The sequence below is a fragment of the Cherax quadricarinatus genome, chromosome 48, assembly GCF_038502225.1.
Source record: "Cherax quadricarinatus isolate ZL_2023a chromosome 48, ASM3850222v1, whole genome shotgun sequence".
NCBI lineage: Eukaryota > Metazoa > Arthropoda > Malacostraca > Decapoda > Parastacidae > Cherax > Cherax quadricarinatus.
In genome coordinates, this window is record NC_091339.1 from 15,509,820 (window position 1) to 15,567,319 (window position 57,500).

Genomic DNA, 57,500 nt, shown 5'->3' on the forward strand with positions numbered 1-57,500 from the left:
ATGGAAGATACTTGCTCATTAAGTGATAGGTAAACAGCACTGGTATGTAAGGAAGATACATGCTCATCCAGAGGCAAACAATACTAGTGTATGAGGATACATCCTTATCCATATAGAGGTAAACAACACTAGTTTCTGTGAGGAACGTAGAGGAAGATCTTTCCTCTTCTCCAGTAAGAGTGAGTAAAGAAGACTAGTACAAGCAATAAATCAGCAAGCAATGCTACAAAGCGAAGTAAGAAACAGAAAACTTTCTCCTAACACTGATCTTAGTCACATACTGACCACTCTCCTTGATGTTTGTGCTCATTGACAGAATTTTGCTGGCGTGCCGATTAGTCCCATAAAAACGTAACTATCACAATACAAGATGCGATATTGAACCTCTTCAACCAAGTATATATGTGTGTGTTTGTGTGCAAAACAACCACGGGGGGAGTTGAATGATAGCTCTAGGCCTTTCGTGTTGCAGTCAACACATCAGGAGCTTGCAGAGTTGCAGAAAAGAGGAGGAGGCTCCAGCAAATACGATCCCAGGGAGCACCTTTGCCTCACTCCTGGGGAATGAAAAAACAATGATCAAGACGAGTGAAAAAAAAAACATTACACCATGCGATGATATAATAAAGCGGGCAAAAGCCACTCTGCGGACATATGCAATAAAATGACAGAAAATGCCCAGGTGGTGAGACTGACAAGGTAAATTGACGTACTCTAGGAAAAAACCCTGCGTAAATAAATTTATTCGCGCACAGTTGCACAGTATTTGGACGATTGTAATTGTCTTACAGGTTTATACAGTTTGAGTGGTCACAGTTGTCCTATATAGTGACAGGTGGAGATTACCGAAGATAACCCCAGAACGGCAGGCAGTGTGACTTGTTGTGTATACACACTGGAGAGATGCTCCTTGCTAGAACATGGTACTTCACATTGAATGTAGCAATAATAAACCACAGAAGAGGAAGTACGTGTTGCATGGCAGGTGTTTACATTGTGGTAGATACTTGGATTATGACAAACCTTGTTGTAGGCAACGTTGTACTCTGTATAGAGCTTTATCATAACTCTGGATATGACTTAATATAAAAGTAAAAGATTGATTAAAATACTGACAGCTGGACCCAACCAGGCGGAGAACGCAGACAATACATAACCTTGGATGCTGAAAGAAGGAACCGTCGCACTCAGTAAACCACTTGCACAATTATACAGTAAATCAACACCTGTTTTAAATGTCTTAATGATGATTCAGGTAGCATTACATTATAGGGGGATATTGATTACAGTTGCTGTTCATCGTCGCTACTAAGGTGGTTGCTTCGACGACCACTGGGAACACACGACGCGTGTCGCCAGCGGATGATCAGTGTTCTCTCCTTAGGAACAACTGTAATGTGTCGTGTGGAAACGGTAACACCTAGAGATGTGTCATATTCGGTGGTATCTTGACAGCCATGTGTCACATGGGATTTGCATGACTGTAACCACTGACATTGTGTCAGATGGAGATGCAGCAGTGGTATAACGAGTGGTACCCTGGCAGTGAGGTGTTGCGTGCGATTGGATGTAGTAATGGTGACTAGTGAGAAATGAAGTATTGGATGTTGCTGCTGCACCACAATACTGGCTGGTGAGGTGTTTCATGCTAGTGTTACACCAGTGTTGTGCTACATAACACTCACGATGCCATCCATAGAAGTAAATCCAGTGTTGTCTTACAATTATTAGTGATTCATTTGAAAAATAATATACTGTGATGTACTCTGGGTCACCCAGTAATGTACTCTGGGTCACCTAGCAATGTTCTCTGGGTCACCTAGTAATGTACTCTCGGTCACCCAAGAAAGCTGTCACTCCATTTTTCACTGATTGTGCCATCATGTGTGTGTATGTGTGTGTGTGCGTGCGTGTGTGCGTGTGTGCGTGCGTGTGTGTGTGCGTGTGTGTGTGTGTGTGTGCGTGTGTGTGCGTGTGTGTGTGTGTGTGTGTGTGTGTGTGTGTGTGTGTGTGTGTGTGTGTGTGTGTGTGTGTGTGTGTGTGTGTGTGTGCTCGCGCGCGCCCATACATACAGGCGCGCACACATACACACACAAGGGTGTCATGCAACTATGTCTTATTCTGTGATATTATCTCACTCTCACACAGTCTCTCTCACAGTCTCTCTCGCATTCTTCCAGACAACGTTTTAGTTTCCTCTTCCTTCTCTTCATCCTTCTCGACCCTTTCACACTGCTAAGTCTCCCCCACGAGCCCCTTTCCACAGCACTCTTTACCTCCATTAAAGAGTTGAGACCACTCTCCCTCCCCTCTCTTTATTCTTCATTCCTTTCCCTAAGCCCCCTTCTCCCCGTCTCAATACTATCCTCTCCCATCCTAATTGCTTCTCGCCTCCCTCTCTCTCTCTCTCTCTCTCTCTCTCTCTCTCTCTCTCTCTCTCTCTCTCTCTCTCTCTCTCTCTCTCTCTCTCTCTCTAACACAGGAATTTCTTCAAGGTTAGGTTAAGAGTTTGTTTACAAGCTCCAAGCTGTTGACTCAGCTCATTGAAAAGCCTTCCTTAGCATTAACTTTATTGAATCTTTATTGTCATGATACATACAAATAGAGACCAGGATGAAGGAGCCAGCTGTGGGCCAGAAATTTCATTTGGTTAATTGACTTTATTTGATCGATGTCAGTGTGTTGTACGAAAATGTTCCAGACTCGAGTCATTCTAGGAATGAATGATGTCAGATAAAGTGATGTTCTTGAGAAGGGTACAGCTAGAGTGTGGTTGCTGTTTGCTCTCCGTCTTGTGGTACAGAAGCTGTCTTGTCGCTGTCCGTGAAGTGACTCCAAGTGTGGCTCCTCGACAACATTGTACATAACTGTAAGGTCACCCTCATCTCTCCGGTGCTGAAGGCTCTGCTAGAATAATAGATCTATACAGGCCGGGTCCATGCGAGAGATGAGCCATCTTGCTCTGTTCTCCATTCTGTCCAGAAGCCACAGATGACACTGGCGATAGGCAATCCAAGAATGTGGAGCATACTCAAAACATGAGAACACTTGTGCTCACACCTTGAGTTTTGCAGCCTCCGCTGTCGAGCAGGTACGAGGGTACGTCATTGTTCTGTTAGCTTCTTGGATGCCTTGCTTACAGGATTTACCACATAGTTCTTCATGGGCATTTTGGAGTCAGATTTCACCCTTAGGATATCCACCTCATGCCTGGATTCCAACACTCCCATTCATTCTCACCACTCCTCGAGCATTACCATCATGGTGCCTAAAGATCATCATCATTTGTGTTTTCTCAGAACCAAATGTAACCTGTCATTGTTTCTCCCAGGCTGATACACTTAATTGGTGATTGATGTGCCTGAGACAAGCTGGCATTTCTTCTCTTAGATAAGTAAATGTTAAGTATAGTCATTCTCTCTCTCTCTCTCTCTCTCTCTCTCTCTATCTCTCTCTCTCTCTCTCTCTCTCTCTCTCTCTCTCTCTCTCTCTCTCTCTCTCTCTCTCTCTCTCTCTCTCTCTCTCTCTTTCTCTCTGCCCTGTCCTTACTTTCTTTTTCATCACTTTAAAATACCAACTCACTGAATTACAGTTGCTGGTGCATCACTGACACAACACACTGCATGAAACTTCAAGGCAAGACGTACAAAGTAAATGTAGGCACGGTATTACACTGTCAGCTGATGTCACTGCCACTAGAATAAAGACCTTTTAAGAAGCAGTTTCTCATATGCTTTGCAAAGATTTTGGATTCAGCTGGAGTGTATGGGGTTATTTAAGGTCCGAGTATGGTAGTGGGCGAAGTGGTGGGAGGTGGGTGGAGTAGTGAGTGGATTAGTAGTCTGTATCAGAGTAATAGGGGCTAGAGGAGTGATCGGTGGGGTGATGTCTGTTGGTAAATGTAGCGGTTAGTGTTAGGTGTTGTGACAGATAGTGTGGTGGGTAGATGAGTGGAGTTTTGGTAGGTGTTGGTGTGGTTAGAGTGGAGTGGTAGGCTCTGAGATGAGGCTGAAGTGGACTCGGGAGTTCTGCTGCTAGTTGTTACATTACCTAGAGCACATCAGCTGCACCACCATTAATAGAAGTAGCTGCAGCAGCAGTAGTCTGTGTAGAGGCTTAATATTTAGTTATGGGTTTCGTTGCTTGTAGAACTTTATCAGGTCATGATAAAGCTCCACAAGAAGCGAAACGTCGTCCAAAATAAAAGCTTGTTCTGCATATTGTGTCTTTACACCTGTATCTCCGTCTCCCTCCCCCTCCCTTCTCTTATCGCTCACTTCCTCATCCTGCCTCCTATTTTCGTTCACTCCCTCACTCTCTTCCTCATTTTCTCATTTCAGTGACTTTTCGTTTCTGGTCGTTTTGGGAGGACACTTCGTTTTGCTAGCGTATTTATTGCTATTTCGTTTTTCACTCCTTTCTCGTTTGCACATGTATCTTTGTTTATCTTGGCCATTAAGAGAAATAGGTTGAAATTAAGATACAGCATGAGGTCAGACGATCATTAGAGAATGAAGGTCAAAAATTAACTTTAGAGAATGGGAAAGGGGTCAGATAAGGACGGAGAGAAGTTCAGAAAAAAAAACGGAAATGAGGGTAGAGGGTCAGAGAAAGAGGACAATCAAAGAGGATAGAAGGTAGGAGTGGGATAGGAGTAAAGATATGGATAGGAGAGGATGAAGAGCAGCAGTAGTATAATCCTAGAAAGCACTAGACCCCTTCGGGTCTTTCAGCGCTGGAAGGAATGAACTATTATAGGAAAAGAAACTATCATATTATCATCACAGTTAGGCAGGTGAACCATATATTTTCACTATATGATGGAGACAGACTTGACACAAACACTATTTTATCCTCGAGTTACTTTTGACTAATGAGTGAATTTTATAATCAAGAGGTATTTGTTTCTGCCTCTCGCTTTAAAAATCAGGGAAAAAATGCACATTTGTATATTACATTGGAACTGGATCTGGTCAAAAGTATTGTGGCGCAGCATTTTGATGTGTGTGTACGAACACAAGCAGTGATCGCCTCATCTAGTACTGTAGGCTCCCTTTTATGTTTTCAATTTCATGAGCATGATACATGCCGATTGAATGAGTGCCTTGGCCATGGCCACACTAAGGCATGACGCTGAAGAGTCCAGAGAGACCTGGGGACAAAATATGATCCTCACATGTCCTACCTATTACTACTAGGATCATTCTCAACGTGGGAATTTTGGATTTTATCTTCGTCGTAGCTCAGGGAGAGCCTGTCTTCATACTTTGCTGTGTTGTGTCACGAACCTTCCTGGCTCCTTGATGCTGCCCTGGATCACCAGAATTATGCCAGATTGATCCTCGCGCACATCCCTGACAAGGAAAGTCTAAATCCATCTATCCGGAAGGAATTCGCGGAGCATGGCTACTGGGTTGTCCCAGTGGCTAAGTTTTCGACGATACCAATAGACCAGGTCCACAAGCAAAACACGAACACGGTTATGTCTTCGGGTGGTACAGATAGCATTGTTTATGACCCATGTTGACATCTGCAGATTGTACATTATGATGCAGCACGGATAAACAGACATGGGCACATTCTTCAAGCATGAAAATTACCCATATTATCCATATGATCCTCACATATCTGATATGGAAAAACTACAACTGGGAAATAAGGCTGATCTCTTGACCATGCCGCCAGATGCCCCAAGCGAATTTAACATGAAAATCTTAGTGGAACTGTGTCACACCTTTCGCCTAGCAGTGTCAACACCTTCAGTCACTATGCAGATGAAGTCTTCCTGGCACACATGACATGACTGGAGAACTCTACCATGGTAGATGTAGTGTAGGACACTTAATTACCAGCAATATTAAGGAGTCAACAAGAGAGAGGGGCAGTGGTATTTGCAGGAAGATAGCTTACCAGGACAAAATTCCCGGGAACTGACTCGATTTCCTGCGGGATCCAAGCAAGCATGAACTTTTCTAATTCCTTTCTAGCAAGATTGCAAACATGTACTTCCGCCTGGAAAGGAGGCTGGCATCACCTCAGACCAGGGAGTGGTCGGTCTCCAGAGGAAGGAGTCAGAACATAATCTCATGCAATCGCCAGGAAGCGGACAATAACGTTCTGATTCACCTGTAAGATGGATTAAATTGAGGCTTATCATCTTGTCTGATTCGAACAGTGGATTCAGATGTGATGCTGGTCGAAAAGTTATATATTCTGTTGACGGTGTGTCTAGCTACAAACACATGGGATTTTGGTACTGGAAACAATTTCATACATCTGCATGTCAATATATCGCTCGTGAATGAAGAGAAGAGCAAGCCCAGGCCTTGCCTGTCTTCCGCAGGTTAACAAGTTGTGATAATACATCTGCCTTCTTTGGAAAGAGCAAAAAATCTATATGGACAACATGAAGTCTTACCCTCAAGCCGCAGCTTTCTCTTATACTGCGTCAGTACTCACGGTGAGTTAGATGTGGAGAGCGATATTAAGCTTCTTGAATGCTACACAATTGCCCTTGAAAGAAAACCAACAACCAGGTTCCTGCCAACGAGGCACGCAGATTGCATTGTTTGAGCACTCAAGGCGAGCTGTTTACTAGGCTGGGATGTGCACCACGAGTGACTTGACACTGCCAAAAACAAAACTTCATCTTCTGAGGGACGAGGCTGGACTCTTGATAATGTTTGCAAACCTAGGCTTCCTGTGTCTGTCACGCTCCCCATGGCATCAGAGGCATACAACGAACTGATTTAAGTGTGGCTGTAAGTTCATGTAAGATTGTGGTGGGAGAAGTACTTGCTAAAAGGGCCCAATTGAAGTGCACATAACTTGGTAGCTGTAAATATATTAGACACCGAAGAACGACCAGCATTCACATGTAGAACTTTCAGCCAAATTACGTTGATGTAACAATGAGAAATAATGTTGGTTTTGGGATCACGGGTTGCCTTAACTCAGTAATTTCTTGAGAACTACATGGTTCTTGCCAACAACCGACATGTAACACACACATTATTCCCTTCAAGAGGATGTCTTGATGGTGGTTAAGGGCTCTTGAACCAAGGATTTGGAGCTGCCCTCCCTCTCCTCGAATCATTTCTCCAGTTCGCCCAAGTAAAGGAATAAATAAAAGAAACATGTGTTTGTAATAACTCTGATATGTTTACTGTTCATAGGTGACAGGAGAAAGATAGGCAGGTGTGGCACACGTACATGTGGGCTGAGCCCATACCTGGGTCGAACCCACACTTGCGACACACACACACACACACACACACACACACACACACACACACACACACACACACACACACACACACACACACACACACACACACATAGCCCGCGCCCACACCTGCGGTACACAGACACATGGGCCAATTCCACACCTATTTATACACGACTCTGACGCTCACGCCCACCACGCCCACACCCACCTCCATAATATGAGCCTTGAGTTCAGAGTTAAAATATCTGAATTTTTCAGGAGAGATAAAATTCAATTTGATTTTTTTTTGGTCTGAAAATGCCAAATTCTGCATATGCACAGAGCTTGCAACCCAGGCACGGGAGCTCAGAGCTTGGAGAGGACTCGTATCTTGGAGGTAGAGGTTGCAGAGTGAGAGGCATCCCTTACTAGCAGAGGTCGGCCTACGGCAGGGAGGGAGGGGCTATATTTGCCTCTAACTCTTCTTATTCTCCTTTATTCTTCTCCTCTTTCTCCACCTTAATATCCCTCTTTTCATTTGTCTTCACCCTATCTTCTTCACTTTATTGTCCCGCTACTCTTTTCTCATCTTAATCCCCCTCTTTCTTCCTTTATCTCCCTCTTCTCTTTCTCTCCCTCTCTCGCGCCTACCACCCAGTTTCGCAACGAAAACATATTTACAAAGAACGCACCGTACGAGGGAAGAAAGTATAATAAGCGTAAAAAGATAAACCATATGATCATATATCACAATATTATTGATAAAACACGCAGGTAAAGTTACGGTCGTGTGGGGCAGGTGTTCCCTCGCGGGTGTTCCCTGCCAGGTGTTCCCTGCCAGGTGTCCCCTCTCAGGGGTTCCCTCGTGGTTGTTCTCAGCTAGGTGTTCTCTTCCAGGTATTTTTGCTAGGTGTTCCTCGCGACTGTTGTTAGTAGCACCTAACTTGGCCACCCAGAAATATCTGACAGATGTTCCTAAGGTTTCAGCTGTTGGTGTGGCCCACTTCGATAACTCGAGCGAAGTCTGTGAGATTCAGCTTTCCTTCACACTATAGTCATGGTGATATAAAGTTTGGTCTAGACAAAAGTTCACTGCGGAAACCGATAGAAAGTCACCTTGTAAATCCTGCACCATCTTAGCCGCTTCACCATGGATGTGAGATACTTGGTGTCTGTGTGAGGTGTTTGCCTCATCTGCTTCTTCCATGGTTTGCTGAGTTCTAAAGGAGCTTTTATTATCACATGTGAAGTGCTAAATTGTATGGGTTATGCAGATAGATTCCTAAGATTAAGAGCCCCTCACCTGGTTCTAGGCACCTCTCTTAAAGGGAAGTTTACTTCTTCATTTGTACCTCAAACTTGATGAATTTAGGGAACGGTAATTCTTGCATTAAGATGTTGAACAGTTTGGCTAAGTATTTAGTGTCATGTGGAGATTCATGACGAATCGATTCCCGTTGACGTAATGTCACTGATGACGACCGTTAGCTACGACCCTTGAGGGAAGGGAGGGAAGGGTTGAAGTGATATGAGTGACCCAGGAGGTGAACGTGCTGGAAGGATCACTACCACAACTCGACCGTACTAACAAGTTTGACACATGATACCTTTTAGGGCTCCCTCAAAGGTTCATTTTGAACCAAACGTCGGAGACCCCCGGTAAAAACGCGATCTCCATGGCCCATCAGGGCGCGATTAACGTCATCAACAAGCTCGTTTTGTTTCATCGTAGAGCTTTTTTCTTTGCCAACTGAGGCGTCGAGGACTAATCATTCTCACTGTCTTCGTTATTAGAGCCTCCCAGTTCGTCGGTGACATTGATGTCCTCGTCGGAGTAGTCGCCGTCGGCCTCTTGGTATGGAAAGGCGTACGGTCCCGACGCCTTTCCGTAGCTGGAGAGTGACGACAGGTCCTTGATCTGTATCTTAGCCGGCATCGACGACGCCAGCGACGACGAGAAGGCGTCCGTTCTGGCCTGTTGTCCGACGAAGGCGTCATCCTCGCTTCGGCCCTGGTAGTCCTGGTCTTTATGATACAAGTCGTCGCTGGGCTGGAGAGAGAGATCGTCCTTGGAGGTAGCGACGGCGGTGGCGGTCCTGGCGTCGTCGCCGACGTCGGAGAGGTCTGGGTTGGGGTTGTTCTTAGTGGGCAGCGTCTGCTCGCGGGTGCCTCCCGCCGCCAGAAGCTCCCGCTCTTTGGAGTTCCGCCACTTCATCCGCCGGTTTTGGAACCATATTTTCACCTGCGAAGTAGCAAGAGATTGTGAGTTAACATGTGCTGTGTTGCTCCTACTGGTTAAGTTATCCAGCGTTATTAAGAATCTTAGGTGTGTTATCCTTGTCCAACTGCTTATTTGATCCCCGGACCTGGTTTTTGGTACACGCGACTCCCGCCACTAAGTTGTGATCTCAAATCTTAGCTGTAGATTAAAGCATAATGATGGGTCTTCACGACTCAGCCAAGTGGACCCCACCATTAACGTGAATCTTTTTTTTTTTTTTTTTATGTGGGAAGCGCGGAGACTCGATTCTCTGTAAGTGACCTAACCCTCTGACCTCTCATATGAGAGTGGAGACTATAGCGATCCGGCAGTGCGGACGAGTCACTCCATGCCTTAGATTACCTAAACGGGTTTAGCGCTTCAAGTAAATACATAAATCTTAGCTGTGGACTACCATAGATCATAACTTACACCACACTACGGGTTAAGCCTTACCCCATGAATATAAAGCTAATAATCACTGGTTAATTATTCTGATTTGGATATAAGTAACATACAAAGGACAAGAGTGAAGAGACAAGAATGTTCTGTGACGTGTATCTAGTCTTCAGTAATCTCATCTGTTAAACGAAAATTTTATCAGGAGGCCAAGAGTTGTTGTTCTTAGTGCTGAACTAACGTTCCTCTTAAATGAACAAAAAGCAGGACTCGGGAATAAAAATAAATTACTATGAGCTGTTGCTTGTGAAATCTAAGAATAGTCAACTTGGGAGTTTATTCCCAACTTGATGTCTTTTAAGCAGAGTTAGTGAATGGTAAGTTAGTGGTTAATATTAATGGTAAAGTGTGCAGAGAGGTTGTTAGACAAGTAAATAGGAAGATATTTATCAGTTAGGTAAATGTTTGAGGAGATAGTTACCTAGGAGATACTGATCATTAGTATCGGGAGTTAGGTACGAGTACCCAAGAGATGTTAGTCAATAAAAATCAACTGAACTGAGTCATTTAGGATGAGAGAAATTTAGATGTGGTCAGGTGTAAACAATGGTTAGTGTCAGAATTTTTAGACAGAGCTTGCGGGCTTAGCTCATAAAGCAACGATAGTTTTGTCAATTAGTGTGTAAAAACTCACTGTTGCAATAGCCCCGTAAAAATCAATCCAAATATCACGAAATTAAAACATTATATTGATGTTCAATAATGCTAGCTCAGTTGAGGCTGACCTTCTTTAAGGTTAGGTAGGACTGAGTTAAATAATAATATGTTAATTTTAACAAACTTGGGAGAGGCAGCTTAGTTTTGGTGCAAAAATTGTATATTTGTTTACCATATAACTTCACAGAAATCTACCAATCAATGCATATAAAATAGTAGATATATATGTTTAGGGAAGTTCGAGTTACCTTATCGACTCAGCCTAAAATCACGATATAGTCAACTCTCGTATACAACTCCTTCATATAGTGCCACTTTGATAAATGTGATTGAGAAAGCACATCCAGAATTTAATAGCACGTTAAAATTAATTAACAATGCTTATTGTTCAATTTTGGACTCCTTCACTTTGCATTTAAAATATCGCACAATAGAGAATATGGAAGCTTAATGTGTATACTTGGTAGATGTCAGCATCACCAGCATTGTGTGCCCACAGAAACATTTTCAAGAGGGGGGGAAACATACCTTTCTTGAATGAGAAAACTTGCTTAAATGTGCAAAAATCGCGAATAAGCAATACAAGACGCAATACAACCACGGGGGGAGTTGAATGATAGCTCTAGGCTTTTCGTATTGCACTTAACGCATGAGGATCTTGCAGTGTTGCAGAAAAGAGGAGGTCCAAACAAATACGACGAGAAGAAACGTCTTTATCTATTGCAAGCAAATTTAGGATATTTGCTTAATGTCTGGTATCTTATTTTTATTAATAAGATGCCTTGATGTGTCACATAGATTTTTATATTGTATCTATGATTCCTCAAGTGAACAATGAAGCCCATAGTGTGAGATAATGACCATAAGACTGACCACATAATGTGCATTTAATTTGTTCATCTGTGTCTGCTGAACTGTGAGAAGTACATGTTCTAACCAAGCCTAAGCCTGGCTGCTACAACATCAGCCAGTCTGTTTACACTGAACGTTGCTCCCTAAACTCACTACGATAACGTGCTCCTGTTATCATAGTGAGTGATAACACTCAAAATGTGTAAAATAAGATTTATTAAGCACAATATATAAAAGAGAGAAGAAAGTTAAATGAAGAAAACATTTGTTATGTTGTGTAGCCTGCCTGTGACATGAGTTACTCGTTTTAAATGTAATTATTATATGACGAGAATTACTAGGCTTGCTTGGCGTTGCCGTAAATCAGGTCTGGACAAGGCGACCACTGATTGGTTGAAGAAACAAGACTCGCCGTGATTTGTGGAAGTAGTTTTGTAACACAGCTCCTGAGTGGTCGATGAAGTTGTAAGGGCGGCGGTGATTGGTGGCAGCTGTGTTCTGATGGAGTGGAGCGTTAACTCGACAAATGTGTTATTATGACCCGCCAAGATTTATAGCGAGGCGCTGGCTGGCTGGCTGGCTGCCTGCCTCCCAGAGGCACTGGCGGGGAAAAAGAACATTTACCGCCATTGTTTTTAGCTGTGTTTAATGGTTATTGCCAGCGTTTATGTGTGTTCTTAGTGGCGCTACTTGGCAACTTGCTCGTGACGTATACAAAGGCTTTGAGTGTTAGCAACACTGCTAATAACCTGTACAAGGGCTTGACTTTGCAACACTGCTAATGTAATGACTTTTACAAGGACTTGAATTTGCAGCACTGCTAAAGACTTGCACAAGGGTATGACTTTACAAGATTTTAACTTTGCACCATTGATAATGACTTGTTCAAGTGTTTTTAGTTTGTTACAAACACTGCTGATGGCTTACACAAGGAAGGTTATTTGCACCAATATATATATATATATATATATATATATATATATATATATATATATATATATATATATATATATATATATATATATATATATATATATATATGCAAAACAACCACTCTGAAAGAATAGAGAAATTCCAAGCGCTTTCGTGACTACTAACATTATCACGAAAGCGCTTGGAATTTCTCTATTCTTTCAGAGTGGTTGTTTTGCATATTTTGAAATCACCTGTTTACTGTGATCTTATTGCATATATATATATATATATATATATATATATATATATATATATATATATATATATATATATATATATATATCAGTGAATATATGATGAAGGGTGTGTTTTATTCCTTATGCTAAGGGTTAAAGTGTAGAGAAATGATTCAGAGAACCGACAAGTTAATAAATTAGACACACGTGCCACCCTTGGGTATCTAGTGTGGTAATGTTTCACCACACAGTGGCTTCATCAAAAGGAGTTTGAGGTAATCAGTCCCTCAGCCTGTAGCCGACTCCAGTCTGAGGTACTGATTACCTCAAATTCCTTCTGATCTTCGTTTTTCTTTGTGTAGGACTGATGAAGCCACTGTGTGGCGGAACGTTTCCTCAGTAACATACCCAATGTTGCACATGTGTTTAATTTATCAAGGATTAAAGTATTCTTGACGGGTGGTGAAAAAGTCCACAAGCAGCCGTAATGGCCGTCGTGTGGTCGATAGGCTTTTAAACTCAATTAAGTAAGCGGCTTGGTTGGCAGTGCTGAGTGTTTGTGTCTCAGAGCCGGCTTTAAAACAACATCTGTGCTCTTGCTGCTGTCGTTAGTAGTGTCATTCCTAGCTATTACACAGCTACCTCACATATCTTTCCCGATATTGCAGTTGTTGCTGAATTGTAGATAGCTAGCTCAAGGGTGTTTTTAACGCTGCAAGATGCTCACCATGGGTTCCAACACCATCTGTTCTGTTCTTTTTACTGAACACTTGTGGTCAAAGGTCGAGGGGGGGTCACGGAATGTTACGATATATATATATATATATATATATATATATATATATATATATATATATATATATAATTATATTTTTTTTTTCAACAAGTCGGCCGTCTCCCACCGAGGCAGGGTGACCCAAAAAGAAAGAAAATCCCCAAAAAGAAAATACTTTCATCATCATTCAACACTTTCACCTCACTCACACATAATCACTGTTTTTGCAGAGGTGTCCAGAATACAACAGTTTAGAAGTATATACATATAAAAATACACAATATATCCCTCCAAACTGCCAATATCCCAAACCCCTCCTTTAGAGTGCAGGCATTGTGCTTCCCATTTCCAGGTCTCAAGTCCGGTTATATAAAATAACCGGTTTCCCTGAATCCTTTCACTATTTATTACCCTGCTCGCACTCCAACAGCTCGTCAGGTCCCAAATATCATTCGTCTCCATTCACTCCTAACATGCTCACGCACGCTTGCTGGAAGTCCAAACCCCTCGCCCACAACACCTCCTTTACCCCCTCCCTCCAACCTTTTCGAGGACGACCCCTACCCCGCCTTCCTTTCCCTACAGATTTAAATGCTCTCCATGTCATTCTACTTTGATCCATTCTCTCTAAATGACCAAACCACCTCAACAAACCCTCTTCAGCCCTCTGACTAATACTTTTATTAACATCTTCAGAAACGTAGATATTCACTGTGTTCTTAGACTTAGATGTACATTCATAGACGTATATGCATGATCACTGAGCATAGATATGCGTTCATAGAACTAAATGCGCTTTCACAGACGTAATGTGCGTTCACAGACGTAGATAACTCAAACAAAGCAGGTCACACTCGTCACCTCCCCTCCCACCCCGACTCCCTCCACAAGAAACACATTAATTTACCGAAGGGGAATCTGTAACCGTGTGGCGGCCCCTCTCGACACAGGCAGTAATAATACGACTGTGATAAATAAAGGCAGAGCCGTCGTGGCCAACTGTCGCCGGCATGAGCTCTCTGCTAATGATGAGACGGAGGTGTTGTCGCCAGGGCGCGACGCGGGGAGGAAAGCACGGGGAGAAAAAGCCGGGGGAAAAAAAGCGCGCGAAAAAAGAGGAAAAGGCTCGGGGAAAAAAGAGCGTGAAGTAAATGTTGCTGAAAAAAACGCGGGGGAAAAAAAAGATGGGGAGATTGCGCGGGGGGAAATGTGTGGGGATAATAACGCACTGCAGAAAGCACATGAAGGTGAAGCAAGGGGAGGGAAGGGAAGGCTGGGAACAAAATATGAAAAGTTGGGAATAAAATATTGGATAAACAGGAAGAATGGGAAAGTGCAAAATGAAAAAAAAAAAAGGAATAAGATCGCGAAAAATATTTGAAAGATATTCAGTAAATCAGGAAGTGTGACAAAATAAACCAGGGAACTGACACTGTGCCTCGTGAACCAAGTGTCTTCTGACACGGGGTGTTAGTTCAGTGATGACCTGTAATTAACACCGGGTCTTGATCCAGTGATGACCTGTTATTAACACTGGGTTATAGTCCAGTGATGACCTGTAATTAACACGGGGTGTTAGTCCAGTGATGACCTGTAATTAACACCGGGTCTTGGTCCAGTGATGACCTGTTATTAACACTTGTTTATAGTCCAGTGATGATCTGTTATTAACACGGGGTCTTAGTGCAGGGATGACTTGTTATTAACACGGGGTCATAGTCCAGTGATGACCTGTAATTAACACCGGGTCTTAGTCCAGTGATGACCTGTTATTAACACTGGGTTATAGTCCAGTGATAATCTGTTATTAACACGGGATCGTACTCCAGGGATGACCTGTAACTAATACGGGGTCTTAGTCTAGTGACATAATTAACACAGGGTCTTAGTACAGTGATGACCTGTAATTAGCACGGGGTCTTAGTTCAGTGACCTTTTATTAACACGGGATCATAGTCCAGGGATGAAACTGGAAATTAACACGGGGTCTTAGTCCAGGAGTGAAACTGTTAGTAACACGGGGTTTTAGTCCATGGATAAAACTGTAACACGGGGTCTTAGTCCAAGGATGAAACTGAAAATTAACACGGGTTCTTAGACAAATGATGACTCATAACTGGGTAAGAATCCGCTGGTTTACCCAATCTTACCTTAGAGAAAGAAAACAAGAAAAAAAAAGACATGTATCTTTTTTTTTTGACTCTGGGATGTATTGTTCACATTAACGGAGACAAGACAGGTACGAAACGTGTTCGTATCATGAAAAATGTTTCGCTCTTAAGGCTTGCCTGGAGGTTATTCCGGGGATCAACGCCCCCTCGGCCCGGTCCATGACCAGGCCTCCCGATGGATCAGGGCCTGATCAACTAGGCTGTTACTGCTGGCCGCACGCAGTCCAACGTACGAGCCACAGCCCGGCTGATCCGGCACTGACTTTAGGTATCTGTCCAGCTCTCTCTTGAAGGCAGTCAGGGGTTTATTGGCAATTCCCCTAATGCTTGATGGGAGGCTGTTGAACAGTTTTGGGCCCCGGACACTTATGGTGTTTTCTCTTAGTGTACCAATGGCGCCCCTACTTTTTATTGGGGGCATTTTGCATCGCCTGCCCAGTCTTTTACTTTCGTAGGGAGTGATTTCTGTGTGCAGATTTGGGACCATTCCTTCCAAGATTTTCCAAGTGTAGATTATGATATATCTCTCCCTCCTGCGTTCCAACGAGTACAAGTCAAGTGCTTGCAAGCGTTCCCAGTAGTTAAGGTGCTTGACAGAACTTATACGCGCAGTAAAGGATCTCTGTACACTCTCTAGATCTGCGATTTCACCTGCTTTGAATGGAGATGTTAATGTACAGCAGTACGTATTCTAGCCTAGAGAGAACAAGTGATTTGAAAAGGATCATCATGGGCTTGGCATCTCTCGTTTTGAAAGTTCTCATTATCCATCCTATCATTTTCTTTGCACGTGCGATCGTGGCACTGTTGTGATCCTTGAAAGTGAGATCCTCAGACATTACTACTCCCAGGTCCCTTACATTATTTTTCCGCTCTATTGTATGGCCGGAGTCAGTAGTATATTCTGTTCTAGTTATTATCTCCTCCAGTTTTCCATAACGGAGTAGTTGGAATTTGTCCTCATTGAACATCATATTGTTTACCGTTGCCCACTGGAAAACTGTTTATATCTTCTTGGAGGTTAACCGCGTCCTCAGCAGATGACAGCCTCATGCAGATCCTAGTATCATCCGCAAAGGATGATACGGTGCTGTGGTGTATATCTCTATTTATGTCTGATATGAGGATAAGGAATAAGATGGGGGCGAGTACTGTGCCTTGTGGAACAGAGCTCTTCACTATGGCAGCCTCCGATTTAACTCTGTTGACCACTACTCTTTGTGTTCGATTTGTTAGGAAGTTGAAGATCCATCTCCTCACTTTCCCAGTTATTCCTTTAGCACGTATTTTATGGGCTATTACGCCATGATCGCATTTGTCAAATGCTTTTGCAAAGTCTGTGTATATTACATCTGCATTCTGATTTTCTTCCAGTGCATCCAAGGCCATGTCATAGTGATCCAGTAGTTGTGAGAGGCAGGAGCGACCTGCCCTGAACCCATGTTGGTTTAAAGAAAATATTTCTCTTTATCGCGTAAACTATTCTCTTGTTTTAACAAAGTTCCAAAGGTAAAAAGAAGTGCGGGAACTTCAGAAAAATGCGGGAGCTCCAGAAAAAACGAATGAACTTCAGGAAAATGCGGAAACTTTAGAAAAACACGGGAACCTCAGAAAAAATGCGAGAAGTTAAGAAAAACTCGGGAACTCTAGAAAAGCGCGGGAGCTTCAGAAAAACGCGGAAGCTAAAAAAAACAAAAGCGGGAGCTTAAAAAAAAAGCGGGAGGTTAAAAAAAATGACGTGGAACTAAGGAAAAGACGCGGAAAATAAAGAAGTCGCGTGAAATAAGGACGCGGGAAATAAAGACGCGGGAAATGAAGAGGGAAATAAGGAAGACGCGGGGAATAAGGAAGACGCGGGGAATAAAGAAGACGCGGGAAATAACGAAGATGCGGGACATAAGGAAGACACGGGAAATAAGACGCGGAAAATAAAGAGGGAAATAAAGAAGGCGCGGGAAATAAGGATGACGCGGAAAATAAGGAAGACGCGGGAAATAAAGAAAACGCGGAAAATAAAGACGACGAGGGAAATAAAGGAGACGCGGGAAATAAAGAAGACGCGGGAAATAAAGAAGACGCGGGAAATAAAGAAGACGCGGGAAATAAAGAAGACGAGGGGAACTAAAGAAAATGACGCAGGAAGTAAAGACTTAGGTAAAATAATAAGTGTTGAAAAAAAACTCGGGTCATTTGAGAGAAAAAACAATTTGACGTATCAAGTGCACAGGGAAAATAAGAAATAAGGATGGGCGTGGGGAATATTAGAAGAAAAGATCGGAATTTTAGTTTCTTCTACGTATGGACTGATGAAGCCACTGTGTGGCGAAACGTTTCCTCAATAAAGATACCCAAGATTTGCACAAGTGTCTAATTTAACAAAAGATGGGAACAATGAGAGAAGACAGAGGGAACTTCACAAAACCCAGAGACGTGAGAAAATAGCTCGAAAATAAAGAAAAACTGCAGATTGGATAAAATGCTGGAAGAAGAGAGAGAAAAAAACGCGGGAAACGGGAACAAAACGATAATAAAATTCAAGAATTAAAGTCCAGGTAGAAAAACGAGGATAAAAACGCTATCATTTTCAGGGGCTTATGGGTTTAACGCTTGGTTATAATAATATAATTTTCAGGAATTTTCAAAATTTCCCTCAGAATTACGATTATTTGGTTTAAAAAAAAATATTAGCTTACTATTGAAGTTCTTAATATTGTGAATTTTATTGAGCTTCCGTATTTAATTTAAAAATAAGGTTAGTAAAATATTAACTCTGAAAAATATGTAAAATACAGCGAACACAATCACATTTGATACACAAATCCATTAAAATACTTGACGGTTTAAATCCAGTGAAAAAATGAGGGAATCACTCAAAGTTGACGAAGACTTGACAATACAACCAGCATAGTGAAGGTCAGTCCAGTGATGGTGGTGTGGCTGGCTCCAGACTCGTGGTGTGGCTGGCTCCAGACCTGTGGTGTGGCTGGCTCCAGACTCGTGGTGTGGCTGGCTCCAGACCTGTGGTGTGGCTGGTTCCAGACCCGTGGTGTGGCTGGCTCCAGACCTGTGGTGTGGCTGGCTCCAGACCTGTGGTGTGGCTGGTTCCAGACCCGTGGTGTGGCTGGTTCCAGACCTGTGGTGTGGCTGGCTCCAGACTCGTGGTGTGGCTGGCTCCAGACCTGTGGTGTGGCTGGTTCCAGACCCGTGGTGTGGCTGGCTCCAGACCTGTGGTGTGGCTGGCTCCAGACCTGTGGTGTGGCTGGTTCCAGACCCGTGGTGTGGCTGGCTCCAGACCTGTGGTGTGGCTGGCTCCAGACCTGTGGTGTGGCTGGCTCCAGACCTGTGGTGTGGCTGGCTCCAGACCCGTGGTGTGGCTGGCTCCAGACCTGTGGTGTGGCTGGCTCCAGACCCGTGGTGTGGCTGGCTCCAGACCCGTGGTGTGGCTGGCTCCAGACTCGTGGTGTGGCTGGCTCCAGACCCGTGGTGTGGCTGGTTCCAGACCTGTGGTGTGGCTGGTTCCAGACCCGTGGTGTGGCTGGCTCCAGACCCGTGGTGTGGCTGGTTCCAGACCCGTGGTGTGGCTGGTTCCAGACCCGTGGTGTGGCTGGCTCCAGACTCGTGGTGTGGCTGGCTCCAGACCCGTGGTGTGGCTGGTTCCAGACCTGTGGTGTGGCTGGTTCCAGACCCGTGGTGTGGCTGGCTCCAGACTCGTGGTGTGGCTGGCTCCAGACCCGTGGTGTGGCTGGCTCTAGACCCGTGGTGTGGCTGGCTCTAGACCCGTGGTGTGGCTGGCTCCAGACCTGTGGTGTGGCTGGTTCCAGACCCGTGGTGTGGCTGGCTCCAGACCCGTGGTGTGGCTGGCTCCAGACCCGTGGTGTGGCTGGTTCCAGATCCGTGGTGTGGCTGACTCCAGATCCGTGGTGTGGCTGACTCCAGACCCGTGGTGTGGCTGACTCCAGACCCGTGGTGTGGCTGGCTTCAGACCCGTGGCGTAGCTGGCTCCAGGCGCGTGGTGTGGCTGGCTCCAGACCCGTGGTGTAGCTGGCTCCAGACCCGTGGTGTGGGTGGCACTAGACCCGTGGTGTGGCTGGCTCCAGACCCGTGGTGTGGCTGGCTCCAGACCCGTGGTGTAGGTGGCTCCAGACCCGTGGTGTGGCTGGCTCCAGACACATGGTGTGGCTGGCTCCAGACCGTGGTGTGGCTGGCCTCAGACCCGTGGTGTGGCTGACTCCAGACCCGTGGTGTGGCTGGCTTCAGACCCGTGGTGTGGCTGGTTCCAGATCCGTGGTGTGGCTGGCTTCAGACCCAAGGTGTGGCTGGCTCCAGACCCGTGGTGTGGCTGGCTCCAGACCTGTGGTGTGGCTGGCTCCAGACCCGAGGTGTGGCTGGCCTCAGACCCGTGGTGTGGCTGGCCTCAGACCCGTGGTGTGGCTGACTCCAGACCCGTGGTGTGGTTGGCTCCAGACCCGTGGTGTGGCTGGCTCCAGACCCGTGGTGTGGCTGGCTCCAGACTCGTGGTGTGGCTGGCTCCAGACCCGTGGTGTGGCTGGCTCCAGACCCGTGGTGTGGCTGGCTCCAGACCCGTGGTGTGGCTGGCTCCACACCCGTGGTGTGGCTGGCTCCAGACCCGTGGTGTGGCTGGCTCCAGACCCGTGGTGTGGCTGGCTCCAGACCCGTGGTGTGGCTGGCTCCAGACCCGTGGTGTAGTTGGCTCCAGACCCGTGGTGTGGCTGACTCCAGACCGTGGTGTGGCTGGCTCCAGACCCGTGGTGTGGCTGGCCCCAGACCCGTGGTGTGGCTATCCCCAGACCCGAGGTGTGGCCCCAGACCCGTGGTATGGCTGGCCCCAGACCCGTGGTGTGGCTAGCCCCAGACCCGAGGTGTGACTGGCCCCAGACCCGTGGTGTGGCTAGCCCCAGACCCGAGGTGTGACTGGCCCCAGACCCGTGGTGTGGCTAGCCCCAGACCCAAGGTGTGACTGGCCCCAGTCCCGTGGTGTGGCTGGCCCCAGACCCGTGGTGTGGCTAGCCCCAGACCCGAGGTGTGACTGGCCCCAGACCCGAGGTGTGACTGGCCCCAGACCCGTGGTATGGCTGGCCCCAGACCCGAGGTGTGACTGGCCCCAGACCCGAGGTGTGACTGGCCCCAGACCCGTGGTATGGCTGGCCCCAGACCCGAGGTGTGACTGGCCCCAGACCCGTGGTATGGCTGGCCCCAGACCCGAGGTGTGACTGGCCCCAGACCCGTGGTATGGCTGGCCCCAGACCCGAGGTGTGACTGGCCCCAGACCCGTGGTATGGCTGGCCCCAGACCCGAGGTGTGACTGGCCCCAGACCCGTGGTATGGCTGGCCCCAGACCCGAGGTGTGACTGGCCCCAGACCCGTGGTATGGCTGGTTCCATGCCGGCGGTCTTTCCCAGGCTGGTGGTCTGTCTCCCAGGTCGGATAGTGCACAACACGCAGGAAGGAAAAAATGAAAGTAGGAAGGCGTGAAGAATTAGATAAACGATATCTCAGGTATTATAACGGAGAAACCGAGCAGGAAGAAACCTCGGTGGCTCCGGCGTCAAGTCTGACTAAATACCAATAATAAAGTTATTTAAATACGAAATTAGAAATTGGTAGTTAATACTGTACTAATGAAAGTAAAATTAATATTGAGTACTTACAATAATCAGTGATAGGTTACTGTTATTATTATTATTACTACTACTACTAATTATAATAATAATAATAATAATAATAATAATAATAATAATAATAATAATAGGTAATATAAATGCTAGTATAATCTTAATATAATTATAATATCAAAGTTTAGTCGTTAATTACTACTACTACTACTACTACTAATAATAATAATAATAATAATAATGAGGTAAATACTATAGTAATGATTAAAAATAATGGACGCATTGAAAACACCGTCATTTGGATGTTTAGAAATATGTGAGGGTCGTTAAATGGACGTGAGAAGGAAGAGGAGGAGGAGGATGTTAGGGAAGGGAATGGGACGGAGGGAGAGAGGAACGGGGGGGGGGGGGAAGCGATGAGTTTCAACATCTTTCGTTATCAACCAGTTCCTGAGATTGTAAGTTGATGGATTAGGAAATTTGTGGCAGTTTATCTACGAGGAACTGGATTGAGACATGTGGAAGACAGAGTCACGTCAAGCAAACGGAGTTGATACATGTTCGAGATAGAGAGTTGAAAATCTTCATTATGCACCCCTATACCTATGCTATGGTCAGTAGTTTAAATATTACGGAGGCACATAATGGGTCCAGGGACTGAACACCAGTTGATAGCCCAGCCAGTTACAGTGGTAATGAACTATTTACATAACTGTCGTGCGGTTACTATCGCAGTGATAGAAGCACGGCAAGCGATAGGTCTAAAAATCTCGTATTGCTGGCGATAGTGAAGGAGAGAGAGAGAGAGAGAGAGAGAGAGAGAGAGAGAGAGAGAGAGAATGATGAGAGGGGCGAGGGAGAGATGCCGATAAAGCTTTTATTTGGACATTTCACTTTGTGTAGAACACTGTTAAGTCATCTTCACTCGATGAAGCTCTACACAATGCGAAACTTGACTTCACAAACCTCTGGCGCAATCACACTCAGGAACAATCCCACCATGGAACACTCACCCTGAAAAAATCCCAACCTAGTACAATCCCACTCTGAAACAAACAATCTCGCCCTAGAAAAATCCCACCCTAAAAAAAAACCCACGCTCGTACACTCCCACCCTGGAACGATTTCGTCCTGGAACAATCACGTCCTGGAACAATCACGCCCTGGAATACTCCCGCCCTGAAACAATTCCACCCTGGAACAATCCCACCCTGGAACAATCTCACCCTGGAACAATCTCGCCCTGGAATATTTTTTTAACCAAATGTAACGAAAGGGGGGTAGTAAACTCATGTGGGTTGAGCATTTTTCGTTAATAATAATAATAATAATAATAATATAATAATAATAATAAGCATTAAAAATGTGATTGAAAATCTAGAGAGATGAATGATAGCATAATTTTTTTTCAGTGTCATGAAAGCATTGAATTGTGCTGAGAGAATAGTGGACACAAGACATTAACTATGATAACTGCAGAAAGGGGGCGTAAAAATAACTATTATAACTGTTAAAGATAAAGGGGGAGTAATACGTGGAAGATAACTCTTGTAAGAGTACTTGCCTGGGAGTCTTAAAGATTAATATACGTGATGTATTTAGAAAACTGAGAAGTTGAAGAATGAGACACTTGTACAACATTTGGGAATCTCTATTGAGGAAACTTTTCGCCAGCCAGTGACTTCATCAGTCCAGTACAACGAAGAACGGGGAAAGATGAGGAGGAGTTTGAGGTAATCAGTCCCTCAGCCTGGAGTCGATGTGTTCCATCGATGGATTGAACACATCGATTCCAGGCTGAGGGACTGATTACCTCAAACTACTACTACTCATCTTTCTCCATTCTTTGTATTGGACTGAAGAAGCCACTGGCTGGCGAAACGTTTCCTCAGTAAGGATTCCCAGATATTGCAGATGTGTCTCATTCTTCAAGTAATAATCGTGGAAGATTACTCTTTGTAAAAGTACTCGCCTGGGAGTCTTTAAGACCAAGCTTCTCAGCCAGCTTCTTACGGTCTGGCTTGCTGATGTACTTCTGCACCTGGAAGCGGTCTTCCAGACCCTTGCGCTGGAAATCGCTGAACACCGCCCGTCGTAGCATGCCTCGCCGGGGCTTCCCTCTTACGCCCACGCCCATGGCCGCCCACGGGAAGGTACTGGGAAGGGGAACGCCGCCCATGCCCCCCACTGTTCCATATACTGTCGCCACAGAAAAGAAAATTGATTAGTTAAAAAAAAGGTCATCCTGCTGCCTGAATATACATCTATATAAGGAGTGTTATTCACAGCCAAGCCACATATTTCGAAACGTGGGGGTGAATAATACGACGTTTCGGTATCCATCTCTGCAAGGTTTGTGGGCTGATAAGTTAGATTCATGTGCAACACTTAAAAAAATTCGTCTTGCTTATCAAATTGTCGATATTTCATATATGTAGTAATAACTAGACAGTGAGTTGTGTATTTTTTGTAGCCGTGGTATTGTGGCCTTGCGGCCATTGTGTTGTGGCCTTGCGGCCATGGTGTTGTGGCCTTGCGGCCATGGTGTTGTGGCCTTGCGGCCATGGTGTTGTGGCCTTGCGGCCATGGTGTTGTGGCCTTGCGGCCGTGGTATTCTGGCCTTCAGGTCATAGTATTGTGGTTTCTATGCTTCATGACATGTATGTATGCCCGCAAACTTTACTGAGAGCTATGTATATCTCCAGTACCTTGCTGAAAAGCACGTATGCTCCCAGACCTTACTGGGAAGTATGCCTACATATGTTGTGGAGAAGTATGTGTGCCGACAAACTTTGCTGAAAAGTATGCTCTCGGACGTTGCCGATAAGTACGTATGCCCCATTCCTTGCTTGAGATATATGCCCACAGACCTTGCTGAGAAGGATGCCCACAGACCTTGCTGAGAAATATGTATGCCCCCAGACCTTGCTGAGAAGTATTAATATTCGCAGACCTTGCTGAGATGCCCACAGACCTTGCTGAGAAATATGCCCACAGATCTTGCTGAGAGGTATGCATATCCCCAGACCTTGCTGAGATGCCCACAGACCTTGCTGAGAAATATGTATGCCCACAGACCTTACTGAGATACCTTGAAAACCAGAGCTCATTGACGCACTTACACACACTCACACGCTCAGTCAGCCAGGGACAGAGAGACGAGTCAATCCCCTGCTGCCTCGCTGCTAGGTTGCCGAGGCACTCTAAAAATAAAATAAATAAATTACACTAGTTAATTGTAATGATCTGAGAAAAGAAATGACTTTTATCATGTGAGAAGACCCGAAAAGAAATGTATATTGAAAAAAATGAAAGCTTTAATGGGGGTCTGTGACAGTCGTTTCTGGGGTTAATGGGTTGTTGATAAGGGGGATTTTTTTGGGGGGGGGGATTGATGGCCATTTTTGAACGTTTAAATTGTCATGGTTTATAAATTTTCTGATTAATCTCTCTCTCTCTCTCTCTCTCTCTCTCTCTCTCTCTCTCTCTCTCTCTCTCTCTCTCTCTCTCTCTCTCTCTCTCTCTCTCTCTCTCTCTCTCTCTCTCTCTCATGCTAGAATTATTCATAATCATAATAACATTTACTTCTGCCTGTCTCACTCTCACTCACCGTTGAGGTAGGGTGGTCTACAGGAGAGTAGTGGCTGCAGGGGCGAGTGTATGATGGGTCTTGGTCTGGCCAGCTGCGGTAGACCACTTCGGTCTGCTATACTGCCTCCGCTCTCTGTGTGGGAGACGCACCGTGTAACACACTTTTAATGTCAGCTTTCTTAAAGTTAGGTTTAGTTAAGTAAGATTAGGTTTAGTTTGGTAAAAATAAGGTTAGGTTAGGTGATGGTTAGGTTAGATTAGGTTAGATTAGATTAGTTTAGGTCAGATTAGATTAGGTTAGGTTAGATTAGATTAGGCTAGGTTAGGTTAGGTAAGACTACCTTAGATTAGTAGACACATACCTCCCATGCCCTAGGTGATGTATCATCCCTGCGGACTTAGCGCTTTCCCAAATAATAATAATTTTAATAGGGGAAAGTGTTATTAGCTACAAAATTAGCTGTTAATACATGACACCGGTTCGTATGTGACACTGGTTCATATGTGACACTGGTTCGTAAATGACACCGGTTCGTATATGACACTCGTTCATATGAGCCACCGGTTCGTATATGGCACTGGTTCATATGTGACACTGGTTCGTATGTGACACTGGTTTGTATATGACACTGGTTCATATGTGACACTGGTTCGTATGTGACACTGGTTCGTATGTGGCACTGATTCGTATATGACACTGCTTCTTATGTCGCACTGGTTTGTATATGACCCTTGTTCATATGTGACACTGGTTCGTATGTGATAGTGGTTCATGTGCGACACTGGTTCGTATATGACGGTGGTTCATATCTGACACCGGTTCGTATGTGACACTGGTTCATATGGGATTCTGGTTGGTACATGGCACTGGTTCGTATGTGACACTGGTTCGTATACGACGCTGGTTCATATATGACACCGGTTCGTATGTGACACTGGTTCATATGGGATTCTGGTTAGTACATGGCACTGGTTCGTATGTGACACCCGTTCGTATGCGGCACTGGTTCATATGCGGCACTGGTTCATATGTGACACCTGTTCGTGTGTGTCACTGGTCTGTATGCGACACCGGCTCGTATGTGACACTGGTTCGTATGCGACACTGGTTCGTATGTGACACTGGTTCGTATGTGACACCGGTTCGTATGTGACACCGGTTTGTATGACACTGGTTCGTATGTGCCACCGGTTCGTATGTGACATCGGTTCGTATGTGACACTGGTTATGTGGCACTGGTTCGTATATGACACTTTTCTTATGTGACACTGGTTCTTCTGTAACACTGGTTCGTATGTGACACTGGTTCATGTATGACACCGTCTCTTATATGACTGGTTTGTATGCGAAACTGGTACGTATATGACACTTTCTTATGTGACACTGCTTATGTGGTATTGGTTCACATATGACACTAGCTCTTATGACATGGTTCTTATGTGATACTGACTTGTATGACACTGGTTCGTATATGACTCTTTTTCATGTATGACATTGGTTCATGTAGGACACTAGTTCGTATGACAATGTTTCATATATGACACGAATTCGTGTATGACAGTGGTTCATGTATGATACCGGTTCGTGTTTGACACTTATTCACATAAGGCATTTGTTCATATCTTACACTTCTTCCTGTATTAACCAATTCGAATGTGACATGTATATTTCACTTGTTTGTATGACATTGATTCGCATACGACACTGGTTTGCATACGACACTGGTTTGCATACGACACTGGTTCATATAAAACACTAGATCATATATGAGCTTGGTTTGTATGTGAAACCGGTTTATACATGACTGGTTCGTGGGTGTCACTTTATGTATGACACCGGTTCGTATGTGGCACCTTGTATATGACACTTCATATACTGCACAACACTAACTTGTATGTGACATATATGACACTGGTTCATACACTTCATATGTGACACATCTTATGACACTGCTTCTTATATGACACTGGGTTGCGCGTGAAACTGATTCGTAATACACATTAACTTTTATATGACTAATTCACGACATCAGTGTGTCATATATGACACACTGATTCTTAGGGGGTTCAAGACAATGGCTAATATATACCCAGATCATATATAACACTGTCATATATATCTTTTTTGTATAGGACACACTAGATATGTAATGCATATGTACAGGAGTCCCCATTAATATTCCCGCGTCCTTCCTGAAAATAAACACTCAAAAAATATATGAGAAAGTGGGGGTTAGGTTAAACTGACCTTATTTTAAAAAAATAAACAAGTTAAAAAAAAAAGTCGAAAAAGAAACAAATCTATCTTGCCTTAAATTCTAAATGGTGGTGCTTGTTGAACAGGTGGCTTGAGAAGACTGCTGTGACCCGGCACAACACTCATACACACTTGTGGTAGGCAGTTACAAAAAAAAATAAAAAGGCACAATACCGTTACTGGAACGACACACAAATAACCCGCATATAGAAGAGATGAGCTTACGACGACGTTTCGGTCCGACTTGGATCGTTGGACCGAAACGTCGTCGTAAGCTCCTCTCTTTTATATGCGGGCTATTTGTGTATTGTGGTAGGCAGTATCAGCCATCCTTCCCCCCCACCCCCTTCCCCCATCCATCCTCTGAACTCATTATGTCAACATCGGTAAAAATGAACCACATTTCCTTACCAAATTGTACCAACTACATGTAGGAACGCATTACATTTATATCATACAAACTTAACTAAAACTGAAAGCATTTGAGAAAGTACAGATAGGCACAGTGCCGTGACTGGAACAATAAGCAAATAACCCGCACATAGGAGAGAGAGAAGCTTATTGGCGACGTTTCGGTCCGACTTGGTCCATTAACAAAGTGACTGTAAATGGTACAAGTCGGACCGAAACGTCGCCGTAAGTTTCTCTCTCCTATTTGCGGGCTATTTGTGTATTTAAGAAAGTAATAACCAAGAAAAAGGCCGTAGAACTGTAATAAAATGGTGTTGCTTTTTAAGAGCTATGATGTCTTGAGTTGTGTGAGTCCTGCTTCTAAGAGTGTTAATGGCAGATACAGCTCAGTACGATTGTTAGGTAAGACACATATGCAACAGTTAGACATCTATATTCCGAAACGTTTCGCCTACACAGTAGGCTTCTTCAGTCGAATACAGAAAGTAGGCAGGAGCAGTAGAGATGTGAAGACGATGTAATCAGTCCATCACCCTTAAAGTCGTAGAATTTGAGGTTGTCAGTCCCTCGGCCTGGAGAAGTTCAGTTCCATAGTCAGGAACTGACTATGGAACTGAACTTCTCCAGGCCGAGGGACTGACAACCTCAAATTCTACGACTTTAAGGGTGATGGACTGATTACATCGTCTTCACATCTCTACTGCTCCTGCCTACTTTCTGTATTCGACTGAAGAAGCCTACTGTGTAGGCGAAACGTTTCGGAATATAGATGTCTAACTGTTGCATATGTGTCTTACCTAACAACCTGTCGGTATTGTATACCATTTTGATGTTCATCAGCTCAGTACGACGTACGCTGTGGTGGCCCTATAAACTCCAAACAGAAACGAATTTATCATGACTGCACTGCATCTGAGATTATTCTTTTAGCACATAATTTTCTCGTTTAATGACTGTTTTCGCACCAATCACCAAGATATTTAGCAACTGTTGAAATACAGCTAGAGTAGTTAGATAACTGTTAAAAGCACAGGAATGTATAGTTACGGTGTAACGATGGGTTACTGGCCTTGCATCTTCTCCCGGCTTATTTTTTTCAGACTTTACGGCACGATTGTTTGCTTTTTCCGCACAATTATTACTTGTGACGTTTTTCAAAAGTGTTTAGTTGTAAATGCACTTTCAGAATGGTGTAAATGTACTCTCAGAATGTTGTAAATTCACTCTGAGAATGTAAATGTCCTCTCAGAATGTTGTAAATGTCCTCTCAGAATTTTGTATATGTACTCTCAGAATGTTGTAAATGTACTTTCGGAATGTTGTAAATGTAGTATCAGACTGTTGTAAATGTATTCTCAGAATGCGCAATAATTGGGATTCTACTATATACCAAACTAGCTCCAATATGCAGACTGGTTCGTATAAATGATACAGATAGAATAACTTGGTTTCCCTAAAAGAGATAAATGGTATAAAATACCGACACGATGGAAAAATTAAACTCAAGTGTTTAATTTTTCCACTTGTGGAGGTTTTGTGCAGTTTTTCTCCCTGACTTAAATGCTTCATCCGATTGGCTTCAGATTTCATACACAGGCTTTTTTTGACCGTCTTCAAATTTCAAACACTATGTAGAAAAAAGATTTGAATCGTTAGAATGCCTGTTTGGAACGGCTTGAAACTATAAAAGCTGATGCAGCCAATGCAAAGGAAGATTAAATAAAAAAATTTAAATGTGTAGGTTCTAATTTATCAATTTATTAAGAAAATTAGTTATGTGGCTGTTATTGGTTTCCATTAGATAACTGAGGAATGCCTTGTCTGATCGGCTTCAAACTTTAATGCTAGTAAGGTTTCTGTTGCTATTTGGCTGAGAAAGTCCCAGTTTCCCAATTGAACTAATTAGGTTACTGTTATCGAAATATGAACGCCGGTATCAAAATATGAAAACTGATATCAAAAGATGAGCTCCGGTATCGGAATGTTAACATTGGTATCAAAATAACAATACCGATATATCGTAATTAGTGAAAGTTGTGGATCACTTTTAGGTTGTATGTGTTATAGTGAAGAAAGTTTCTTGAACAGAGTGTGATAGAAGGCCTCGTTTATATCAACTTCAAAATTTTAATGCCATTGTATATTACATTATTTTCCCGCAAAGAAAGCACGCTTTTTTTTGTTCTTTTTTTTTAATCACCCTGCACCTTTCATGCTTACGGTCATGCTTACTGATAAATTTACTAAACTCCTGGAACATTTCTCCCACTTCCTGTCCCCTTGCAAAAATATTTCCCAGATCACTTTAAGGGTGATTAGTAACTATTATAAATCATGATTTACATATCAGCTGTATTTCAGTAAGCGAAGGAGCCTCAGCATTTGTAAATCAATGTGAAGTAGCCGTCTGTAAACAGAGGGTCGCCATGTTTGTTGGCGGAGCAGACGACAAGGTGTACAAGGTTGCACCTCTCAGCTATACACCGTGAGCGGACAACCACTGGCTCACTATCATTGTGAAGCAAATACTGCATTATAATTTATTTTACCTGAATATGCCTAACACATTTGAGGTGCGCCTTATATGCCAGAAAATGCGATACTGAGAGGAGCCTTTCCCATTGGGTAGTGATGCCACCTAATTTGCCATCTTTACTAAGATTTACTACAGTGTGTGTGTGTGTGTGTGTGTGTGTGTATATATATATATATATATATATATATATATATATATATATATATATATATGTGTGCGTGTGTGTAATTGTGCGTGTGTGTAATTGTGTGTGTGTGTAATTGTGTGTGTGTGTAATTTTGTGTGTGTGTAATTTTGTGTGTGTGTGTATCGTGCCGAATAGGCAAAACTTGTGATTTTGGCTTAAATAGCAACGTTCTTCTTGCTGGATAAGGCAGTTAAAATTTGTGTATGCCGTAATTTCGCAAAAAATCATTCTGAACATAACGAAAAAAAATAAATTTCATTGTGTTTATTTATTATTAAATTATTGTAAACTTATCTGAAATATATTTAGTTATAAGATTAGGTAAGTTTTCTCAGGTGCTTTTGGTACAAAATTATTAATTTTTTCATTAACATAAATAAAAAAAATATATATCTTTAAACGTATAAGAGAAAATTTTAGAAAAGACTTAATTTTAAATGAATTTTGTTAATTGGCCAATTTTACCTAACCAGCACGACATTTTATATATATATATATATATATATATATATATATATATATATATATATATATATATATATATATATATATATATATATATATATATATATATATATATAAAGAAAATTAACCTTATTGTGGGTGTGTTGGCTTCCATGACATGCGTGTGAGTTCAACACTTCCAGGAAGACCATTACTGTCAAAATTTAATCCCCGTTTTGTACCAAAAATAAAGTATTTTCCACACCAAAAATTGAGAAAAAAAATGCTTCTTTATACCATAATGACCATAAAAGTATCATTCACATTTACCATAATTTTTACACCAGTTTTTTATCGCTCAAATTTCATGGATAAAATTCGGTTAATTCAAAGATCGTTTAAATTCAAATTCAAATCTTGTGGCCCCCAAGGCCAGGGGTGCCGGTTAGTTTTAGAAAAATAGATTCTAATTACGGCGATTATTAGCTTCAAACTAGCGGTGGTGTGTGTGTACACATCTGTTGTGTACACGTTGTGTGTACACAACTCTTGTGTACACGTGGTGTCTGTGTACACAAGTGTACTTGTGTGTTTACACAACAGTTGTGTACATGTGTGTGTACACAGTTGTGTACGTGTGTATTTACACAGCAGTTGTGTATGTGTGTGTTTGCACAATTGTGTACATGTGTTTACACAGCAGTTGTGTACATGTGTTTACATAGTTGTGTACATGTGTTTACACAGTTGTGTACATGTGTGTTTACACAGTTGTGTACATGTGTTTACACAGTTGTGTACATGTGTGTATACACAGCAGTTATGTACGATATAATCAGTCCATCAGTTGATGAACTGATTACATCGACTCCAGGCTGAGGGACTGATTACCTCAAACTTCTGATCTTCAACCATTCTTCTTTGTATTGGACTGATGAATCCATTATTTGGCGAAACATTTCCACAATAAAGACACCCAAGTATTGCACATGTGTCTGATTTATCCGGTACCTGAGTATTAGACGACTGTTGTGGTACCCTGTAAATTAGCCGAGGTAGAATAAAAGCTTTTAGCCTGTAAATGACTCGAGGTAGGATAACCTGTAAATGACTCGAGGTAGGATAACCTGTAAATGACTCGAGGTAGGATAACCTGTAAATGACTCGAGGTAGGATAACCTGTAAATGACTCGAGGTAGGATAACCTGTAAATGACTCGAGGTAGGATAACCTGTAAATGACTCGAGGTAGGATAACCTGTAAATGACTCGAGGTAGGACAACCTGTAAATGACTCGAGGTAGGATAACCTGTAAATGACTCGAAGTAGGACAACCTGTAAATGACTCGAGGTAGGATAACCTGTAAATGACTCGACGTAGGATAACCTGTAAATGACTCGAGGTAGGATAACCTGTAAATGACTCGAGGTAGGATAACCTGTAAATTCAGCGGTGTAAACAAAAAAAGGTAATGTAAATCATAATCAGCTACCACAGTCTCTGAACGAAAAAAAATGCACTTCGAACGTCGTACGAAGATTATTGGAACATCTCGTTGAATTATGAGAAAGTTAAGGACGCGGGGGATTGGGGGAGACTTTTAAATAGCATAAATTATAATGCTCAGTTGGACACTCTGATCGTTCGGATGACTTTAATGGTCAGCGAGGTCGGTAATCTACCCAGGTGATTATTCTGGCAGCTTTAATTATTATTATTAGAGATTATTGCATTTATTTAAAAAGAAAAATATTTAATTAATCACGTGAAATTCCTGAATTTATGATTCACGTTTTACATATTCTTATTGGAAATAAAACGCTGGGAATTATTTAAGAATGTGAACTTAATTTTTTTGCGACTTCTGTTTGTGACTTGATAAAGTCCATTGTGTGGGCGAAACGTTGTTAGTAAAGGATCATATTATGTTGCCTTTGTGTCTTTATCCAAATGTGTGTTTGGTTTAGAAAGATATTTCAGCACATACTAGTGTATTCAACGTGTCGGTATCTGTTACCAAGGTTTATACCAAATGTGTATTCGTCTGGTTTATTAAATGAAGTATTGTTTAAGACTATGGAGCAAAAAACTCCTCCAGGCTGAGGGACTGACCACCTCAAAACTACGTCTTCAGGGGTGATGGACTTATTACATCCTTCACATCTCTACTGTTTCTGCTAACTCTTCTGTATTCGACTGAAGAAACCTGCTGTGTAAGCGAAACGTTTCGGAATAAAGATTCCTAACTGTTGCACATGTGTCTTATCAAACATGCAGGATGAGCCTGGGGCCCCCATCAGGGCTCTGCTATCACATCTTTACATAGAACACTTACAAGCAGCTGCTGGCCGCTTCAATAACCTTGTCGCTAACAACGTCACTGGTATAGCGTTCAGGAGCACTACAGAAAGTCCCTGCTGGCAGGCCGTTAAAACTAACCACGCCCACTAATAGTTGCACTAATACTATTACTGTTGTTAGGTAAGACACATAGGCAACAGTTAGGCAACTTTATTCCGAAACGTTTCGCCTACACAGTAGGCTTCTTCAGTCGAGTACAGAAAGTGTCTTACCTACCAACCTCTTGGTATTGTATACAATTTTGATATTCACTATTACTGTTGTTGCCACTACTGTACTACTAGTATTACTACTACTGCTGTTGATCTGTCATTAATTCCCATCACTATACGTATCCTATTTTTAGATGTCTTTATTAAAGAAGACACTCATGGTAAAACATTTCCTTAAATAAATTGTTCTGAGCTGTTCATAAGCGAATGATATCACCGTACCATTCTCTGCCCTAACAGCGTCACACGGCTGTGTTACGTAGACGATGTCCTCGTCACCTCTAAATGTTAGGATATCCACGATCTTCAAAGCTCAGCACCCATGAATTTTAAGTTTATTTTTGACAAAGACACCGACAACAAACGCCTATATTTTTTTTTCTGACGTCCTCAGCTACAAAGTCAACAATTCGCTTAGGTTCAAAGTCTGCATGAAACCTAGTAATTAGAACGATGTCGTTCATTTTTACTTCAGCCAGGCTGCAGACCACAGGAGGCGGCGTAATAGGTTCCGTTCTAAGAACCTTATCTGCCGCCCAGAGTTACCAGACTGAAGAATGTGCCTTTATGCACCAACCAGTGTACGGAGCTCCACTTCTCTATCTTCTTCATTAAAGAATGAAAAGAACACAATACCATGGCTGGAACAAGTCACCAAAAAAATAACGTCTAGATTCTTATGACAAATTTGTGACTTAATAGCCCATCAGGGACCGAAATGTTGTCATAATCAAGGTTTTGGTGAATTTTCCATTAAAGATTGCAAGAAACGCGTCTTGGAAATCTTACACTGTACACTCAGCTGCATTAACTAGTCCTGTATATTAATCATCCTACCTGCCGAGTTGGTCAGAATACATAACCCCCACGTACGAAACTGAAACTTATAACGACGTTTCGTCCGATTTGGGCCATTAACTAATCACACTAGTCACTAGTCTCACCATGACTACTTAATACTCCAAGCCAGACCGACACGTTGTCCTGAATTTCACTTTCCTAAGTGCGGGATGTTTGTGTATTGTTCCAGTCGCGGTATTCTGCTTGATTTTATTCTTGGCCAGACTGTCTGCTGCCCTAGCCAGAGGCAGCATCAATATTGAGTGTTTACCAAACCGATAATTTAATGAGTCTGACATATGTGCAGTATTTGGGTGTCTGTATAGTGGAAACTTTTCGTCAACCAAGGGGTTTCATCAAGCCAAAATGGTGAATGGACGGTAGGAGGGGTTCAGTCCCTCAGCCTTGATAGGATGTGTTCCGTGTTATTACTTAAGACACTTTAGTGTTACTACTACTACTACTAATAATAATAATCATCGCAATAAATTAAAATAAAAATCTCGGAAGCAAGGCATAAAAATGTGCACTCTGCCTTCCCCGGGGCTCCGCATTTACACGGGATTCATTCAAGAACGAAAACAAACGTGACGGCACGTATTTGTGAATGGGCCGAGGGTGCCTCTTGCTGTGTGAGTGACAAGGCACTCTCCAGGGCCATCCTGTGAGGAAGGAGGAGGTGTTGGAGGGAGGGAAAATGGGTCTGGACGCTGAGGGAGGAGGATCTAAAAAGTGTGGAGCTAGAGGGAAGGAAGGAGGAAGGAGGGAAAAGGTGTAAATGGGAAGAAGAAAAAATGGGGGAGTGTCGTTGGTGTGATGGGAGGGAGAGGGAATGGGGAAGGGAGGGGGAGAAGGGAGAGGGGTCGAATGAAAAAAAAAAGTAAGGGAGAAGGATCGAGAGGAAGTAGAGAGAGAGGATACCAGCGGCGAGAGAGAGAGAGAGAGAGAGAGAGAGAGAGAGAGAGAGAGAGAATGGGAGAGGGGAGAAAAGCAAATCTCTTTCAGTGATGGGACCCTCACATCACCCATCCCCTATTAGCAAACAATGTCACGTAACCAATTTTTTTCGTTTGTGTTTGTCGTGGGCGTGGGTGAGGGGAAGTGATCCGCCACGAACGCCGTTCACTAATTCGGGGATCAAATGGCCACGATCCGTGTGTGTACTCGTAAATTTGTGTTCGTGGATTTGTATGCACCGATTCGTAATCATGCGTGGTCGGTATTGTATACCATTAATGTCAAGGTACCTGTGTGGCACAGAAACGATGTAATGTCATGGAATAGAGGACACCTTGTGTGTGACACAGCAACGACATATCTTGGAACAGAGGACACGAGCTTTATCATGTATGTGTGTGTGTGTGTGTGTGTGTGTGTGTGTGTGTGTGTGTGTGTGTGTGTGTGTGTGTGTGTATGTGTGTGTGTGTGTGTGTGTGTGTATGTGTGTGTGTGTGTGTGTGTGTGTGTGTAGTCACCTAGTTGAGGTTGCAGGGGTCGAGTCCCAGCTCATCTGTGTGTGTGTGTGTGTGTGTGTGTGTGTGTGTGTGTGTGTGTGTGTGTGTGTGTGTGTGTCTGTGTGTGTGTGTGTGTGTGTGTGTATGTGTGTGTGTGTGTGTGTAGTGTGTGTATACTCACCTATTTGTGGCTGCAGGGGTCGAGTCCCAGCTCATCTGTGTGTGTGTGTGTGTGTGTGTGTGTGTGTGTGTGTGTGTGTGTGTGTGTGTGTGTGTGTGTGTGTGTGTGTGTGTGTGTGTGTGTAGTCACCTAGTTGAGGTTGCAGGGGTCGAGTCCCAGCTCATCTGTGTGTCCTGTGTGTGTGTGTGTGTGTGTGTGTGTGTGTGTGTGTGTGTGTGTGTGTGTGTGTGTGTGTGTGTGTGTGTGTGTGTGTGTGTGTGTGTAGTCACCTAGTTGAGGTTGCAGGGGTCGAGTCCCAGCTCATCTGTGTGTGTGTGTGTGTGTGTGTGTGTGTGTGTGTGTGTGTGTGTGTGTGTGTGTGTGTAGTCACCTAGTTGAGGTTGCAGGGGTCGAGTCCCAGCTCATCTGTGTGTCCTGTGTGTGTGTGGTGTGTGTGTGTGTGTGTGTGTGTGTGTGTGTGTGTGTGTGTGTGTGTGTGTGTGTGTGTAGTCACCTAGTTGAGGTTGCAGGGGTCGAGTCCCAGCTCATCTGTGTGTGCTGTGTGTGTGTGTGTGTGTGTGTGTGTGTGTGTGTGTGTGTGTGTGTAGTCACCTAGTTGAGGTTGCAGGGGTCGAGTCCCAGCTCATCTGTGTGTCCTGTGTGTGTGTGTGTGTGTGTGTGTGTGTGTGTGTGTGTGTGTGTGTGTGTGTGTGTGTAGTCACCTAGTTGAGGTTGCAGGGGTCGAGTCCCAGCTCATCTGTGTGTCCTGTGTGTGTGTGTGTGTGTGTGTGTGTGTGTGTGTGTGTGTGTGTGTGTGTGTGTGTGTGTGTGTGTGTGTGTGTGTAGTCACCTAGTTGAGGTTGCAGGGGTCGAGTCCCAGCTCATCTGTGTGTCCTGTGTGTGTGTGTGTGTGTGTGTGTGTGTGTGTGTGTGTGTAGTCACCTAGTTGAGGTTGCAGGGGTCGAGTCCCAGCTCATCTGTGTGTCCTGTGTGTGTGTGTGTGTGTGTGTGTGTGTGTGTGTGTGTGTGTGTGTGTGTGTGTGTGTGTGTGTGTACTCAGTTGAGGTTGCAGGGGTCGAGTCCCAGCTCATCTGTGTGTGTGTGTGTGTGTGTGTGTGTGTGTGTGTGTGTGTGTGTGTGTGTGTGTGTGTGTGTGTGTACTCAGTTGAGGTTGCAGGGGTCGAGTCCCAGCTCATCTGTGTGTGTGTGTGTGTGTGTGTGTGTACTCAGTTGAGGTTGCAGGGGTCGAGTCCCAGCTCATCTGTGTGTGTGTGTGTGTGTGTGTGTGTGTACTCAGTTGAGGTTGCAGGGGTCGAGTCCCAGCTCATCTGTGTGTGTGTGTGTGTGTGTGTGTGTACTCAGTTGAGGTTGCAGGGGTCGAGTCCCAGCTCATCTGTGTGTGTGTGTATGTGCGTTTGTGTAGATTCATCGTCTTAATAATATTAATATTATTATTATTATTGTTATTATTATAATTTATAAAGAGCAATTAAAAGCACGTGATTAGCAGTACTGGGGACTAATTATTACTAATTAGGGGTTTTAATCCCAGTCAGTCTTGGGGCATGAATTTAGGGGGAGGTTAGGGGGCCTCGATGCTAGACAGGGGCTTTTGATCCGAGGAGTTGAAGCTACCCGCTCCCCTTCCTAGAATCAAACCTGATAACCTACCATTCCCCTAGTGTTATATGTCCCTTATGGGTTTAGCGCTTTCATGTGAGTATAATAATAATAATAATAATTATAAAAATATAAATATAGAAATAATAACAGAGGGATATTATTATTAATTACTATTATTTTTATAATCATTTTCCATACGAAACAATTATAATAAGATTTTAATTCAAGGATGAGGAGGGTTGCTCAAGGTCCTTGGATCAAGATATATTCACCAGACTCAAAGAACCTCCCCCCCCCCTTTCCTTTCCTCCCTTTGAAGAGGGTGAACATCTCCCATTTCTCCCTCTTAGAGGATAAGGAGTAATGTGTAACGCGTTAATTCTGTTATGTGAGTTTTATGTGTTAATTTTGCGTTATTAATTTGTGTTAATTCCGTGTTAAATATTTGTGTGTTAATTCCGTGTTACATCTGTGTTGTGTGTTAATTTCGTGTTAGGTCTATGTTGTGTGTTAATTCCGTGTTACATAATTGTTGTATTAATTACGTGTTACTTCTGTATTGTGTATTAAATCCGTGTTGTGTTAATTCCATGTTACGTTGTAGGAATTCGTGGAACATGTTTGATTATTAGGACAATTATTATTATTGTTGTTGTTATACCACACAACACCAGAATAAAGTCCACAACACCACAACATAACACCACACACCACAACACCACAACATAGCACCACACACCACAACACCACAACATAGCACCACACACCACAACACCACAACATAGCACCACACACCACAACACCCCAACATAACACCACAATATAACACCACACACCACAACACCCCAACATAACACCACACACCACAACACCCCAACATAACACCACACACCACAACACCCCAACATAACACCACACAACACAACACCCCAACATAACACCACACACCACAACACCCCAACATAACACCACAATATAACACCACACACCACAACACCCCAACATAACACCACACACCACAACACCCCAACATAACACCACACACCACAACACCCCAACATAACACCACACAACACAACACCCCAACATAACACCACACACCACAACACCCCAACATAACACCACAATATAACACCACACACCACAACACCCCAACATAACACCACACACCACAACACCCCAACATAACACCACACACCACAACACCCCAACATAACACCACACACCACAACACCCCAACATAACACCACACACCACAACACCCCAACATAACACCACACACCACAACACCCCAACATAACACCACACACCACAACACCCCAACATAACACCACACAACACAACACCCCAACATAACACCACACACCACAACATCCCAACATAACACCACAATATAACACCACACACCACAACACCCCAACATAACACCACACACCACAACACCCCAACATAACACCACACACCACAACACCCCAACATAACACCACACACCACAACACCCCAACATAACACCACAATATAACACCACACACCACAACACCCCAACATAACACCACACACCACAACACCCCAACATAACACCACACACCACAACACCCCAACATAACACCACAATATAACACCACACACCACAACACCCCAACATAACACCACACACCACAACACCCCAACATAACACCACACACCACAACACCCCAACATAACACCACACACCACAACACCCCAACATAACACCACAACACCCCAACATAACACCCCAACATAACACCACAATATAACACCACACACCACAACACCCCAACATAACACCACACACCACAACACCCCAACATAACACCACACACCACAACACCCCAACATAACACCCCAACATAACACCACAATATAACACCACACACCACAACACCCCAACATAACACCACACACCACAACACCCCAACATAACACCACACACCACAACACCCCAACATAACACCACAACACCCCAACATAACACCCCAACATAACACCACAATATAACACCACACACCACAACACCCCAACATAACACCACACACCACAACATAACACCACACACCACCACACCACACAATATCAAACCATTACACACCACCACACACACACCACCCGCAACCACCACACACACTACCACACACCACCACACACACCACAATACACATCACAACATAACACCACAACATAACACCACAACACACACCACAACTCACAACACAACACCACACACCACACAATATCAAACCATTACACACCACCACACACACACCACCCTCAACCACCACACACACTACCCCACACTACCACACACCACCACACACACCACAACATAACACCACAACATAACACCACAACACACACCACAACACACACCACAACTCACAACACAACACCACACACCACACAATATCAAACCATTACACACCACCACACACACACACCACCCGCAACCACCACCACACACCACACACCACCACACACTACCACACATTACCACACACTACTACACACTGCCACACACCACCACACACCACCACACAACCCCACAACCCCACAACCCCACATACCGCTACATGCCACATACCAGCATGTACTACACACCACAAACCACCTCATTCAACATACCAAAACAAAGACACACACATAGGTAGAGGGCAGATAGGTAAATGAGCAATAGGACTGTTAGTGCTTGTGTCTGAGGATTTTAGAAAGTGGAGCGCTGCGGGTAATTAGGTGATTGAAGAAGGTACCATGCGCAGTTTTAAGAGGAAGTATGATAGAACCCACGAGGCCAGTGTTAGTGTGACCTGCGGTGAGTGTGAGACGGTGTCGCGTGCAGTGACTCGGCACCCCCGTAACCACAAGTAGGTGAATACATGGTTCCTCATCACCATTCACTACCACCATCAACCACCACCACCATCATCATCAACCACCATTATTACACAGTTCGTCACCACTAGTACCTCCACTACCACAGTTAACCACCATCACCACTACCACTCACCCACCCACTAGCAACGTCAAAATAAAAGATTCACCATCATCACCACTGTCACCATCACTTTTATCACACCAACTATCATCACTGTCGCTATCACCATCACCATTATAATCACCACCACTATCACCATCACCTCCACTACCATCACCACAACCATCACCATCATTGTTATCACTATCATTATCACCATGATCACTGTTATCACCACCACTATCATTACCACTATCATCACCGCTATTATCACTATCACTGTAATCACCATTACCTCCGCTATCACCATCATTACAACCATCACCATCATCACTATCATCACCACTATCACCACAATCATCACCGCCACTATCTTCACCATTACCACTATCAGGATGAGTTCCTGTGGGTTCATAGGGGTGAGGGTGGGTTCACGGGGAGTGGGTTAATGGGGTGTGGGTTAGTTCATGGGGTGTGAGTAGGTTCATGGGGTGAGGGTGGGATCATGGGGGTGTAGGTGAGTTTATGGGGTGAGGGTGGGTTCATGGGGGTGTGGGTGGGTTCATGGTGGTGAAGGGTGGGTTCATGGTGGAGTGGGTGTGTTCATGGAAGTTAAGGTGGGTCTACATGGTGAATGACAGTTCTACAGGGAAGACAAGGTGGGTGACATACACGGGGTGGATGATATACACAGGGTGGTTGACATACACAAGGTGGGTGATATACACAGGGTGGGTGGCATAAGGTGGGTGATATACACAGGGTGGTTGACATACACAAGGTGGGTGATATACACAGGGTGGTTGACATACACAAGGTGGGTGATATACACAGGGTGGTTGACATACACAAGGTGGGTGATATACACAGGGTGGGTGACATACACAAGGTGGGTGATATACACAGGGTGGGTGATATACACAGGGTGGATAGCACACAGGGTGGGTAACACATAGGGTGGGTAACACATAGGGTGTGTGGCATATACAAGGTGGGTGATATGCCCAGGGTGGGTGATATACACAGGGTGGGCGACATACACAGGGCGAGCGACATACACAAGGTGGGTGACATACACAGGGTGGGTGACACAGGGGGGGGTGATATACACATGGTGGGTGACACACAGGGTGAGTGATATTCACCGGGTGGGGGATATATACAGGGGGTGATATAAACAGGGTGGGTGATATACACAGGGTGGGTGATACACAGGGTGGGTGATATACACCGGGTGGGTGATATTCACCGGGTGGGGGATATATACAGGGTGGGTGATATGCACAGGGTGGGTGATATACACAGGGTGGGTGATATACACAAGGTGGTGATATACACAGGGTGGGTGACATACACAGGGTGGTGATATACACAGGGTGGTAATATACACAGGGTGGGTGATATTCACCGGGTGGGGGATATGTACAGGGTGGGTGATATACTCAGGATGGTGATATACACAGGGTGGGTGATATTCACAGGGTGGGTGACACACAGGGTGGGTGACATACACAGGGTAGGTGATATACATAGGGTTTCTGACATACATAGGGTGGGATGAGGGTACAGGGAGTGTATTTTGGGCATTGCGGGGTCACGATAGGTGAAAGTTGGTAGGGTGTCTAGGGAGGGGGGTCGTACCTGTGTCATGGTGGTCGTGAAGGAGGGGGTCGCCCCGTGCTGGCGGGCTGGGGGTATCATGCCCCAAGATGGCCGTCACAGAGAACTTGAGATGCGGCTTGGTGCTGGGTACGTCTGGGCTGTGCGGGGCATCCCCATCGCAGCCGCAGCCGCCCGCCCCGCCGCCCTCCTCACCGTCCCGGGCAGAGCGGGGCGGGGAGGGTACCGGCGCTGGTGGTGTCAGTCTATCCGGCCCCGCGGGGCGCGCCAGCAGGCCCAGGTAGTGGGCGGCGGGGTCGTCCTTGTAGTAGTAGTGGTCGCGATGGTCGTCGTGGAGGAGGAGAGGCGGCTTGGTTGCGACGGGTCGCGCTAGTTGTCGCTCCCGCAGTAGCGACTCCACAACGTACGGAGCGGTGAGGCCGCCCATCGTGCCCGCCACGGTCGACGCCGTGGAGAAGGGCAGAGGCAGGGGCGCCAGCGACCCCAGCAGACTGTGAGCGGGCAGGCCAGAGTGCCCCAGGGGGCGCAGACCTCCGCCTAAAACCCCCGCGGGGCCCACGCTAGGCAACATCTGCCACACTTTATCTCCAGACAAACAATTAGAGTATCACAAAGCCACGGAACAGCGGTTGTGAGAGTGTTGTTAGTGATCACTGAGGGTGGAGGGCGGCGGCGGCGGCGGCTGCTGCGGCTGCGGCTGCGGTCATGGCTGCTGCTGCTGCTGTGTTGTTATAGCGGTGGCGGCCACAGCCTCACTACTGCCCCTTGTGCTCACCGCCACAGCTCAACCTCCACTCATCTCCTCACTTCCAGATGAGGCAAATAAACCCAACATGTGATATGTTTCGTGTTATCCTCGTTAGAGTCTATTGTATGAGCGTCCCCATCATTGTTGGCGACGCCCCCACCACCAGCCTCTCCGCCAATCACCGCCGCCGCTCCGCCTCCAGACGCTCCCCATTGGCTGAGTCTTTGTTGCCACATTGGCCGGGAGGGCCAATCAGATCTGGGGATGTATTCATTGCTGGCTTGTATGATGGTGATCTTGTCGAAATGATTCTGATGGGGATCCTATGATGTCGTTGGCCCCGATGGGATTAGAGAGCCATCAGGAGTCCCGGGGATTGATTCTCCACTCGACGATCAATCCCCACAAGAGAATACTCATTTCCGGATGGGTATATCGGGAGGGGTTGAATAAGAATGGTCTCATCAGAGGCTCTCCAGGTACCTCCCAAGGGGTCAATCACTTGGTTTCTTGGAGCGTGAGGTTAGACTGGGTACCTGATGATGGTGCTACGTGTGTCTGACGGCCACTCACCCTGGCTTATGGCTGCGTCTTATGGCTGGTGCTTGTGGCTGTGTCTTATGGCTGCTGCTTGTAGCTGTATCTTATGGCTGCTGTTTATAGCGTCTGTCTTGAAGTCTTAAGGCTGTCTTGAAGTCTTAGGGCTGATTTCAAGTCTTAGGGTTGTCTGGAAGTCTTAAGGCTGTCTGGAAGTATTAGGGCTGTCTGGAAGTATTAGGGCTGTCTGGAAGTATTAGGGCTGTCTGGAAGTATTAGGGCTGTCTGGAAGTATTAGGGCTGTCTGGAAGTATTAGGGCTGTCTGGAAGTATTAGGGCTGTCTGGAAATACTAATAGTGCCATGGCTGAGTTTAGCAAGTCTTGTAGTCAAAGCACACTGAGCTTTATGGCTGATCTCTAGTTTTGAGCTGAGATAAAACGCATATTTATTCAGTTTTATGAATCAAGAAGATATTGTTTTTGTGTTTTAGAACTTAATAAAACACAATATTAAGATTTTTTAGTTCAAGAAAACGTTATTTTAGTGTTTTCAATCCATTAATGAGATATTACTTGATAATGCTTGATAATACTTCTCCATTGCTTGATAGATCTATTTTATTTCTTGTTTTGGTTCATTCGCCGTGTGGTAGCGCAAGACGCACGGTGGCACCTTAGAGCAGTTCATGCGACTGTCGTATGTCTGGTAGCGCAAGACGCACGGTGGCACCTTAGAGCAGTTCATGCGACTGTCGTATGTCTGGTAGCGCAAGACGCACGGTGGCACCTTAGAGCAGTTCATGCGACTGTCGTATGTCTGGTAGCGCAAGACGCACGGTGGCACCTTAGACCAAACCATACCACGAGAGGGGTACAGTTTGTTTGCAATCGTGTCATTACGATTTCGTAAGTCACCTTAGACCGTTGATATCCCCACGTTCGCTGTTTTTGAAGCTGGGTTACCACAGGATGGATATAGGATGCGCGAGAAGCTAGATGTATTTCGCTCTCTGCGCAATCTGGGGAAGATATCCCCGTGTCTCATAAGCCCAGCCGCCTCTACTTCGGTGTAGACCAAAGGGATAGTGCAGGGTGGTTATGAAAATCTACTGCATTAAATATATATGTGTGTGTGTGTGTGTGTGTGTGTGTGTGTGTGTGTACTCATCAAGTTGTATTCGCTGGGTTGGAGAATGTGTATGAGTTGATGTATTCTTGTATCTATGAAAAACGTACTCTTTTGTGTATGTATGCATGTGCATATGTATGTGTGCATATTTGTACAAGTATGTATTCTTAGGTATACGTCCCTATTTGAGAATGTATAGATGTATTTTTGTTCATATGTATGCACCTTTGCATATATATATATATATATATATATATATATATATATATATATATATATATATATATATATATATATATATATATATATATAATTATATATTGTGTGTGTGTGTATTTATATTGCTTGTGTAAATGGTTGTGTTTTTATGTTTGTATATACTGTATGTGTGTGCTTATGTATAAGTATCCTTATGTATAATTGTGCTTATGTATATATATGATTAAGTGACACTCCATAATGCCACTTTCACTTTCATGTAGGTACTTATGAAAACATGCATGTATACATACAGGTGTACATGTGGATATACATGTAGGTATACTTGTATACATGTATTTGCCTGAATATATAAAGCATGTTAAGACGATCGCTGGGTTATAAGATAAGAAGGAACACTGCAGCAGGCCTACTGGCCCATGCAAAGCAGGTTCAAGACACCTCCCAGCTTTAACCAATGACCCACCTAGTCAGGTCAGGTCACATCCACTCAAGGAAGGATATCTGGTAGATGAGTCCTATTCAGTTAACTTTAAAAAAATACTGATGTTCAGTATAAACAATGCGTTTTCCCAAGAAGGGTGTCTTCTCCCTTGTATATCACGGTAACCTGTCGATTGATCGTCATGAACCTCACGTCACTTGTTCTGTTTTGTAAGAGCATTTATATGGATAAAGGCACAAAGGCTGTAAAATACGAGTCTTTAGTGATAACGTTTGGTCCACACTATAAAGGATCGCATTATACTGCCTTTGTATCTTTATTCATCGTGTTCTGTATTTTATTCCATTTTTCTCCAAGAACTACAGCATCGAAAAAAAATCAGCCTAACATTTAATGTTTGTTGTATGCTTTAGGTAAATTAATAATTCCTAAACGGCTAACGAGGATTGCGTAAAAAAAATTCCCCGGAGAATTGCTCTCAAGAGACTTAGTGCTCAGATCTTAACATTAATTCTCTCTCAGTTTTGATGGAAACTGAGACACATGTACAACATCTGGGTATCTTTATTGTAGACGTTTCGCCATCCAGTGGATTTATCAATACAGATTCTAGGACATAATTTGAAGACAGAACTACATACAAAAGATGAGGTAATCAATCCCTCAGCCTTGAAGTTGGTGGGAAGAGCACCTTAGTTGTGAAGATTCTGGAGCATAGGCAAGGAGCTTGATTGCCTCATATTTTGTATATAGTTCTATTGTCTTTCAAATTATGTCTTAGATTCTGTATTGATAGTCACTGGATGGCGAAACGTCTACAATAAAGATACCCAGATGTTGCACATGTATCTCAGTTTTCATCTTGTAGGTATTGTATACCATTCTTGTTCATCTCTGGGCTTTGCTGAGTACTTAACCAGTCAGAGACCTGGCACAAAGTCAGATTTCATTGACCTGAGAGCTGCTTTTGACACAGCCTACAGAGAACTTACTAACAATTGGCCAGTTTTGGTGTCAGAGGGGAAACTACTAACTAGGATCCAAGAATGAATGAGTAACAGAACCGTTATATACAAAGTCAAACATATATAAATGTGTCAGACTACTCCCAGTGCTTCATTTGAGCTGGGCACGTCGTAGGGTGGAGTATTCAGTCTCACTCTGAAGTATTCTGCTACATAGGCTCGTGTCAAACGTTCCTACACAAGCTGATGTGGCTGCCATTTATGCTGATTATGTCTGCAACTTTGCAAACACGTTGGATTATAAGCTCTCTAAGCCATGTCAGCTAGCAGCACTGATGGTGGTCTTGAGACAGCCACAGATAAGACCAAAATCTTATGTCGGAATGTCTGAACTAACAGTCCCTCGACCTTCCAGATCAATAACATTGAGAGTGAATTCTCTGAACAATAAAAATACTTGGGAGTTGAAAGCAGCCTGAAGAGAGACTTAAGCCCCCTTAGAACTCTTGTGGGAAAGAATATTGTCATCACCGTGAAATATGCAAGGTTCATCCTAATGTTTATTAGGCTTCTCATTGACTACCATGCTCTACACTCCCATGCCATGAAAATAATTCTTAGTGTTACAGTGTGCACTAGAATCCTCAACACAAAGGAGGAACTGGGGCTTCCATCTGTATATGAAAGAAGCGCACAGTTAAACACATTTTTCTGTGCTAGCATCATGAAGATCCGACGTTGCCAGCACGTGTCAGGGATGTGCTGTTTCGTGCCTATATCATGCCAGATAGTCAGCATAACATACCAGCTTATAGTCTGTACACAAACAAGCTGAAGGTAAATGTGAGTAATCTAGTTAATGGTCCAAGTCGGACTGAGACGTCGTCATAAGTTTCATTCTTCTATGTGCAGGTTATTTTTGTAGTGCAAAATATACAAACGTAACAAGTATATAAATGCCAGTAATATCAGAGTAAATAACTGACTCGGTTCAGCAGGAGGAAGGATAATTATCTGTGACTCCAAGTCTGCTCTTCTAGCACCTAGGAATCCCACGTACAAAACAAGCACCATCATAATAGACATTAAAATTGACTTCAATGGTGATCAGGACAAAGACTTTCATATTTCATTTGTCTGGATATCTTCCCACGCAGGAATCAGCTGTCATGATAAGACGTTTAAAGAAGCTAGAGCTGCTTGTGACAAGCTGGAAGTTGAACTACAGCTGGGGGTTTTTCGCCCCGTTGTTAAAACCATCCTTCTGAAGGGTATCAGCTGTGCTAGATGTGTAAACACAGATAACCAGAGACCTGAGAGCTCTAGTAATGTGCACTATGATCTGTTCAGGTCAGAAATGTATGTGTATGGACAGCATAAAACATCCACCAGATTGTGTGACTCGGTGACTACCAGAATCTGGTTGGGCTGTCGTCACCTGTGGCGGATGCAGGAAACCACAGGCGAGCCTTCCATCCCTGCTTATTATACATGTAAGCTCTGTGAAAACAGCAGGACTAAAGTCAATGTCTTTAAACCTGCTGGAATGGGGTACCTGAAACTATGTGAATACTTCAAAATCCTCGTTGTCCATCCTAAACTTGAAAACATTATATATATATATATATATATATATATATATATATATATATATATATATATATATATATATATATATATATATATATATATATATATATAATGCAATTATCGCCAACAAGCGATATAAGATGTACTCAACTTACCTGGAACTTACAGTGCTGCAGAAAAGAGGAGGTCCAAGCAAATACGATTACAGGAAGCGCCTTTGCGCATGTAACTAACACAGAAAAGAGTAGCTGTCATGAACCTCCATATATAAAAACATAGTCACGAGGCTACCGTCATTATAAAGTCTCAAGCGTCTAGCATATGTTGACGCTGCAGTGGCATGTACGCTCTCTCTCCTGTGTATATAATTTCTCATGTTCCCGCTTTTGGATGATGGAGATTTTTTTTCAAAGAACCGGCCGCATCCCATCGTGGCAGGGTGACCTAAAAAGAAAAACGAAAGCTTTCCTTTTTAAATTTACACAAGAGAGGAGGTTACCAGACCCTTGATACCGGCATCTTAGTCGCCTCTTACGACACGCATGGCTTACGGAGGAAAAGTTCTTTTCCACTTCCCCATGGAGATAGGAAATAAACAAGAACAAGAATTAGTAAGAAAGTAGGAGAAAACTCAGATGGGTATGTAAATATAGATGTGTGTACATGCATGTGTAGTGTGGCCTAAGTGTAAGTAGAAGTAGCAAGATATACCTGGTATCTCGCGTGTTTATGGGACAGACAAAAGACACCAGCAGTCCTACCATTATGTAAAACAATTACAGGTTTCTGTTTCACACTCACTTGGCAAGACGATAGTACCTCCCTGGGTGGTTGCTGTCTACCAACCTACCACCTCAGATGATGATATTAAAAATATTATTTCTACAAGTACATGTACAAAGTATAAAGGTCTACCTGACATCAATGACATATAGTATATAGAATGCCGCTTGTTATGTAGAGCATTTCGGGCAAATTAGGTCAGTTTTGTCCCCAGGATGCGACCCACACAAGTCGACTAGCACCCAGATACCCATTTTACTGATGGGTGAACACAGGCAACCGATGTAAGGAAACACGCCCCCGATGTTTCTACCCTTGCCAGGAATCGAACCCGGACATCACCGTGTGAAGCGAGAGCTTTCGTCACCAGGGCACGAGCCACCGTTGATGGAGATATCTTCATAAAAATTGCATCTGTCCTGAGTATGGGATAGGCTATCCTGAGAGATGGCAATTTCCAAATGATAGTAATTCCAGCACTGCTGGAAAGAAACCTTTGAAACTGTCGTAGGTGAAGAACCTTTAATGGAATACTTGACTGTATCCTCACTGTCTCGGTACAGTGAGGAAGGGAGGGTGAGGAGGAATGGAGAGTGAGGGTGTGTATTTGTGAGGATTTGGAGGGAGGGAGAGTGAGGGGTGTGGAGGGACAAAGGGAGGGAGGTACACAGCCACACCATCAAGCCACCAATACCACAGGGAGGATGGTACATAGTGATACCATCACTCCAGCACCACAGGGAGGGAGGTACACAGTGGTACCATCACTCCACCAGCACCACAATGAGGGTGGTACACAGTTGTAGAATCACTCCAGCACCACAGGGAGGGAGGTACACAGTGGTACCACCACCACCAGCACCACAGGGAGGGTGGTACACAGTGATACCATCACTCCACCAGCACCACAATGAGGGTGGTACACAGTGGCACCATCACTCTGCCAGCACCACAGGGAGGGTGGTACACAGTGGTACCACCACCACCAGCACCACAGGGAGGGTGGTACACAGTGATACCATCACTCCACCAGCACCACAATGAGGGTGGTACACAGTGGCACCATCACTCCGCCAGCACCACAGGGAGGGTGGTACACAGTGGTACCATCACTCTGCCAGCACCACAGGGAGGGTGGTATACAGTGGTACCATTACTCCACCAGCACCACAGGGAGGGTGGTACACTGTGGTACCATCACTCCACCAGCACCACAGGGAGGGTGGTACACAGTGGTACCATCACTCCACCAGCACTACAGGGAGGGTGGTACACAGTGGTACCATCACTCCAGCACCACAGGGAGGGTGGTACACAGTGGCACCATCACTCCAGCACCACAGGGAGGGTGGTACACAGTGGTACCATCACTCCAGCACCACAGGGAGGGTGGTACACAGTGGTACCATCACTCCACCAGCACTACACGGAGGGTGGTACACAGTGGCACCATCACTCCACCAGTACTACACGGAGGGTGGTACACAGTGGTACCATCACTCCGCCAGCACCACAGGGAGGGTGGTACACAGTGGTACCATCACTCCAGCACCACAGGGAGGGTGGTACACAGTGGTACCATCACTCCAGCACCACAGGGAGGGTGGTACACAGTGGTACCATCACTCCACAAGCACTACACGGAGGGTGGTACACAGTGGCACCATTACTCCACCAGCACTACACGGAGGGTGGTACACAGTGGTACCATCACTCCGCCAGCACCACAGGGAGGGTGGTACACAGTGGTACCATCACTCCAGCACCACAGGGAGGGTGGTACACAGTGGTACCATCACTCCAGCACCACAGGGAGGGTGGTACACAGTGGTACCATCACTCCAGCACCACAGGGAGGGTGGTACACAGTGGTACCATCACTCCAGCACCACAGGGAGGGTGGTACACAGTGGTACCATCACTCCACCAGCACCACAAGGAGGATGGTATACAGTGGTACCATCCCTCCACCCGCACCACAGGGAGGGTGGTACACGGTGGTACCATCACTCCGCCAGCACCACAGGGAGGGTGGTACACAACGGTACCATCCCTCCACCCGCACCACAGGGAGGGTGGTACACAGTGGTACCATCACTCCAGCACCACAAGGAGGATGGTATACAGTGGTACCATCCCTCCACCAGCACCACAGGGAGGGTGGTACACAGTGGTACCATCACTCCGCCAGCACCACAGGGAGGGTGGTACACAACGGTACCATCACTCCAGCACCACAGGGAGGGTGGTACACAGTGGCACCATCACTCCACCAGCACTACACGGAGGGTGGTACACAGTGGTACCATCACTCCAGCACCACAGGGAGGGTGGTACACAGTGGTACCATCACTCCAGCACCACAGGGAGGGTGGTACCCAGTGGCACCATCACTCCACCAGCACTACACGGAGGGTGGTACACAGTGGTACCATCACTCCAGCACCAAAGGGAGGGTGGTACACAGTGGTACCATCACACCAGCACCACAGGGAGGGTGGTACACAGTGGTACCATCACTCCAGCACCACAGGGAGGGTGGTACACAGTGGCACCATCACACCAGCACCACAGGGAGGGTGGTACACAGTGGTACCATCACACCAGCACCACAGGGAGGGTGGTACACAGTGGTACCATCACACCAGCACCAAAGGGAGGGTGGTACACAGTGGTATCATCACTCCAGCACCACAGGGAGGGTGGTACACAGTGGCACCATCACTCCAGCACCACAGGAAGGGTGGTACACAGTGGTACCATCACTCCAGCACCACAGGGAGGGTGGTACACAGTGGCACCATCACTCCACCAGCACTACACGGAGGGTGGTACACAGTGGTACCATCACTCCAGCACCACAGGGAGGGTGGTACACAGTGGTACCATCACTCCAGCACCACAGGGAGGGTGGTACACAGTGGTACCATCACTCCGCCAGCGCTGCGCTGCACAAACTTCCTCGTATGACCTGCTTTGCATTTTTTATTAAACAATTTGGAATGAACGTCGAAAGTTCCCAAGTGCGATCTTTGTCCCGTGGGGGACCGGGGAGGGAGGTGATGGTGGGGGTGTGGGAGTACCATGAAGGAAGAGGGGGGTAAGTGGAAGGTAGAAGAGGAGCAAGAAGAGAAGGAGGAGGAGGAAGAAAGAGAAGAGGAGAAGAAGGAGAAGAGGAGGAAGGAGAAGAGGAGAAGGAGGAAGGAGAAGAGGAGGATGAGGAAGGAGGACAAGAGGAGGAGGAGGATGAAGGAGAAGAGGAGAAGGAGGATGAAAAGGAGGAGAAGAGAAAAAGAGGACGAGGAGGAGGAAAAGAAGAAGACGAAGAGGGGGAAGAGGATAGAGGGAGATAAGGCAGAGGGGTGATTAGGGAGGAGTGGTGAAGGCAGCAAGAGGAACGGGGAAAATCACTGTCAACAAAACTTAACATTACCTGAGAATATATCCTCTCAACCTTTATTTATAACCAGGCAAACATCGTGAAGAAAACTGAGCCGACTGATGTCACTGATGATGTCACTGATGAAGTCACTGAAGTCACTGATGGTCACTAATGAGGTCTGATGAAGTCACTGATGAGTTCACTGATAGTCACTGATGAAACCACTGAATAGGTCACTGATGAGGTCATTGAGTGATGAGGCCACTGGTGAAGTCACTGATGAGGTCACTGATGAAGTCACTGACGAGGTCACTATTGTGTTCACTGAAGTCACTGATGAGGTCATTGAGTGATGAGGCCACTGGTGAAGTCACTGATGAGGTCACTGATGAGGTCACTGATGAAGTCACTGATGAGGTCACTCATAGTCAACTAATCCTGGGTCAGTAACAGGTGTTGCTAGGTACAAGTGAAGTACTTGTTGCGTGATGTTGATACTGGTGGTCGCTAGGCTAGTGCCAGTGTCTGCTCTCTTACACACACAGCGTTCTTTTAAAATATCCAGAGGCTGTTGTAACTGTCCCCTCAAGGGAGGTTCCTTGACGTTGGTGAGGGGCTCTTGATCTAGGGAATTGATCCTAAATACCTTCCATCCCCGGCGCTCCCCCATAATAATAACAATAATAATAATAATAATAATAATAATAATAATAATAATAATAATAATAATAATATTGTAACAGTGAATCTGTAGTGTTTTATTTATTAATGTAAAAAGTGTTCCAAATTTCTCTCCGTTCCCTGTACCCCCTTTATTCTTTCCCTTCTTCATATATAATGTTTCTTGCTTCAGATTAACATCAACACTCCCATAATTGAGGAAAAACGCCGACCCATGCACTGTTTTACTCAGCATGTACCATTCCTACTAGCTTCTCTAGATTGTTGATTAAGAACAGCAACATTAGTGCTGTCATTACATCTACCACAGTCAGTGCGTGTTAATAAGAACAGCAACAACAGCGCTGCCATTAATTCACCACAGTCAGTGCGTGTTAATAAGAACAACAGCGCTGTCATCTATAATCAGTGCGTGTTAATAAGGACAGCGCTCACCACCACCACGAACAACCACCAACATGGAGGAGGAGGCTGGGATTTACTGCATGCTATGCAAGGGCTGCCATAAAATTGAAGTGAGAGAAGCAGCGCGGAACAGCTACACATGCACCAGGCAACACAGATACTCCAGCAGAGCATGTAGCATCAACAACGCAGGTGTTATTCATCAGCACATTGACAGCCGCCTTATGAGGTGGACAGAAGATGTGTAATTCATGGACAAAGGCAGATGAATGAAGAAAGCGGACAAAAAACCGAAGGAAATGCATAGAAAGTACTCTAATGAAGGTATCTTCCGAGCAGCCAAACCTTCAGCACATCACTTCCTCAGTAGACATTGTGAGAACAGACATGGCGTGAGACCCCAGTCACCTGCACCTCACTCTCGCATTTTTCTCAGGTCCATAAATTCTGTACTTGATGTGTTCTCTACTGCTTGAAAAATTTTGTAAGCCAAGTGAAATGTCAATGATTACGCTTTCCAGACTGCGTTAAAGCATCTTACTGTTTCAATCTGTTGATATTCGTATACCATTTTCAATGAATATAGTAACAATACGGTAGCAGCAGCAGCAGCAGCAGACCCCACACTGGCAGCGGACGTACTACGTTACTCAGCTGTCGGTAGACGCCTGCTATTGTACGATTGACAAGCGTCGGCTGCGGCAATTTGGAAATCCGACAACGGCGCATTACTCTTTGTGTCCGCGCCCGATACCGCCTTTCTCGATGACCGATTACGATTTATAGTGAGTTTTTGTGCTCATTCTGCGACTTGTTGGGGCTTGGACGAGACCCACATCGATGACAAACCGACTAGCCAGGGCAGAGAATTGATCATATGTCGAGGCGGAGAGCGTGCTGGAGCAGGGGTGCTGGGGTAGGCTCCTCATGTATGTTATGAGTGGTACGCCTGAAGTACTGTGGGTACACTAGTAGTCTGGCAAACTCCAGTTCGACCTATGATCCATTCAATTGTTACACGTTGTGTATATTCTAATGAATATCTTCCTCTCTTGATGTGTGTACACTGAAAACAACAATGCATATGCACGTAGAGATATACTCGTATGTATTTCAGTATAAATACAAGCAATTAACTTTAATCGCAGATATTGGCTTACTGGGATTAGAGCATTCTTGAATGGCGATGGACCGTTGACACACTATATTAATGACTCTCATGTGTTGATAATCTTTAAGCCTACTTAAGTAAGCAACCATTGTTCTGTTCACAATATTGTGGGATGTCACGTTGTATTGATTTTACAATGTAGGGTTCGTAAGGGGCTGTTGTGCTTCATGACTCCTGGCTCGTTGTGGCAAAGATTACTTAGTCTCTGAGAGGTTAACAATGGTGTTCTTGTGAACCAAGACACTGCTTCAGTAACCACAAGGAGGATCGAGCCTACATTGTTTCAAACAATAACATTCATAAAATATAGTTTTGTTATATTTAAAAGTATTATTGCTGGTACTCAACCTAGGTGGTTGAGTACTAGCTGTAGGGCCCAGTTACTGAGCTTTGCTAATCTCGTGTGCTGAGCTCAGCGCCCTGGCGTGGTGCAGGTGGAGGCTTGATCCACTTTCCACCAACATCGGTACATTAACTCGGCTCTCCCAACTAAGCGTGTTGAAAAAAAATAACCAAATTCTCCACATGTGTGAGAGGCTCTTGATCCGAGTAATTGGATCTACTTCTTGGTGGGGTCAAACTTGATTGGCTAGATCCAAAGAAGAGGATCAAGAGCACCTAATGGGCGGCCTTTTAAGAGAGATTGTTTTTTATTCATTGGAATATTAATTAAAAGATGTTCAAGATTTTTTTTTTGTTAAGTTTTATTAGGAGTATTACTATTTATGGTTTTATTGTGTGTGTGTGTGTGTGTGTGTGTGTGTGTGTGTGTGTGTGTGTGTGTGTGTGTGTGTGTGTGTGTGTGTGTATGTGTGTGTGTGTGTATGTGTGTGTGTGTGTGTGTGTGTTTGTGTGTGTGTGTGTGTGTGTGTGTGTGTGTGTGTGTATGTGTGTGTGTGTGTGTGTGTGTGTGTGTATGTGTGTGTGTGTGTGTGTGTGTATGTATGTGTGTGTGTGTGTGTGTTTGTGTGTGTGTGTGTGTGTGTGTGTGTGTGTGTGTGTGTGTGTGTGTGTGTGTGTGTGTGTGTACTCACCTAGTTATACTCACCTAGTTGAGGTTGCGGGGGTCGAGTCCGAGCTCCTGGCCCCGCCTCTTCACTGATCGCTACTAGGTCACTCTCCCTGAGCCGTGAGCTTTATCATACCTCTGCTTAAAGCTATGTATGGATCCTGCCTCCACTACATCGCTTCCCAAACTATTCCACTTACTGACTACTCTGTGGCTGAAGAAATACTTCCTAACATCCCTGTGATTCATCTGCGTCTTCAACTTCCAACTGTGTCCCCTTGTTACTGTGTCCAATCTCTGGAACATCCTGTCTTTGTCCACCTTGTCAATTCCTCTCAGTATTTTGTATGTCGTTATCATGTCCCCCCTCTCTCTCCTGTCCTCCAGTGTCGTCAGGTTGATTTCCCTTAACCTCTCCTCGTAGGACATACCTCTTAGCCCTGGGACTAGTCTTGTTGCAAACCTTTGCACTTTCTCTAGTTTCTTTACGTGCTTGGCTAGGTGTGGGTTCCAAACTGGTGCCGCATACTCCAATATGGGCCTAACGTACACGGTGTACAGGGTCCTGAATGATTCCTTATTAAGATGTCGGAATGCTGTTCTGAGGTTTGCTAGGCGCCCATATGCTGCAGCAGTTATTTGCTTGATGTGCGCTTCAGGAGATGTGCCTGGTGTTATACTCACCCCAAGATCTTTTTCCTTGAGTGAGGTTTGTAGTCTCTGGCCCCCTAGACTGTACTCCGTCTGCGGTCTTCTTTGCCCTTCCCCAATCTTCATGACTTTGCACTTGGTGGGATTGAACTCCAGGAGCCAATTGCTGGACCAGGTCTGCAGCCTGTCCAGATCCCTTTGTAGTTCTGCCTGGTCTTCGATCGAGTGAATTCTTCTCATCAACTTCACGTCATCTGCAAACAGGGACACCTCAGAGTCTATTCCTTCCGTCATGTCGTTCACAAATACCAGAAACAGCACTGGTCCTATGACTGACCCCTGTGGGACCCCGCTGGTCACAGGTGCCCACTCTGACACCTCGCCACGTACCATGACTCGCTGCTGTCTTCCTGACAAGTATTCCGTGATCCATTGTAGTGCCTTCCCTGTTATCCCTGCTTGGTCCTCCAGTTTTTGCACCAATCTCTTGTGTGGAACTGTGTCAACCGCCTTCTTGCAGTCCAAGAATATGCAATCCACCCACCCCTCTCACTCTTGTCTTACTGCTGTCACCATGTCATAGAACTCCAGTAGGTTTGTGACACAGGATTTCCCGTCCCTGAAACCATGTTGGCTGTTTTTGATGAGATCGTTCCTTTCTAGGTGTTCCACCACTCTTCTGATAATCTTCTCCATGATTTTGCATACTATACATGTCAGTGACACTGGTCTGTAGTTTAATGCTTCATGTCTGTCTCCTTTTTTAAAGATTGGGACTACATTTGCTGTCTTCCATGCCTCAGGCAATCTCCCTGTTTCGATAGATGTATTGAATATTGTTGTTAGGGGTACACATAGCGCCTCTGCTCCCTCTCTCAATACCCATGGGGAGATGTTATCTGGCCCCATTGTATGTGTGTGTGTGTGTGTATATATGTGTGTATGTGTGTGTGTGTGTATGTGTGTGTGTGTGTGTGTGTGTGTGTGTGTGTGTGTGTGTGTGTGTGTGTGTGTATGTGTATGGTGTGTGTGTGTGTATGTGTGTGTGTGTGTATATATGTGTGTATGTGTCGTCAGTCCGATTTCCCTTAACCTTTCCTCGTACGACATTCCCTTGTGTGTGTGTGTGTGCGCGTGTGTATGTGTGTGTGTGTGTGTGTGTGTATATATATGTGTGTGTGTGTATGTGTGTGTGTGTATATGTGTGTGTGTGTGTATATGTGTGTGTGTGTGTGTATATGTGTGTATGTGTGTGTGTGTGTGTGTACATGTGTGTGTGTACATGTGTATGTGTGTATGTGTGTGTGTGTGTGTATATGTGTGTGTGTGTGTGTGTGTGTGTGTGTGTGTGTGTGTGTGTGTGTGTGTGTGTGCGTGTGTGTGTGTATATATGTGTGTGTGTGTATGTGTGTGTGTATATGTGTGTGTGTGTGTGTGTGTGTGTGTATATATATGTGTGTGTGTATATGTGTGTGTACTCGCCTAATTGTACTCACCTAATTGTGGTTGCAGGGGTCGAGACTCAGCTCCTGGCCCCGTGTGTGTGTGTGTGTGGGTTTACTTGACCTGGTTTTACTGACGGTGGAACTGTGGATTCATCACCTTTTTCCTTATCTTCGTTTCCCCTCTTTTACCATCTCTGTTTATCCTTCTCGTTTTTCCTCTTTCCCCTTTTGTTAACATCCGCTATTATTTGTGTCCCTCTTTCTTTCCCCTCATCTCTCACTTTCCCCTTTCTTATGTCTCTTCCCTTTCTTCCTCCCTCAGTTCACCACCTTCACCTCTTCTTCCCTTCCCAATCTCTCCCCACCCCAGCCTCTCCCCACCCCAGCCTCTCCCCTCCCCAGCTTCTCCCCTCCCCAGCTTCTCCCCACCCCAGCCTTTCCCCACCCCAGCCTCTCCCCTTCCCAGCTTCTCCCCTCCCCAGCCTCTC

The 57,500-nt window shown here is 44.7% G+C and overlaps 1 protein-coding gene across 1 annotated transcript; it reads right to left on the reverse strand.

Moving 5' to 3' along the window:
* Positions 1-7,326: 7,326 nt before the first annotated feature.
* On the reverse strand, positions 7,327-42,651 carry LOC128696129 (homeobox protein DBX1-like). Its single transcript, XM_053787221.2, has 4 exons — positions 41,873-42,651; positions 24,776-24,889; positions 23,138-23,364; positions 7,327-9,449 (listed from the first exon to the last, which is right to left on the reverse strand). Exons 1-4 carry the CDS (start codon positions 42,420-42,422, stop codon positions 8,973-8,975), a joined length of 1,368 nt encoding a protein of 455 aa, XP_053643196.1. The 5' UTR covers positions 42,423-42,651; the 3' UTR covers positions 7,327-8,972.
* Positions 42,652-57,500: the final 14,849 nt, after the last annotated feature.

What these genes read in the sequence shown, in the direction of transcription:
- LOC128696129 (XM_053787221.2), bottom strand. Translation starts at nt 42,422, where the DNA reads ATGTTGCCTAGCGTGGGCCCCGCGGGGGTTTTAGGCGGAGGTCTGCGC. An exon ending in TCACGACCACCATGACACAG is followed by an intron (nt 24,890 to 41,872) that starts GTACGACCCCCC and finishes TCTCCCACACAG; the next exon opens with AGAGCGGAGGCAGTATAGCA. An exon ending in TAGACCACCCTACCTCAACG is followed by an intron (nt 23,365 to 24,775) that starts GTGAGTGAGAGT and finishes CTGTGGCGACAG; the next exon opens with TATATGGAACAGTGGGGGGC.